At 39.5% G+C, this 60948-nt stretch overlaps 1 protein-coding gene across 1 annotated transcript; it reads left to right on the top strand.

The window, feature by feature from the left end:
* Positions 1-348: 348 nt before the first annotated feature.
* On the top strand, positions 349-49034 carry plpp4 (phospholipid phosphatase 4). Its single transcript, XM_063491544.1, has 7 exons — positions 349-813; positions 26840-26948; positions 30886-30976; positions 34477-34540; positions 34704-34828; positions 44473-44643; positions 46196-49034. Exons 1-7 carry the CDS (start codon positions 725-727, stop codon positions 46402-46404), a joined length of 858 nt encoding a protein of 285 aa, XP_063347614.1. The 5' UTR covers positions 349-724; the 3' UTR covers positions 46405-49034.
* The last annotated feature ends 11914 nt before the right edge of the window (positions 49035-60948 follow it).

The raw sequence follows: 60948 nt of genomic DNA, 5'->3' as shown, positions 1-60948 counted from the left end.
CTGCTTTGTGTCGCATTTACAGCCAGTGGGTCATTGTAGTCTGTGAAGAGATGTTGGTTCAAGGTCTGCGTCTCTTTAGTGCAGAGCAGACAAGAAGAAACATGGAGGAGTGTTGGACATGAGCACTGGAGCCTTTCTTTTCCTCCCATGAGAGTCTGGGTGGTGTTCCAGAAACTTCTAGTCATCTGAATCTCCAAAGTCAAACACAGAGGATGAGAGAGAGGGAGAGGAAGAGAGAGAGAGAAGAGAGAGCGAGACCCACTACACCACACAAGCTCGCTGACGCTCTGAGTATCTCCCTTTTACTTTGCAGCCTCCCATCACTTCCCTCTTTGTGCTGACCCACACCTGTACCTTCTCCCAAATCGGCTGATATCTTCTGGCCCCGAACTCCAATCTTAAATTAAGAAACTGATGGAGTGGAAGAAGGAGAGTTTCACTCGATAGAAGAGCAGCTGTCAGCAACAGAGTTGCTATAAAGAAAATCGCCCGAGGGGGACAGAAACAGACGGAGACGAGCGGAGACAGGCGAAGGAGAGAAAAAGAGAGGAAGACTGCTTCAGGTGACCGAGTTGCAATGGAGGCGCACGGCATGCGCGATTAGGGAGCGCCGCTCGTGGAAAGCGCTGGGCTTTTGTTAAGGTGGATTACAAAAGTGAAAAAGCCTCCAGAACTGACCGGGACCGCCTTTTTTCTGCTTGAGTTGACGGATTGTCTCCGAATCATGAACGTGTCGCCTCCAGACCGCAGGAAAAACATGCGAGAATTGGCTCTGGAGATTGGCATCAGAGTTCTGCTTTTCGGAGTTTTCGTGTAAGTAAAGGCTCCAGCAGCTGAGTTCTCTGAGAAACACTGAAAACATTCAAATTAATAATAAAAATAATAATAATGAAAAACTGCCTGGCAACTACGCGCGCCTTGGCGATGACATTCATTTTCGTCACTGATGTTATACATATGCCTTTCCATTATTTCGACACAGAAGTGTTGTGTTCAGGTTTATGTGCCGCGGTGTGGTGCTGAACGAACAGGTCCCCGTGCGTGCGTGCGTGTGTGTGTGTGTGTGTGTGTGTGTGTGTGTGTGTGTGTGTGTGTGTGTGTGTGTGGCGGGAGGGAGCTGCAGTTCAGCAGCGTGGACAGACCGCTGTCAAACCAGCAGCAGACCGACGCTCTGGTTAACAGGTTGCAAAAAACAAAACAAAAAAAACAACTTAAACCTCCACCAGAATAGACTTTCTGTTATGAGCGCGCTCTGTACTGACTCTTATGAAAGAACTAGTATTTAGTTTCTTTTGATCACAGCCGGTTAGAGAGCTGCAGCGACAGCTCATCTGACCGTTTCACTAGACACGACACAGTAATCTAACTAAGCACACAATGATGCAATGATACTTTGCCCCCCCTTTTTTCTGTGAAGCTTCTTCCTCGCAAGCAAAAACTAACATAAATAGATTATAATTGTTTGTCTATCTTGGAGCTATTAAGCCCCAGGTGCACCATGATTTTATCATTTACCATTTTGCTTATTTTTATGCTCGATATCATCCCAGTTGAGCTACAAGTCCCGATATCTACAATGCATCCCCGTGCTGCATCTTTTCCATTTATGGGAAAATAAAAGAAGAAGGAAAAAAAGAAGAAGACGCTCCTCTGATTTTGGAGTGTGTAGACACAGTACGTGCATTCCGTGTGTGTCATTAATATCTATCTCTTGGCTAAGTGGTCCAACTCTGTGTGTGCTCTCACAGCAGACGGATTATCCGGCCAACAAGAGCCTGATGGTGTGCCCTGATTGTGTTTGACATGGATAAACTCAGATAGAGAGATGAAAAAAATGCATAAAGTATCTTGGATATGCCCTTTGTATATTTGAATGTGTGATACTAGGCTCTAGGATTTGCTTCTGTGAATCTGTGCCACATTGAAAGAAAAATGCAGTTTCACACAATATAATCTTCATCATCATCATCATCATCATCATCATCATCATCATCATCACGAGGCAAGTGTTGTATTGTAGCACAGAAGCCCCAGCCACAAAGCGCTTGATCACCTTAATGAAGTGAGTTTTACTCCCCATATTCCCTCTACACTGCATAGAGCTTTAATCTGCTTCTGATAACACTCAGTCTCCCCCATCAGTACACTTGATCTACCCCTAATAGGATATTAAGTTAGGATGGTTACCAAGCATCACGTTCTTCTATGAGACAGTGCACACACACACAGACATGCACTGCATGTTGTTCAGCTTTGGGAAGGTTGTTACTTTCCTGCTGGACTACATCTGATACCTATACCTTGGATTAAATAGGATTAACTAGTGACAAAGCTGGTGAACCAAGAAGCCATAGAAGCCAGATTCCTTTGTTTACTGTTCATTTTGATTTGATGGATACAGAGCGCCAAATTTTAAGAGCAAGTTTCAATCGTGTATTCAGAGAAGGGAGAATTTGATCTTCTGCGTTTCTTTGGGGCTCGAAGTTATTGTTGCATCGAACAAGTTTTATTTCAGCAGACCAGATAGAGTCGCTCTCTGGCCTCGAAGGGCAGGGGATCCTGTTCGTATCTAACCTCGAAGACTGTGGTGAAGGCACGATAATTGGGGTCAACTCGTTTCTGTTGTTTTCTCCGCTGAAGGTGTAAAGGACAGGTTTTGGCTGTCGCTATCCGTGCCTGCTGTGCGGTGTAGGCTTGGTGTAGGTGTAATGCACTGTATTTTTATCTTGGGAAGAAAACAACAGTCTCATCTGTGCATGTTTGCCAGGGAGATTTACCAGTCGTCTTAAATTTAGTTTCACAACTGTTGTGTTTTTTTGCTCTGCAGTTTTGTTGCTCTTACTCTTGAATTTGACAAACTGGAAGGAAAAATAAGAAAAGATTTTTGCTCATTTTGCTGTTCATATTCTTTCATAATTGTGAACATGTACCGAGGGGAAATGAATGAATTAATCCTGAAGTAGGTCTAACGAGCAGATATGAATGCATCAGAGGTGTCTTTCCCATATGCAAGTTTGGTAATTCGGTTTGTCTTTGATTCTGATTAAATAATGCTGACTGTGGCAAGGAAGTTATTCTCTCTGCTTGACTGCCCACCCACACAAACAGTGGACTTTAATCCTAAGAGGCTTGAAATCTCTGCATTATTCACATCCAAATTTTTCCAAAGACAGCCTGCCTTTAAGGGAACGTTACTTTCTATTTGCCCTTGCTTGCCAAGCTGCTGTCTGTTCCAAGCCTCAGGAGATGCAGTGACCTTAGTGAGAGGCTGAAAGTGTGACTTTGGGTTGGCCCTGTGCTATGAAACCACTAATGCCATGCAGTCATCATAGGTTAGCACCCCAGGAGTCACGCATGTCTTATTCTAAAGGGATATGATCTCTGACATTAGGCAAAGTATAAAAAAAGAGAAACACAAATAAACACAAAGATAAAGTCCTTTTTAAAAAAAATCTCTAGTTAAATGCTCAGCAAAGAAGGAGAGGATAATGAGATTGGTCTTATTTCACTTTCCTTGTAATCCAGAGCGCAACAAGCAAGAGCTTAGACAAATACCAAGGACTCATTTCTTCCTTGAGTGGTTGTGTGACAGAGCTCGTGTCCTCAATCAAGCAATACAAGCTTGAATTTTGTCAGTGTGTTTGTCCCGAAGCTCATAGTCGGACAATTGAATAAGCACATCCCATAAATACCCGAACACTGCTTGCAAGCAGAACAGGCGACAAAAGCAAGAAAGACAGAGACAAAAAGAAAGAGACAGAAGAGGAAGATAAGATGGAGGACACACAGTTAGGGAGATCTAGATTGTTTAGAGATTTTCGAGATTAAGACCTGAGGCTCAGAAAATAGATAGGCACCATAACAACCGTGAGAACCCGTATCAAAGCAATCTAAAAGCCTCTTGATTGCCCAGAGAAGATGGCTGCTATTTTACAGGCTGTCATACACAGCAAAACAGAGTAGATCTGTTTGTGCCAGAAGCAACAATTTGGAACCAAGCAGAAATTACTTATTTATTGAAGAAAATTATGGTGATAAAAAAGGATTATTCTTAATTGCATGCATTGGTAATGAGGCATGCTAATGTGTGATCTGAAGCTGGCATCAGCCATTAGATCATTTTTTGATATGCAGTGTCATGAAAAACTATTTGCCCCCTTCCTGATTTTTTTTTAGTATTTTTCATTTGTATTTTTTGCATATCTGTCACACGTACATGTTTGAGAGCAAAAGGTTTTTAATATTCGACAAAGATAATCCAAGGAAATACAAAATGCACTTTTTAAATATGATTTCTTAAATGAAAGAAACTGTCTACACCCCCCTGGTCATATGTGAAAAAGTAACCGCCACCCCATCTTAAATCATGAAATAACTGTGTAACCACAATTTTTGGAAAGCTGAGTCACTCACAGGCCTGATTACTGCCAGACACGTTGAATCAAGAAGTCCTTAAACAGAATCTGTCTGACAAAGTGATGTAGGCTAAAAGATACCAAAACGCAACCATGATTTAAGAAACTCTAGAGGAGATGAGAAACAAAAACTTTGACAACAGTCACTCTGGAAAGGGTCACAAAGCCAATATTTAAAGCTCTGGGACTCTAGTTAACCATGGTGTGAGCCATTATCCACGCATGCAGAAAACTTGGAGCAGCGGTGAATCTTCCCAGGAGTGGCAAGCCTACCAAAATTACTCAACAACTCATCCAGGAGGTCACAAAAGAACCCAGGACAGCATTTAAAGAACTGCAGGCCTAACTTGCCTCAGTTAAGGTCAGAGGTCTTGTTTTACATTTGCCAAAAAACTCCTTGATGATCACTAAGACTTTTGGGAAAATGCTCTCTGTACTGACGAGACAAAAGTTGAACTTTCTGGAAGGTTTTTGTAACATAGCATTTGATGGTCTGGTGACCTGGGCCATTTTGCTGCTTCAGGACCTGGATGACTTACCATAATTCAAAAAATTTGCTCTCTATCAGAAAATCCTGAAGAAGAATATCTGACCATCAATTCATCCCCTGAAGCTCAAGCACACTTGGTTTATGAAACAGATTTAAATCTGAGATGCTTTAGAATGACCTTAAACAGGCCCCTCGTGTTCAAAAAACCTCCAATATAACAGAACTAAAACACCTCTGCAAAGAAAGTGGGGCAAAGTGACGTGAAAATTAGTCATAGCCTGTTATCACAAACGGTTGATTTCAGTTGTTGCTGCCAAGGGTGGCACAACCGGCTGATAGATTTCGGAGGCAGTTTCTTTTTCACACAGGGCCAGGTAGGTTTGGATTACTTGTTTCCCTTAATAAATAAAATCATAATTTAAAAACTCCATTTTGTATTTACACGGGTTATCTTTGTCTAATATTAAAATGAGTTTGATGCTCTGAAACATGAAAGTGTGACAAATATGCATAAAACTAAGAACTCAGGAAGGGGGTAAAATGCATTTTCACAGCACTGTAGTTGTTGTCAAATGAGGTTAGATGCAAGTGTATTGAAATAACACAATTCATCCCTCAAAACAGTGACTGCACATCATTCCCCATCTCAGAGGAAAGTTTAGGCAGTAGCGAGATACAGCCCAGAGCGTTAGCCAGTCTCAGAGATGATGGGGAGGAGCAAAGTCTTGAAAGAAACTTGGACTTTTTGAGAATAAACAGATTGTTTAGTCAACACGTCTGTTGGATTAAAGGTACTTTCAGCTGCTCAATATTTTCCCAAGGGTGGATCTGCATGTTTGATTTGGCAGAGATTTTTCACCATTTTACACCAGATGCCCTTCCTGACGCAATCCTCCCGTTTATCTGGGCCTGTGATCCCCTGAGGCTGGGTTTATTTCTCCTGCCGGTTATAAACTAGGGATCTTTCACGTGTAGAAGTGAACGTGTTATCGGATTAATGGTTAAAAAGATAGACAGAAAAAAAAGAGTGATGCAGAGTTTAAACTAAGCTGTAATCCTGATATAATTAGTCCTGGTTGATTACCATGACTGCAGTTTAATGATACAACAATAATTCCTTAAACGTCAAACACAAGTGGAAATACAGGTGACTCTGATTTTAGTGCAATTAGCTCACTTTGGTTTCATAAAGATGTCTGATCTGATCTGGATCTGATCTCACGCAGCACATAGTACAAAGAGCCGTTGCGCACAGCGAATCACAGCGGCGATGGTGACCCTGTAGAGAAGGATTCAGCCAGTCACCTACAGCTCTTCATCTAACCACTCCTCTAACTGTGCCTGCGCCGTCTCGTTCCATTAAAAATTTAATGGACCGCTAAAAAAAAAGAAAAAAAAGATTGTTGATAAGCAGTCATAGTCAGCACTTACTTCAGTGAAAAACACAGTGCAGTTTTTAAATCTTTCATAATTAATCCCTCATGTTTTGCCAGTCCAACGCTTTTAATGTGAGGCAGCATATTCTCTTTACATTAGCAGTAGCTTAATACTCTTACTTGGCAGTCTCCTGGTCCTCGTTTGAAGAGAAATAACAATAGACGGCGAGGCTGTTATCAGTGGTGTGGAGAATTTTTTTTTGTTTTTAATTACATGCATGCATAGTTTTCTTGTGCAAGAATACCCTCTGTGCTTAGATGGAAAATCTAAATTCTGCACGGGTCTTTTCGTTGCATCCAACAAACATTACATTACATCAAGAGTGATTATAGAATGTAAATGAAAAGGAGCTGAAAAAAAAGCTATAATCAAAATGGGGGTCTGAGATCATGAAAGCATTAATGTAATAAAAGATTATAACTTTAAAGTGGTATGGACACTAAAATATTCTTGGCCTTTCTCCCGAACTCCACTCACAGAAACGGTAGAAATAGTGTAATTATTTTCATATAAGATGTAAGTAAAGAGATTTTTACCCAGAGGGCCACAGGTGTGAGTGCCAAAGCCATAATATAAAGTGCTGAATTTTAATCCTTGTAATCAGAAAGAGCCGACCCCCAAAATAGACACAGTAAGTCTGCAGCTTTGCAGCCTTCAGCTCTTCGTTTTATTCATCTGTCTATATGGTTTAGTCCAAACGCTTTTTCCCCACGGGCAAAATTTCTAAGTAAACAAGATCACTCCTGCACAGTACACAGTGGGTAATGGCAAAGAGAGGGAGTAAATTCTGCAGTCCATTAAGTCCAGTGTGGAGCATTTAGACTCAGATACAGTGTTCAGAATTTGGATGACTGAACTAGAGAAACAGACAAGCAAGAATTGGGGTAGCAAACGTTGACTGGTGAGAAAGAGGACTCCAGAGGGATGCTGCTGTTGTACTATTTGCCTGTATACATATTTATTATGTTCGGCTGTGGACAAACATGACTTCTCAACACTGACACATCTCCGTCTTCAGTCATCTGCCATTTGTGTAAATCTCATAATACCCATCTTCATAATTATAATTATAATTATAATATATTCTCCTCACCTTAATTTTTGCTGCTACCATCTGAAGCACTGAGTCACGGGTCATCCAATCTGTGACCCTCATTATCTTTGAGATGAAGAAAGAATTGAGATTGCATGTTTGACTACTGACTGTAGCAAGACAGGCACTGAAATACTTCCTGACTCGATAACACAAACAGACCGAGTCAACAAGCGGTGACTGAAAAAGTGTGACCTCAGTAGTGTTCCCTTTGTATATCTTTGTCTGAAGAGCCCAGGGAGAGCACCCAATGTTGTGCTTGATTATATAAGCTATATTCGACACAGTAACCTAATCCCTAAATGTGTAGGTTTAATAAAGTGGCAGTTTATTCAACAGTTTCTAGTTAAACCAAAAAACTATATGAGTGAAAATACAAAGGAGACAACAACAGACTATGTGAGGTAATTTTAAAAAGAAATTGCATTTTGGATGCGATTGTGATTAGTGACCATGGTGAATTGGGAATCTGAGTGGTGTGAGAAGATTTGAGAAAAGATTAGCAGAAGGAAAGCTCTATTAGCAAACGAGGCAGATGCTGCAGCAAAAATATCCATGAATCCAGCGAGAGCAGAGGCAGCTGACTGTCACACCAAGACCAGGGAATCCCTGACAGCTCAGCCTGTCACCACTCTAAGCTACTCTGGCATTTCATTCTCCACAATCGTTTGATCAGCTCATTATGTCTTGCTGTCCCTGCTGTCATTTTTCCAAACCCGTATCTTTATCCCTCCATGGGTAGCAGATTGCTCAGTTACTCTCTGTGTGTCCTTTACACCAATCTGTTTTAAAGGGGTACTGCAAGTCGCTTTGTAAAGATTGCCTTGTGGGTCAACTTATGTGTTAGATGAAATTTACTGTAAGAAAAAAAAGTCAAACAGTACTATGCAACAGTCTTGAGCTGCCCTTCATTTCTTTATCTTGGTAGGAAAATTCATCAAAACACATGCAAACATACACAGAGATACAGTATAAAAGGAAAAAACTGGGTTTCTACAGTTCTAATGAGCTTGAAGATGAATATTTAGTTTGACCACATATGAACTCTCTTAGGCGGCCTTGTTTCTCTGTCAAGCTGATTCAACACTACTTCAGTAATGTTGAGGTCCAGGCTCTGGGGAGACCAATCCATGACTGATAGTGTTCATGATGGTGTGTTTTTCAATTCAGTTCAATTCAGTTTTATTTATATAGCGCCAAATCACAAAAACAGTCGCCTCAGGGCGCTTTATATTGTAAGGTAGACCCTACAATAATACATACAAATAAAAACCCAACAATCATATGACCCCCTATGAGCAAGCACTTTGGCGACAGTGGGAAGGAAAAACTCCCTTTTAACAGGAAGAAACCTGAACGAGGTTCAGGGAGGGGCGGCCATCTGCTGCTACCGGTAGGGGAGAGAGAAGGAAGACAGGATAAAAGACATGCTGTGGAAGAGAGCCAGAGATTAATAACAAGTATTTTTCAGGTGTTTTTCTGTCCAGGTATGCCTTTGCTGCGTTGGCAGTGTGTTTGGAATCACTGTAGTGCTGCAAAATGAAGATGTTCTGAATCTGATGCTTTTCAGATGGTATTGCACGATGGATCAAAATCTGATGCTACTTCTTGTGTTCATATTTCCATCAAGATCCACTGGCTGATGACCATGACACAGCCTCCAGTGTTTTACTGGATTCATCACTCCATAAGGCATGTTGTCACTGATTTTCATTCCAGTTCTTCTGTAATTAGAAATACTTTAGCCTTTTCTTCCTATATCCTAAAAAATTGGCTAAAATTGGCTCTTTGCTAAGTTGTCTGTTCTGTGCTTCATCCCTTGAGTTAGGTGCCTTTTTTATGCTCGTAACAGTGATTCATAGGTCAGTGTTAAAAGAGGATTAACAAACAAAAAAATATTGCCTGGACTTCAGGTACAAGGACTGAAAATGAATAAAAAATAATATTTTAGGAATGTCAAACTCTCATCTTTGACACATTTCATGGATTCAACTAAATAAACTGGAAAGATTATGTGATGTGACAGTGGGTTATATTGCATGAGGCAGCTAACACATTCATATTCACTTCGATTCATAGGTCAGTGTTAAGTGGCCAAATAACCAACAAAAAAAATCCCATCAAAACAAAACAAAGAAAGAGAAAAAAACCTATTGCCTGAAAATAGTCAGGTGCACAGAATGAAAATGAGCAAAATACCCGCCAAAGTCCAAAGAAAACCTTTGAAAGACCTTCAGAAAGCCTGGAGAACTATTGCTCTTTCAGTGCACTTTAAAGAATTACAAACAAATATGGCTTCTTGGAAAGAAAACATTAAGAAATGAGGGGTGGCTCAAGAGTTTTGCACATTACTGTAGGAGAAGCAGAAAAACCCCTTATTCTAGTTAACAATAAATCAGATTACAGATTTTTGAGTTATTTTTTGTCGTGAATTTACGACATCTGAAAACAGTTCCAACTTTTACATCCACTCTGAGTTTAATGTTGTTGTCATGCACCTTAATAATTTATCATATAGTACAGAGTTGCACTTTTCCTCCCAAATCTAATTCCCAGCCTTCCCACTGCTCGTATTACAAAGTGAAAATAATAAACTTAACCAGTTTCCACCATTGTACTGGGGGGGTCTTAAAAGTCAAAGAAGAATCTCGTAAAAACTACAGTAACAGCAGGGATTGTGCTTTACATGTGGAGTTTTCAGCTGGAAAAACAAAACAAATACTGGAATGTAACCACTGTTCAGAATTATGAGATTTTATATTTTCTTATTCTTAGGGAAAAGCTCTTACTGCAACATGGTATTGTGTTCTGGTATTGCAATTTCACCATTGTAAAATATGATTGTCAATCTCAGTTCTAGCCGTAAACAAATCTTAATGTTAAAACTGTTCCTTTTGTAAAATAAAGCGGCTCAGCAATCAGGTTGAAGCTCATAGGATGCAAATGATGGCACTGTAATGATGTTATGAAGATAAACTGCATCACATTATTTGTTCATTTTGTGCTGCCACGCCATTCTGTTCATCTGAAAATGTTCTCTAAAACTTTAAAGTTTCCCCATTATTTTAGAAGTATTTGAACCATGACTGGTGCTCGGTAGATGTAGGCTGTGATGAGGGGCAGTGCTGTGGTGCTCTGAGGTGTGGAAGTGCGGAAGTGACAGCTTCTGTCAGAGTGGAGAGGAAAGTCCCCTGCACTGAGTTACACTTCCTCCCATCACGACATTTCTATTCTTATACCTCCCCCTGTCACTTCATCGTTTTATTGCCCCTTTCTTAGGTGATTTTTTTTTCAGCCTCCTCTGTATTACTGTCATTTTCAGCATCATACTCTTATCTATATACAAAGACAGATGAGGGGCTGAGAAGATGAAAGAGCCTCCCGCCAACACACACACTAGCACATTTGGCAGTCTCCTGGCCCAAATCTTAAAATATATAACAAGCATGCTCCTCTCCTTCTGGAGAAGCCTTCATCACGTCTCTGTGTGTGTGTGTGTGTGTGTGTGTGTGTGTGTGTGTGTGTGTGTGTGTGTGTGTGTGTGTGTGTGTGTGTCCCTCAAGCCCCAAGCTTTTGCTGTCAGACCACTTTTTCCTTGATGACTATTCTGTGATTTCCTTTAGAGAATACTGCAGAGTAACTGCTCACTTTTTGCCACAGTAAGGTAAATTTGTGGACAGTGTGCGTGTCATAGTTGAAGGGAAGAAACTTACATGTATATTTTGAAATCTGTCATAACTTTAAAGTAGAATGATAAACTCTATCATTCACCCATTTTCTTCCACGTATGCAATTTAGGATCGCGGGCAGGCTGAAGCCCAGCTACCGTAGCACAGGAGGTGGGGTACACCCTGGACAGGTCAACAATCTGTCACAGGGCTAACACAGAGAGATACACAACCATTTCCATGACATTCACACCTATGGTTTAGGATTTAGAATCACTAGTTAACCCAACCCCACTAATTTAGGTTCTTTTGACTGTGGTAAGTACCTGGAGGGATCCCACACCGACATGGGGAGAACATGCAAACTCCACACAGAAAGGCCAGATCATGGATTTGAACCGAGAACCTTTTTGCTAAGTGTTAAAGAAAAAGAAAGCCAAGTAATAATGAATGAATAAGTAACGAATAACACCGCGTTCCAGCTCACTAGATCAGAAATACAAATAAACAAAGTCTTTTCTTTTAATCTTTTCATTCTTTCTTTATTCTTCAACACTGTGGTGAACACAAAAGAAAAACAAATATTTGTATAATAAGGTTTAATGGTGGCACAAACTGTAGCATTACAATCTAATGAACTGGATTATACAATAATATTCTGCACCCTTGAGATACATAAAGCTACTTTACCAGTTGAGTTGCTGTTTTCAGACAGTCCCTCTTATTATTATATCGCAGAATTACAGGATACCCACAGATACTGGTTCATAATTCTGTTGTAAAGGTGATAGGACTAATCGATAATGACTGGATCGAGACAGCTACACTAAAAATCACATGCAATTTATCGTCCAGCTGTCAACAGACTCAAGCTCAGTCTAACTTAACCTTTTAATGTGTAAATGCCGCACACCAAGGTGCTCCAGTTCAATTAATTATGCTGATTAGACCTTGTCACAAGACTTTGAGGTTAAAGACAGCTTGATTGAATTGTCCTTGACTCTAATTAGTGAGATTGAATGTGTATGAAGTTCTGACCTCTGTGTTTCCAGTATATTCAGTAGCTAAATTAAGGTGGTATTTTCTTCTACATACAGTATATTCTACCATCATGAAGTGTAGGAACTGAATATTGTTTCCAAACGTAAGAACTTAGCCTTTTTAACTCTTCTGATATTCTGTTTGTCAAAACAGGACCTACAATTACAGGTACTAGTAATCAAAGATGTTTTAATGATTAATGCCAGTGAACCAGGATGCACAAAGCCAGGGTTCTATAACCCTAACACACCTACATGTATCTGTAATACACATCAATGCAACCTAAGATCAAAATAATTTAATATAACTATTTAGAATGAAAGTACATCTGAAATTACATCCAAACAAAAGACAGCAGTTAAAGGCCAGAGTAAGCCCACCAGTGGCTCCAATTATTTTTGGCTGATTAGAGTGTAGAGTGCTTCTTCAGACTTGGTGGGTGTGTGTGCAGTCATGCTTGATCAGCATCTCTCTCACTCACTGTTTGCTTCGCTGTCTTTAATATCCTTATTAATGCCCAATATGTAATGTCCTGTGGGTTTGGGTTTTGTTTTTTTTTTCATTGGAAGTGTTTATATTTTTTCATTTAGCTTTCTTTTGTTTAGTATTTCTGGTAATTCTGGTAAGTAACTTAGTAATTTTATTTAGAATTTATTAGTGCTGTCAGGGTTAATGCATTAACGTGTTAAAACAGGCTAATCCGCATTAGCGAGTTAACGCAGATCAATCGGTGTAAGGGGTTACTCACCGTTAACGCGTCATCACGACTGATGCGATGAACAATTAACCCATCTGGAGTTAACGCTGACAGCACTAGAATGTATGTTTTTAGGTTTAGTTTTTGTGTTCTTGTGGTTTATTAATATTTGATTCCTTGTGTTAACTTTTTTCTTGCCTTCTCTTTGTAATGTGATTCTCCATTCAGTTACAGTTTCAGCTGTGTCTTGTTCCCCCGGTGTTTCCACTTCTCTTGATTACATTGCTCAAGGTGTGTCATGGGCTTTACAATTAAAAGTGTGCTTTGTTTCAATCCTGGATGGTTGGATAGGATTCATATTGATTTCCACTCAATTGTTGTAAGCAAGGAAATCCAACCCTCACTTTCACATGTTTGTTTAAAAATAGCATCATCAATGGCCAGTATAAAATGCATTTCGGTCGATAACACTGTGTTCACCCTAGCTTCTCCTTATCAGAGTTTCATTGACTAGAGGAAAGAAAACATTTCACTAGGATTAATGATTAACTCCTGAATGCGAGTAGGAACCCACAGCTATTGTTTGGAAATTTAAAAAAAATGAAGTGATTCCATTTTCTTGTACGTGGCCATTGATTCTAAATAAAAGATGGATGGAGCTATTTCAACAGCTCCTGATTTGAAGCCTCAAGCTTAGCATCTTGTTGTTTTGAAAGTGGACATGATGACAGATGGATGGTCTGACTTAAAAACCTACAGCTGGGCTCCTCAAGCTCATACAACAGGAACTTGCCGATCACAATTTGCCCCTCCCAAGCATACTCTTTTTTATCATCCTTCTTGACACTAATCGGGACCATAATTACAAAATAATGTTGTATTCACTAAGTCCTGAAACTAGTAATCAAGGCCATAAACTCATTGGGACAAATGTTTATTAAATTAACAAATAAATAATCCATAGATTTTTATATTGTCAGACTTCTTTTTGCAACAAGTGGAGTCACAATCCCACTCGCCACTAGAACGAAAGCATTTTTCTTCATTGGTTTCACTTTTCAGATCTGCACATGATATATTATTCAGGGTCTCCACAATAACAATCTTCAAGAAAATGAAAAACAAAGTCATTTTTCTGAAGTGGAAAGAAAATCACATTGATGATCAGATTCACAACAGAAAACAACAACAAAAATACCCACGAAATACTATTAAAAAAATCTGAGCAAGCAAAGCAAAAGCATTACAGTGTGATAACACTGAATATATAGACTTCACAGATAGGAGATGTATCATTATTATACTTCAGATCCATAAAAATGCGGCATCCCTCTGTGTGTATCCATGTTTGTACAAGCAGTGGACCTCATCTCCCGATGCTTTCATACTGAGTGGTATTTGCAAGGGTTTTGTACACTCACCCTTCCTTTGAATGAACAAAAAAGCTGCACTCTCCTTCATGTTGCTGTCAACTTTAACATTTACTACAATGAGCAATAAGCATGACAACAGGGATAAATGTCAGCTGTGTGTTCCAATCCCATATCTGTGTCCAATCTGTGTGAGCGATTTCTATCGAATTCTTTCCACCTCCCTCCCTTTTCCCTTGTCTTTTTCTCTAATGCTCCAAGCATGGTTACCTTTATGCTTCACTTAATAAGCTCTGCACACACGCACACACACACCTAACAAATTGTCTTTAAATATCTTTGACTGAACTGAGCACAAAACTTATTAACCTCTGAGGCAATTGCCGATGGCAGCTATTCAGCCTGCTAAATTCATGATGTGTCTGTATAGGTTTTTTTTTCATATATATAATCATCAGATTCAAAGAAGAATGCAGTGAAACTTTTTAGATTAAAACATTTCAAGCTTGGCTGATAAATACACACACGTAATTCCTATGTACATTCACCCATCAGTGGCTGTGGTTTAACCAAAGGTCACAGGATAATTATATAGAACTGTAGTGAGAGTTGCTTGGATAAAAATGTATTAGATGTACATTAGATATGAATTTTATTAGATTAGATTCTTTTTCTTTTTAGGGCCAAATTTAGGGCTATGCAAGTTTTTTTCATTAATGTAACATGGTATATGCTGCTTTAAACTTGGTTTAATCCAAGGAACCCAGCAAATACTTTACTTTATTTTGGAACAGAGAGTTCAAAATTTGCTTGGATAAGGCCTTAGTTACAAAGACTCCCTGGCAACCATCGGTCTTTTTCTTCTTCTTTGGGTTGTTCCCTTTAGTGGTTGCCACAGTGGATCATCTGCCTTCATCTAACCCTGTCCTCTTTTGTCACACCAGCCCTTTACAGGTCCTTTTTCACTACATCCACGAATCTCCTCTGTGCTCTTCCTCTTTTTCTCCACAGTTGCAGCTCTATATTCATATCATTTTTTCCACAATATTCCCACTATCCCTCCTCTGCACATGTCCAAACCATCTCAGCTTTGCCACCCTATCTTTATCTCTAAAACGCTCGACCTGAGCTGTCCCTCTCATGTACTCATTTTTCACTCTTCCTGCTGTCCTTCTGTCCAATATTAAGTTTAAAAGGTTATTTTCATGTCAGCTACTTAAGTCTTTCTGAAACATCAAAGATAAGCATTAAGTAATGTTGGCTAGAATTACACTTCTTTCTAGAGCAGCGATTTTGAAGTTACTTAAAGAGAAAAGAACCACCAGTAGCAAGTGGCTTAAAAAGAAGAACATTTTGTCAACATGGTGGAAATATGTTATTTCTAAACATATTCTTTGAAGTTTAAAGAATAAAACTTATGGTTACTACATTATTTGAGCAAAGGCCAGCAGTACCCCACTGTTTATTGAAAAAAGCTTGCTCAGCCACATATGTATATAGTTACACTTTACACGTTACACTTAAAGGAGCTTCTCAGCCGTGGAAAACTATACCATGAAGCTCCTGGTGCACGATTTTTGTGCTGATGTCGATGCCAGAGGATGTTTTGAGTGCCGCACTTTGCACTCTATAATTTTATGTGGTCTAGCAATTTTTTGACTGAGTTGCTGTCGCTCCTAAACTGCAATAATACCACACTAATAATAATGTAGAATATCTTGGAAGGAAGTAATTTCAGAAAGTGAAATTACTGATGTGTTGCAACAGTGGGACCCTGGCTATCACAGCACCCCAATCAAATTCAGTGAGCTCTTTAGAACGACTCATTTTTTGACAGACGTTTGTAAAGGCAGATTGCATGGCTTGATTCTGCCTGTGACAGTGGAAGTGAAAACACCTGAACTCAAAGGTTAAGAGGTGTGGCCTACGTTTTTATCCATAGTAGTGCATGTTAATCATTATGCACTGCTGTGTATACCACCTCCATTTCCACAAATCAAATCTTTTATATTTAACAGAGCCTGGAAACAGAGCCCGTTTAAAGGGAGAATATCTTTAACTCATCATTAAAGATAATGGTATGAACAAAAAGACTGTATAATGTTGGTAGTCACACACGTCTTTGCCTCTTGATGCTTTGCCTGTTAAGCATTGTGGCTGTTAGTAGGGATATTCCTGGGTGACTAATTTCTTCAAAGACTAAACAAAGGAGAAAAAAATAAACTAACCAACTAGTCTAAAACTTAGAAAGATGCTGCTATCAAGTTAAACTGGAGAACTGTTAACTGGAAAATGTCAAAAACTCTCTAAATAAAGGCATTTGAAGCAATTAATTGCATTCTTCAATAATGATTCATGCTGCTTAACCTGGCGTTGTACGATATAAATACAGCCCTACTCCGAGCCCCTCCTGGTAGATTGAACTTCTCACCCTATCACTAACAGAGTGTGATCTCATCCTTTCGCCTTTTAAAGAACTAACAGTTACAGTGTTAACAAAAAGATAAGGCCTAAATTTACAGATTTATGGTATTTCTCAACATTGATGCGCCATCTGGTGGCCGGTGGATGCATAGCATTTAGAACAGAACAATTTAACTGCACTGGGCATCAATTAAAAAGTAAAATGGTTAGTTTAAACTACTAGTGTGTTTGGTACCGACTAGTGACAATAGCAAAGATTAGTCAACTAGTCCACTAGTGTTCTTTGTTAAATAATTGCTTTCAAAAAGCTTCGAGAGTTCCCCTTTAAATGACTTGAATGATCTGAGATGATGAGCAAACAGCTGGTAGCTTCAATGTTGACACAGGATAAGGTCACCAAGTCTTGTCTCCTTGATCTTTCAAATATTGCGAAAATCAAACCTTTACTGTCATTCAACCATCTTTTAGTACACACTTTAATTTTCTCCCACTTTGATCATTACAATTCACTCTTCACGTGCATCTCTCAGTCCTCCAAAGCTTGTCTCCAATTGGTGCATAGCACAGCAGCAAGGCTGCTAACAAAATCTAGCTGGCGGTCACATATTATATCTGTCCTTGCATCCTTTCACTGACTTCCGTTGAAATTTAGAATCCAATTTTAAATTCTGTTGGACAGGCCCCTGCTTACATAGCAGAGCTTTTGGGAATTTTATCATTTCCTTGAAGAACAATAGCCTGTTACATACCGTAGAAGTAGTACATGGATATTTCTGTTGTTTGTCTAACAGTCGTAGTAGTTACACCTGCATTTTGTATTGTATGGATTAAATCAATTGGATTACAGATGTGTAGCTAGGTTTAAATGAGTTATTATTATTATTATTATTATTATTATTATTATTATTATTATTATTATATATCCCAATGTGTTAAACAATTTTTTTTGAAATGTTATAGGCTGATGCCTGTTGCTTCATTCCCGTGTCACAGTGAAGCCATCATTGAAAAGTGTGGAATTAAAAGCCGTCGATAAGCTGCGTGCGTCAGAAATTCAGGCGACAGCATTTTATTGTAGAACAGCTCCTTGTTGCTACTGTTTTATGTGGGGGCACTGAGTGTGGCAATTTTCTCTGCACAATGGAGAGAGAGAGAGCTCAACTAATATGATGAGTTAACACCAGTGGGGTGTTAAAGTTGATGCATTTACTCAGCATGCTCAGTGAATATAAGCTTTGGACCTGTTGAGCGTGTGCAAAGCTTTCTGGCAAATCTTCAGTACATGGCAGCCTCGCTCTGCTCCTTCCTATTGTGGGTTGGTACACTTATCTCACCATGTGCCCCCACCCCACCATGCTTCCTTCGTGTCCCTTTGGTGATGTCCTGCCAGCTTCATATGGCTGCATTTCCTAATACCTGCCTCAGATGTGAGGCTCTGACCTTTCCAAAAGTGTCTGTGGGGCTTTTATCGTGAACAGACACCTTCAGTGTTACTAAGCCAGCCCTCAGCTTTTCAATGCACCCTCTTGATTTAGCCAGCATCAATGGGTAATTAAAATAAAAAAGGACCTAGTTTTCCACTGTATCCCCCACCAGGGTTTTGTGTGACAAGTGAAGGATTTTCTGTTTCTTTAGCCAACTTCAGACGGGATTCCTCCAGGGAAGGCAGCGCTAGCTCAGTGTCACTCAGCATCTATTTTGCTCCCCTCCTCTCTTCCCTGCCTGTGACAGGACTGATGCTATGCATTCCCGACACGTCTGGCCAAAGCCCTGACTGTAACCAGTAGCACAGACACAGAAAGTAGAGGGCATGTGACACTTATTGCTCACACAAAATTCCGACTTGCAAAATAAAGAAGCCACTTGGAATTTTTTAGTATGTCTTGGAAATTAAGGTTACAGTAATAATGCTAGTCATGGTTGGCTCTATAGGAACTTCTGATGGCTATATTAATATTATTAAGGGTGATTTTCCCCATAGCAAGTGTACGTCCTTTGTTTTATGATTTAGTCATGTGTATCCAATCCAAACTCAAGCTGCGACTGTTTTGCTGGAAAAGGTTAAAGAACTTTTTCGCTCAGAGGCATAACGTTGCCTCAGCTCAAGACTCGATTTCCCAAGCCTCAATTCTGTCTCCAAACTCCAGCCTTTAAACCCCCTGCCATAACCAGTCACACAGCCTGGCCTCCAAGCTTAATGCCTTCTGTTTCCACTTGTTTCCCTGCTGTCTGGTCTCTTTGCAGCCTAAAAAAATAAACATGCAGCCTCAAATGTCATTATATCCAACAGAATTTTGCCAGGTAGATCGCTGCTAGCCTGATTTAAACTTCTGTTTTGAAAGAGTGCAATTATCTTCCAGCCTTCGGTCAGTGAGCAACAGTCACACACACACACACACACACACACACACACGTACACATACAAGCATACAAGCATGTGTTAAGTATCAAGACAGGATTGCTGTGCTGTGGTCTGCAGGCCCCGGTAATAAATGAAATAAAATTTGCATAATTAAATCAAGAATGTATCCTCAGTTTGTCGTTCAGCTTCGCTCTTTCTCCACTGTGAACCAGCGCTAATCCAATTCCATCATCAGCAGCGCTATATTAAATTACAGATACCCGGTTGTCTTATTTTAATCCAGCTGTGCCAGAGGAGTTAGATTTGATTTTGCTGGAATAGCAGAGACAGGATTTTTTTCTCTCCTATGTGGAATAAAAATTTGTAACTTAAGCAAAAACCCGTACTCGTCTTTTCCCTTTCAGCAGTGTTGAGTGTGTGTAAGTTGTGGATTTGTGATAAATCCAGGCTCATCCACTGTGACTCTCAGCCATCAATCATTACAAATTCTACTTTTGTAGGTTAAAACATCGCCACAGCACATTTCACAGATCTGCATACCATTCATCTCATTCAGCTCTCAGCTTACTCATTCACTCTATTTCTAACAGGGGGGAAAGTGTTTTTGACCCACTTTAAGAAGTCATTAGATACACTTCTATGCCTGAGTTGAACCGAACCAAAGAATTTAATAAAGTCTTCCAATTACCAAAAAGCTGTAAGCAAAAAGTAAATTTTTTTGCAACCATATTCTTAAACTTTCTAAATCTAGTCTGTGCATTATTGCTCAATTATTCCTTTTAAACTGTGCTGTAGTCAGCTCAGACAATATAGAGAGCTATCCCAGCAGCATGCTTGAAGGAAGTCATTCCAAAACAGCCCACGTGTGTGCCAGCAAACCACTGGGACATAACTCAGCCAGAGATCAGAAAGCCAGCAGACTCTGCTCTTCTATTCTCTCCCATCATAGAACTTATTATTTATCCCTTGCATAGCCCTTTCTCTCTTCTATCAGTACACATTTTTATTGATAAAACACAATGAAGCCCCCGCTCTTCACGTTCACTGCTGACCATTTAGATTCATTGAACTGCCCTGATTCTCAATTTGCATTTGATATTGTGCAGCGAAAATGAATAGGAGTTTACCAGAAGTCAATCAGATTCACTAAATAGTGAAGGGTGGGGTCTGACATAACCTCTGATCCTAATAGCTTGTAAATCTCAGAAGTTCATTTTTGAATAGCTGCCTCCTCTATGATTAAATGACTGGAGTAATAAGTGGAGGGGTGGCATCGGACCGAGAGGAAAGGCAGTAATGATTGCCTACCTCTGGTGGGAAAAGTCATTTCGAATTCTGTCCCAAATGTGGCAGATGGTCAGCCCCGCACTCCCCTACCTCAGTCCCTTCACTACACACACAACTAGCTCTTAGTTGCTTAGCTGATTGCCAAATGTGCACCTCCTGAGAGTGCAAATGCAATCAAATGTGAATGACCTGACAAAATGCCTGCATCTTTATGAATGTGTCCCTGGATTGCATCACATATTGCATTGTAGCTGAGAACAACTTCTGTGTAAAGCACAGCAAAATGAGGACAACAGCTTAACCCCACTTAGGAAGGAAGAGACTTGCTTGAGAGTTAACTCTAAAACACCAGACGAGACCACTTGTACTGTGCTTTGAGCTCTGTGTCATGGAGATTGTAAGGCTCCCTGATATTTCCCTTTCCCCTTGAGAGATGAAGGTCACACACTCTGTCTGCCACAGAAAGTGAGCTGTGTAGTATAAGTGTTGCTCTGCTGCCTCCAGCACCTGTACACAGTCACCTGTGTGACTGTAGTCTAATAAGGGCTCTGGGCAGTTTAGTCAAGCTACAGTAAGCAAACCCCTGCTCGCAGATATAATGAAATCAGGACTGATGAAAATTCTCAGCTTCTGTTGGATGTATCTGTGATAAGTTGGTATACAAACACAGTCTCTCTCTCTCTCTCTCTCTCTCTCTCTCTCTCTCTCTCTCTCTCTCTCTCTCTCTCTCTCTCTCTCTGTATCTCACACACACACACACACACACACACACACACACACACAGATGTTTAGCTGGAAGATTACTTTCAAACTTGCAACTCAAATTCCAGAAAAGCTGGAGCTTTGTATAAAATTAATTAGAAAAATGTTATAACTTGCAGATTATTTAAACCCTGTATTACATTAAAGGATCCAAGGACACATATCGAATGTTGAAACAGATGTTTTTGGTATTTTCTATCCGATGCCAGCAATCTTTGACAACCAAGGAGACCAAACACTGTAGTTGAGGAAATGTTTCTTTTCATGAGCTCTAGATTGCAGTCAGACCTGTTGAGTAAGTCTTTGCTTTCATAATTCTTAAGCACAGACTTTCAGATACTATTTATCTGCTGGAGATTGTGTTTTAGGCCTGCCACGTCTTCTTTTGTCTTTCACTCGTCCAGTTTCCTCAAATTTTTTAAGGAGACACTGCACACCATGCAGAGATATGCCAAAGTTTCCACTCATAGCTCTTTGGGAATTAACTTGGTGCAAAAATGCAATGTTATACCTGTCAGAATGGGCTGTCGTTGGCATTTTTCATACATTCAACTAAGTTAAAAGTTAAAAATTTCAAAATTTGTTTTGCTGTCTTTATATTATTCTCAATTAAATGTTGGGTTAAATTCATTTGCAAATCACTGTTATTTTATTTACATTTCACACTGTGTCTCAATTCTTTTAGAAATGGGGCTGTGGTTTGTTTGACAATGGAAACTTGCCTGAAGTTTATCCAACTAAGCCATTTGGCTTTTCTGTGTGCCTTATTGCTTCACTGCATAACTAATTAAGGAACAATTCCATTACTTTTTTTTTCTCTAAATCACTTTCTGTCACAGTGGCGCAGCAGAAGAATGTATTCCCGAGGCCACGATTCTGCCCACAGTGCATTGTAAATCAAGCGCTTTCGAATAAGAAGCTCATATTGTTCTTTCTGCTGTTGTATGCTAAATCTCCCAATTGTTTCAGCACGATAGAGGGAGAGCAGATGTTGGGAAATAATTTTGCTTCATTTCTTTAGCTGTGGCTGCGCTCATCAGATTTGGGATATGTATCAAGGAGAGATGGATAGGAGCCGGTGGTGATAAATTGGCCCAAATGCAGAGCTTTAACGATGAAGAATGGGGACGAGGCAAATTTCATCGCAAATGGGCAGTTGTGCTGTCCTCTATAAAAAGAAAAAATAATGTAGACATTAGTAGCATACCTTGTCTCCACTCAGCCTAAATGGCCCTATACAGTTACACAATTTGCAGAAAAATCAGACTAACTGCCTCCATTAAATCTTTCTTAAAGGTTCTTTGCCAACAATAGTTACCTTTACATATTCAACTTGAGGTCTGTTGTTGGCTTAATCTATTATGCTTTGGCCCCTGTAGAGACGTTTATCACTTTGCTCAATACTGCTCCTACAGAGGGTAAACAGAAGCTGATAAAACAAAATGAAGTACTCCCCAGGCAGCCAGCAGGCGGTGCTGAGTTCAGGGCATTTGCTGTGCCTCCTCTTTATGGGCACTTAGCTGTCTCTTCTTGCCAGAGATTGTGTCGGTGGGCTCAGCGGAGCCTTGATGAGTCTGCTTTTATAGAAAACTTTTTGTGGTGCATTTCCTGATGTGGTGGCCTTTTTTGTCACTGCTCCTCTGCTGCTTTCTTCTCTGTGTCTCCTCCTATAGCTTCAGGTCCTGTGGTCATTTGCAGTGCCTGTTTTATCTTCTTGCAATGAGCAGAATAAAGATGAGTATTTAACAGGAAATAAATAAATAAATAAAAAAAGGCCATAATTCAGACCTTTCAGACATTTTGACCATCTGAATGTGCCAATTCTACCTTTGACGCAGCCCACCACCACTCTACACAGTTCTTTCACAACTTTATAAATCAATTTGCCTGCAAATATTTTCCTGGAGGACATACTGAGGACTTTTTTTTCTCCCCATTGTCTCTTGATGCGATCAGCATGGTCCTTCCTTTATCAAACACAGAAAAGATCTTCCATCACCACCTTGTAAATGTGTTCGCTGCAGTCTGTAAATTACAATAAAGGTGAAATTAATTTCCAGGTACTTCTATCCACAGAAATGAGAATGAATTCTGTTTTTGACTTTTGGAGCCTAGAGCCTTAAAGTGCACATAAACTATATTGGAATTTCACATTTTAATAAATTTTATCACTTGGGAAAAAAAAGAAAAAGATGAGGCAAAAAATTCAATCTGAATTTCAAGCCAAAGGAAATCCCGTGTGGGCAGCATTGATTTGTTAGAAGAGATTTGATACAAATTCTCCAAAAGAATGAGGAATATTACATGTCCAAAAGGCATTTGATTTCGAGCTTATGAAAGCAATCATTTCCACTGAAGAGAGAGAGAAAAAAATGCAATGAAAATACAATGCCATAATAAAACCGAGTCGTCCATTGTCCGTTGTTTCAGAATATGGCTGCAACTCAGTCAAGTTATTACTGGGGACCGAGTGACAAAACTTCACAAGCATCCATATTGTTTTTATTCACCATCGCCTTCTTCTATTCTTCATCATCTGTCTTCTTCTGTCTATGATAGTCCTAAAGCATATGGTTAAAAGTTCTGCAATTTGGCACACTGATTAGTGATAGTGGAAAACATAAAAATGGAAATCAGACCAAGTTTCATGTCTGAGCACTCTAGCACCATCAACAGGTTCAATATTGAGATTCCTTTAGGCCTCAGTCCTCGGCCACCTCTGGTTGCAAGGAACACATTTTTTATTCCCCAGCTGGTTGGCGAGTGGTATGGAACCAAAATCACCAGGTGAAGTTGGTTGCAAAGTGTTTGGAACGCCAGAAAGCTCCTTGTCATTGATTTGGTCACTAGCAGAGTGCTGGAGTCACCTGTAGTTTGCATGGAAGACAACAGCTTCTCTACAAACTTGAAAAAGTGTATCATAAACTGGAAGTGGAGACTGCTCACCTTCAAAGTAAAATATGTGTCTTAGTGTTGCAACCAACATGTTTCAAAAGGTTTTACTTTGAAGGTAAACAATTTTTGTTTCCAGTTTGCATTTTATGTGTTCATGGGTTAGCACAATAAGCAGTTAGCGAGTGTTTGCAGACAAAGTGTACACCAATGTCTGTTACCTGTTACAGCAAACCAAAGCAGCTAAACAGAAAGCAAGTATTCTGGGCCTCTTCCTGAGATCTTCCCCAAAAAGTGTGTCATGTGACTAGCAGGGTTGTAGCAATAATAACAAAAACTAACTGAAACAAAAAATATTTTATGAGGCTTAATGCATTAACCATTTTTTGTCCTGGTTTAAAATGCCCTGTTTCTCTTTGCAATAACAGTAGACTAAAAACAATCTTTAGGCTGTTTTATCCCATATGGAAAAGAAATAGAAAAAACTTATAGAAGATTTGCATCAGATGTGGCCTACTTCACATAGTGAATCATATAAGGCTTATATGATTTACTCATGAAAGTGGCCACTTTCATATATCCAAAAGTATCCAAAACATACAAGTTTCATTTATATAATTTTTCAAGGAATCTTATATCTGTTTTCACTCTTGTATGCTTTTCATACAAGTTTCATACAAGACAGATACAGACTTTATAAGATTTATATATATCTTTTCCATATGGGATTGCCCATCCAAGACAGGTAGTATTAAGCAGTGCAGCTAAACGTTGATGCCTACGTTCTTCTTAAGTTCTATCTGCCCATCTACGACAAATTCAAAGAAGGAGACTCACACACATTTATGTGCAAGAGTAATTGAACTGGCTAACAAAACACTGGAAAGAGAAGCTTGCACTATCTCACACAGAGGAAATGTGACTTCATTCTCTGCTAAGAACACCATTACTCCAGTACATTACGTTATATAACAAATTATTACTTGCTGGTATAATAATGCTTAAAATCTCATTATGGGATCTTTGAAGTTACACAACTAAAGTGACAGTTACAAAACCTGCAGAGAGAGAGATGCAACTACAGTACTGAGCTTGTTCCAGCTGATTTTCATCCCTTAAAAACATACATACATATGCGTCTGCTTTCTTTAATTTCATAACACATATGTAATTTAAAATCATAAAATTAAACATGACTCTAAATTGTTCATATTAAGATATGTTACAAATCTCAAACCACTCTTAGTCTTCATATCCATACAAACCTAATGTATGCATTTGGCAGGAGCATGCAAAGTTAGTATAAGGTCGATATTATTATTATTATATGTGGAACTGCAAACTTTAATGGACCCAAATAAAGCTGCCGTGCAGAGAAGTGATTACACACCAGAGCAAGTCTGTGCATGCTGTGCATTCTAACATGACCCATGAAAGAAAATATGTGTCGCTATCTTCAGGGAGCGTGTGCCTAAAACTCATTAAGAATGTAATGACTGGATGCAAGATAAGCCTTACAGAGCGACAGGTAGATCATTGCAGTATTTAATGATCCAAGAGCGCCGCATGCGCTCCTAATGGAGGTTCAGTTTGTCCATTTGTGTCTGTATCTAAGGTGAGTTGGGGGGGGGGGTTTCTTCACTTGACTGTGTGTCTGTACTGCTATGTTTTTAATCCCTGGGGAGTAAAATAATATTTCCAGTCACCGATACCTGAACAACAGAGCTAAAGAGAATACAAGCTGGGAAAATTGAGTAATTTATGAAGCATATTGCGTGTCATTAGCACAGCATAATATATTGTGAACCACATACCGTGAATGTAATGCCGCTGAAGTGAATCATGCGCACGGGCCCAGCAAGGTGTAAAACGAGCAAGTACTGATTAGGCTGCTCCTTTGCAAAAACATCAGGAGACATTATTATGAGCCGACCAGCAAATAGACTTGGCCCAGTGTGTAACGTGCTGCATGTGTCCTTGAGAGATTAAAATTCTGTAATTGTTTTCCCTGTGAAAATAAGAAAATTTGTTGTTTATCCTTCTTATGTAGCCAATGTTTACAGAAGACACATGAGCCCAATGGCCTTTTTAACTTTCCACAGTTAAATTCACGCTGGAGAGCCGAACCAGATCCACAATATTCTCCAATTTCTGCCGCTGGACAATGAGCATGTCTATTGGAGTAGATAAATGCTTTGCTGAAGGGCCCACATTGTGGAGGAGAACATTATTCACTTGGTATTTCATCCTATGCTGCATCAGTTCATCTGGAGGTTGGCCTGTTAAATCCAAGAACTGCTACAAGTTTAATCATATTAAACTTTTTTTTGAGGGGGTGGAGGGTTAAAATCTATTCAGCTTAATTAAAACATCTGCTGCTTTTGCCGATTTAAAGTCATTAATTGACTGAATGGATTTATTGAAGTCCTTGTTTAAAAAACACTTTTAATTGAGGTCTCTTGGAGCTCACTTGCAGAACCGAGGAGCTTGAAGCGTGTTACAGTGCATTGACAAAAAGACCTTGTTGAAATGACAGAGAACAAGGTCGCGCCTGACAGATCACTGGGTGGCCCAAGAAGACTGGAGGAAGTAGGGGCATGCTAATTTGCTCCCGCTCAATAAGTGTGTGTTGGAGAGGCAAAGCATGAAATGGACACGGTGGACCAGCGTGATTGTTACACGCTTTGCCGTGAGACCACAAAGTAGTTGATCTTGGGTAAAGACGTCCTGTTCACATGGACTCAGTTGTGGTTACCCTTACAGAAGAACGACAGGGTCTTCTTTTTCTGGAAGTACTTTGCACATATTAAAAAGTCATGCAATCTCTCAAATTGTACTTTTTTTATTACTTGTGCATAAAGTGTTAGTTACTGATCAATGTGCATTTATTCTCTGCCACAGATTTACAGAGTTTCTGGAGCCCTTTGAGAGAGTGATTCAACCAGAGGAGCTTTGGCTCTACAAGAATCCACTAGTTGAGTCAGACCACATTCCCAAGAGGGTCATGTTCGTAAGTACTGCCTGTTTAACTATGCATTCCTCTTATGTCAGACTTGGCACTAAGCACTTGGTAATTTTTGCGGTGTTTCCATGTTTAACAATTTCTGCATCATTTCTGCACATGGTTGTATTTCTACTGACGAGCTGAGGCCTGAATCCTGGTAACAAATACGAAAACAGCTTTAAAGAACTGTGGTGCTTAGCGCAGCAATGTAAATATCTGTTTTGGACAGCAGTAGGTGGTCCTCTGTTAAGATGAATTTCTAGTCGATGCAGCGTGGATGGAAAGTAATTTTTCTCTGCCTCTTGCTGGAAGCACTGAACAGATAACCTGACGTTTTTATCCAGCATCGACTGGAGGGTCTGCCAATTTTGACCTCAGTTAACAGCAGCAATCACTGGCTTCAGTACACTTAACCAACAATGCTCAAATCCCTGAGTAAGTCATTGTTTTCTGCCTCTAATGATACCATTTGAAAGAGTGATTATAGTAAAATAGGACAACACAAAAACAGCTTTAAGCCCTTTATATAAAATAAATAAATGCATAAATTTATGTATGAGTGTATAAATGTGAATTATGTGTCCCTCAAAGTGTTTGAAGTTGAAGTTGCAGTGAAATGAAATATAAAACAAGATCTGTTGAACCTTAAAACCTGAACAATCTGCACTCTCAGGAAATGAGATGTCAAGCAGACCTGCTTTTTAAAAGTGGTATTTCATTTAAAGGTGATATTTCATGACTCAGTCCTCAAAACTGAGTTTTAACAGTGATTGCATTCTACCATGCAACATCATACAGTAAATGGTTTCCAAAGATTGATCAAACTATCTTTTAGAGCTTTAACAGTCAGATATCTCGTGGCAAGAGAGCAGGGCCACTACTATGTTATAACAGGCTTTGCTGTTACACTGTCCTGTGGCAGAAATGGTATTTAAGCTACAGATATTTACAATTATCTCTTTGATATTTCTTAATATTGCAATCAAGAAATTACTTATTTCAGCATAGTATTCTCAGATCGGTTACAAGTGTATGTAATCGTTCACAGCAGGACAAGCTTATCTACATTATTCCTTGTTAGAAGACCTTCTAGAAGGTTCTGACTGTTTAATCAAACCATCTCAGCAGGCAAACTTTTGGATGCCTATTGCTCATGTAGCGTACCTGTTGAAATGTCAGCGTTTGAGTGACTGGTGCTCCACTCCATCCTGTGCTGCTTGACACACATCAGTCAACAATCAAATTATTATGTGCAGAAACAGCTGCGTAGTAGGTGGTAAGTTCTAACTGTCTGTCAATTCGAGACAACTGTCAGCTTACGCAATGCAAAACCCAACACCTTTTCCCCAAGTGCCTAAATACAGTCCATTAAACATCAACAACTGATCCGCTTGAGCTTATCTTGGCAGCTCTTCGTGATGTTTAGAAGCTTTCGTGACAGAAAAGTTAGTGCTTAACATAAAATGGCCAAAGCAGAAGCAGATTTTCTCAAATGGAAAATAAATAAAAGCCGAGCTTTAAATTGCTCATCAGTGAAACATTTGATGGGTAATTTGTGATAAGCACTTGAAAATGCATTAGTCATAGAACGCGCCAGTCAAGCAGAAAAAACACTCACATTCACATAAGCAAGCGCTTACAGTTCAACAGCTGAGCTGAATGTCCAGCCAAACACCATTCAACAATGAACAAGATTATTTAAAGCTCATCATCACTCTTTTGGTTTGTGTTTAATTTATAGATTATCACAACTTCAGTGTGCAAAGATCTTCACTCATGACATGACTGTAAATTACCCCACACTCCCATCACCCTACAGTCGTCTAGGAAACTATGCACAACTCAAGTTATTCAGTGTCACTGTTCTAACAACAGCCCTGAAGGTGTGGAGAATTTATCTAATAATTAAAAGCTGCCCATGAAGTTGAAAAAAAGCTTTACAAATCAGTAAAATACAAAAATTGCAGCTGTTCCCATTTTTGCACTGTTTATGCAAATGGTTGATTATGCATGATTTCCAGATGAAGCCTTGAAGAAGTTAATATGAGTATATAGTATTCTAAAACATTATCTACAGTAATAATCTCTCTATGAAATGAAATGAAATTTGCTCCAAATACTAGGCAGTGATATTAATTGTTTTATGAATTAGTTGCTATCCTGCATAAGCCCTAAGGAGATGGGCAAATCTCAAAAGTACATCGGAAATGTAAACATTGCAGTTTACAAATTTATTACAAATATGATAAAATGCTGTTTTATAAGGAGTTAAAAAAAACAAGATATGTGTCTGTTAAGTATTAAATAGGCTTACTGTTAATTTATTAAAAGGTTTGCTTAGTAAATGTAAAAGAAACAGTTAACAAAATCTTTATATTCTAAAATGGCTTATGGAAAAGCCTCCAGCTGAGCACTTTGGACATTTCAGTCTTGATCTTTTTGAATGTCATGTGTGAGAGGTGGATCTGGCTGGGAACCCAAAAACATTGCATGCCCATGAGGTACTATACTGCCAAAATTATTTCCTTGTTTGCCCATTCTTAATCCATAGGGTTTAATACAGGTTTTAGAGATCACCCTGGGTCAACACACCTGAATCAAATTATTAGTTCATTACCAGGCCTCTGGAGAACTTCAAGACATGTTGAGGAGGTAATTTAGCCATTTAGATCTGCTGTGTTGGATTAAGGATGCATCCAAAACCTGCAGAACACCTGACCTTGGGGCCTGGAGTTCCCCCACCCCTGGTTTAATACGATGTTACCCCATCCTTTGCAGCTATAACAGCTTAAGGTCTTCTGGGTAGGCTTTCAACGAGGTTTAGGAGTGTGTTTATGGGAACTTTCAGAAGCCCATGTTGGACAACAAGGCCTGGCTCTCAGGCACCTCAGAAGTATTCTGAGGTCTGGACTGTGTGCAGGCCAGTCAAGTTCTTCCACACCAGCTCGCTCAGCCATGTCTTTTTAGACTTTGTCTTTATGTCTTTATAGGCTTTGTGTATGTTGGAACAGGAAGGGTCCATGAATGCTTTTGGCAATATAGTGTAGCAACTTTTCAATCACAAGGTTTCTGCGCTTTGCCTGATTTATTGTGTGTTTCACTCTAAATATGCCAAAATGTACAAAATAAAGATGCTGTAAGAAAATTTGATATGTCTCCATTTGCATTTGCAACGATAATATATTCCATGTATGTTAAAGTTATAAGTTACATTGTCCAGAATACGCTTTGTCTTTTATTGTACATTAAGTTTTGCATTATGTTGTTCAGCTTTAGTAGGACATGTGCACTTTGCACCAAACCGACTGCCGTGTTACAAGGTTAAAAAAATACAGTGACTTGTTTAAATTGAAATTCAGAGAGCAACTCTCGCTTCACTTGTGAGTGTGAATGAAAGTGAGATTACAAGTTTGAGCTATTTCGAGGGGATAGTGAGGTGCAAAATGAGATCATAATTGGCGGCGATACACAGACATACTCAGGATGTACACAGCTGAACTAATGAACAGGACTCACAGAAAAAGGAATATATGTGTGTTATAATAATGGGACTAAAACACTACCTTTGTTTTTTGCTACTTCTGTTGATTAAGGAAAAGAAAATATGCAGAATTTGTCCAGAGAGTAATTAATAGATTCTCAGGCATGAATAATTACCTAGGTGCTGAGAGGGCCCCAATCTCATATCAAACTAAGGGCATAATTCTCTCAGCTCAGGCACGAAGACCCACTGAACAATAAAGAAGCTTGTTTTGCCCCTCAGTTTGCCTTGTTAAAATTAACTCTGAATAATAGATGGGCTCGGGTCATTCCCTGAGGCACAAATCATTTCACAATTAACCTGCAAAAAAAAAAAAAAAAAAAGACCTAATAGAGTGCTGTAGTACATCTCTAATGTCACAGTAATAACCATATATTTGTCACTGTCTTTATTTCCTTACAGGCAATTTCATTCCTTACTCCACTGGCAGTGATATTTGTGGTGAAGATAATTCAGAGGACGGACAAGACAGAGATAAAAGAGGCTTGTTTAGGTTCGTGGAGTTATTTGTTTGAAATGTCACAAATTTGTTGCTGATTATTGTCAGTGTAATCTAGCCCATTAGAAGTCTTCAACTGACATTTATATTGCATGTAGTGTAATACTGTGTGGTTTGGATTTCTTGTAAAATAATTATTAAAAAATGTCTGTTTCTTTAATCCGTTTGATCTTTCCACAGTTTGACCTGGTTTTACTTAACGGTGCAGATCTTTCAGCTTTGTGTTTGCCTGGTACTGCACAAATTGATCTTAATCACAGCAACCACGAGTATTTACCAATTGAAATTTTATGCTGTTTGTTCTATCAGACAACATCTGAGCATTTCCTCCGCACTGATATGCCATTTTCCACTGGGTCCAGAGGCCTGCAGAGGCTTTGGCACATCAGACAGCATTAAGAAAGTTTAACACAAATCCAATTAAAGATTCTCCCAAAGATGAATGGGGGGGAGCGAGCGTGGCTCAGTGCATCGGTCCCGAGATTACAGTGTTGTGTAGAACTAAACAGGCCCATTACTGCCTGCAGAGAGGCACTCCTAGAAGCTGAACGAGAAAGCAGCATCACGCCGAAGAACAAAGACTAAAAGGAAGCCCATTATTTTGACAAGTTTCTACATGATCACATTACTGAAAGTAGCTTTGAACCAATTCTTCCGCAAGACTTAATGAGAAAGAAAAGGAAAGCAGCTGTTTAACTGGGTCTGTGGTTAAAAAGTAGCTTTACCTACAGACCAATTTATTTTTCATGCCAAACTAAAATCACCGAAAAGTAGCTGTCCTCATATTCTTGCTAATTTATGGGGTTTCAAGCAGTCCCCGAGGGTCCTCTAACTCTGAATCTATAAATCAAATTTTCAGACAGATTTAATTGAACTTTCATAATTTGTGGGTTTCGAGTTAGATTTCCTGAGTACCAATGGGAATTTGTTTTTCTAATGTACTGGGTTTTAATGTTTGATACAGTGCAATCTACTAACACACTGCCTCTTTGCCTCATTTTCTTTGGAGTGAAAAGGATTGTTTTTCTTTATAGAGTTGTCTAATAATCCTTTATCATTCCCAAAGTCATGCCGCTTAATTGCGTGATTATCTCAGTGAGGATACAACGATGCCATCTTGGAAGTTTGATTATATTTTCCACAAGACGACTCTCGGAGAACGGTAGATGATCCTGTAATGATTTTTTATGTGTGTTTTTGGTGACAAAGAATGAATAATATTGCTCAGCATCTGAATGTGAGATCCCATACCACACATATAGTGACGTTCTTATTTACTTATGTTTTTTTACTGTGTGTATGGGGATCAATCTTCCAGCAAAGTACAAGAATGCATTTGTGTTTACGCTCATGTGTCAAAGCATCAGCATCTAGTTATGAAAGTACTATATAAAAAACGAGGCTCTATGTCTGAACACCTGTGCTGTTAAAAAGTGAGAAGATTTAGAGGGTAGCAATATATTAAGGATATGACAGGCGATTTAAACAATCGGTGATTTCGTCAAATCCCACAAATCACCTTGTTTTTCTGTAAGAGCTGAAAGAGAGGGTCTTTGCTAATGTAATGGCCGCAGTCCTATCTTTATTCATGAGGCTACTAATTTCCTGAAACTGTGCCCTAGAGTAATCATTGGGGCAAACTCTAGGGTATATGCATATGAATGCGACCAGATTTGGTTTGCAGAGGCATAGCCCCAATCCAAATGTAAGTAGACCTATTTGGCATAGGGACTGGTGCCGGATGAATACTATATTAGGAGGATGAATATATTAGGATCCCTCATGGTGGGCTAAAAAATGGCTAATCATGCAAACTCCTCTCGGACCCTTCAGGATTAATTAGTGGATGTGAGGTGAATTTTGGCCGAACTGGAAGCACAGAGTTGCAGGGTGGGAATATACATGCGTGCCATATGGCAGTCCTCTACACTAGATGCACATTATATTTATAGCAACCACTTTCATCAGCAGAAATCTGCTTATTGTGTGGCAGGAGTTAAACGGGCATTAAGCGCAAAACACAAACTGTCAAACTGTGTCAGCATTACGTTTGGCTTTAGGTCAACAAAAAAATCCTTAGTGCATTAATGACCGTCAGCAAGCACCACAAAGGATTTGCTAACATGTTAGGGAGTTGGAGTGGAGCAATAGTTTTATCCTGACAGAGATCTGACAAAGGATGAGGGAAACGTGCTGCAATTTAACGTCCCTGCCGAGACGGTATGTGCCTCATTCTGGGATTTCATTTGATCTGTACTGGTTTGCTCAAATTATCCAGCTGTTAAATAATAGTGCTCCTGTCAGCCACTCAGGAAGATAATTCATGTGTGTTTTGGTGGTAGGGTGAATGGACTCATTTCCACTGCGGACTACTGGGATGAACCTATGAGGTCAGGGTACTCTAGCTAATGATGAGTCCCGGTGGTTTTCTTTACAGCTAATTAAATGAACGTACAGTTACAGTATAATACCTACCTGTCAACCTACTGTAGTTTTCCTGTTCCCCATCACGAATGTTGAATAAAGCAGGAATTGCTTGAGCTGTCAGTATTTCTGTGAGGATTCTTTCTTCACTTCTAATCTAACAAGTAACACATCAATAACACATCTCACCCTTTGTGTTTAGTACTAATAATGTTACTAAGCTTATACATTATATTCAAATGATCCATCTATTTTTTACTGCTTATGTAGGTTTTGTTGGTGTGCAGTAGGGCTTACCCCTGCCCATCTTTTCCAGCTCTTCTAGATCTTTTTCAAAGCTTTTCTCAGCCAACTTCTCACCTGCTAGGTGTCCATCTATAGTATAGACATGCTCAAAAGCGAGTGGTTCTATTTAAAGCTCCTTACCCTATCTCGCAAACTCATTGCCGACCCAGTTGATAGCAACGGCTTCAGTTTGAGGTCCTCATTTTTATTCTAACACCCGGCTGCATAAATCTGAATGTTGCTGCTTCATGAAGCTGCCATGACCACTTCATCTGCAAAAGAGACAAAGATGTAATCCTGAGATGATCGAACAAGACACCCTATGCCCCGAGCCTTGACTGAACCTAAAATTTTATCACTACTGTGAGATGAGAAAGTTTATTGCTGGATTTGATCTGACAGACATCTGTTATATTTGGTCCACGGCAATTTACCCACACTCCTAAAACAAAAGCTAGATGGGGCATTTATAGTAGCTCAAAGCACCACGAGTCTCACAGGGTAGCTAAGCATACAATTTTGTCAGTCCTACTCGCTACTGTTGCTGCTCACACATGACCCTAACAACCATGTGTCCACCTGCAAGGGAAATTCCCATCGATGTTTTATTGCTATATTATATCAGAAGAGAAGTAAACCTGCCCAAATCTTTGTCACACTGACAGAAAAATGAATGATTTACTGCAGCGTGATGGTTTCAATTAGTCCTACAGATGCTGAAAAATGTCAATCTTTGTACCCCAACACTGTAAAATGTTCATTTATATGTGTCTCTCTTCCTCCAGCTGTATCCCTGGCTCTTGCTCTAAACGGAGTCTTCACAAATACTATCAAGTTGATTGTTGGCAGGTACGTTAAACAAGCCCATGTTTTTTTAAAGGCAGTGTCAGTAATGCTAAATGTTAGGCTCTTGGCCCTTGCCACATGAGATCCCATTTTCACTCTTGACAAGTAAAATGAAATTCTTCCCGTTGATGGTATTGAAACCGCCCTTCGGTTGTTTGATTTTCAGACCGAGGCCAGACTACTTACAGCGTTGTTTCCCAGATGGGCAAATGAATGCAAAGATGCTTTGCACTGGGGAGCCGGGGGTAGTCTCCGAGGGGCGCAAGAGTTTCCCCAGCAGCCATTCCTCCTGTGAGTATCACAAGGCGATTGACATAAATCACCACCAGAAGTTGCAACACAATGCCAGAAGATATCAGACACTCATTAAAACTGCATGGTGCTCTGAGCAACATTTCACCAAGTAGAAACAAAATCTATGACTGACTGGCTGCTGTATGTATGAGGTGTTTCTTGTTGCTCTCTCTCTTTCACGGTAATTACAACATGTAGCAATCAGTTTCATTCAATTTGCGCACCCTATGTAAGAGTTGAATGCACACCTACCCTTTGATCTGATATCCTGCTGTGCTCAGCTGTGCATTCCGGCACACAAAATCTTATTCTCCAAGCTGTTTTCACTTCAGCAGTATGTTAAATAATTCAAATGTTTTCCTGTTGTCCAGCAGATGAATGTTAAGCGGTATCCATGGAACATTTGCTGGAGGCCACACAGATGCTGAATAAACTCTTGGCATAGCGTGGTGCATCTGGGATGTAAAGGCTTTAATCAAGAAGATACATCTTTGCAAAGATCTATTAATGGTCTTGCCAGCACTGAACAAAAATGTGACGGCATGGCTTTGGTGTTTTGGGTTTTTATTTTTTTACGGTGTTTTGTTCTGGTCCACAATAGTAAAATCCTTACAGGAAGAAAGACTAAACCTACACCTGCAGTACTCTGTAAAAGTCTTGAGCCATCCATTATTTAGTTTGCCGAGCTTCTTCAAGGACATTCAAAGCTCTTTTTTTGGATGTTTCTGCCTTTTGTTCTGTTCTCTGTCAAGATGATCCCACACTGCTTCAATAATGTTGAAGTCTGGGCTCTGGGGAGGCCAATCCATGACTGATAGTGATCCATTTTCAGTTTTTTCTATCCAGGTGTGCTTGGGATCATCATATTTTTCTTTCTTCATCAACCATGACAGTACCTCCATCATATGTCTACTGATGACTGTAGACACTCAGTTTTGTAGGTCTCTCCTCACCTTCTCCGTGTATAGCAACGATGATTTTAACAAAAAAATTAAGATTCGGATTCATCATGCCATAAAAACTGTTGCTACTGATTTTTAGTCCAGTTCTTGTGTAATTTGGCATACGTCAGCATTTTCTCGATGTCTCCCGTCCTTAAGAGTGGCTTCTTAACAGCCACCATATTTCTGATGAGACTTTAGGGAACAGTAGAACTTCTTTTCTCCTCCACTTGTCCAATTTGCTCATATAAAAGTGCCTAAAGATGGAATTTAAAGCAGGTTCTTTGCCAAGTTGTCTGTTATGTGACACAGCACGGGTTCCTCCCTTGAGTTAGGTGCCTTTTTCATGTTTGAATGAGTCATAGGTCAGTGTGAAGTGGCAGGAGCCTGGAGAACTATTACTCAAGATATGAAAAATTGCAAGAAAGTCTGGCTGCTTGGAAGAAACAAGGGGTGGCTCAAGACTTTTGCACACCACAGTATCTGTTTTGCGAAATTAAAGAAAGCATCTTTGTGTGCTTTGCCACCGCTGTGACATGCATGAAATGTATTTTGTTTTGCTTGCTTCTGCATTTTCATTACATTTCTACTCTACATCCTTATTCAGAGTTGACAAGGTAATTACGCAGTAATCATTTGTACTGCAGGAATGTGCAAATAAGCAAATTGTTGCATCCTACCGAAACAGTTATTTGTCACAGTAGTGAAAAGAGCTGAAAATGCATGATGAATCTTAAACACCTCTTTTTTTTTTTTTAAGATTCTAATGAAACCAAATGAGAATTATTTGAATTATTATTGAGGGATATTGGGCATATGTACAAGAAACGCTCTGCTTCTGGTTGGGAAATTAGTTTAATTGTCATCCTGCTGTGAGTGTGAATGTTTACAGCAGGCTCCTAATCAAACATGAGATCACTGGGCTTTTGAGTGTTACATGCCAAGACCATGTGAATTCAATGATGTAATTTCACAGCCCAGATTTATTTGAAATACATATTTTAGCACAATGCTAAAGTCTAATGCTTACAACCTCTCAAACACCTGCTTTAAAGAAAGGCTTTGAAGTGCTGCCTTTGTCCCATTAGACATGGCAAAGAGGGACGATGCTCTGTAATTCACCGCAGCACTGAGCATGGATTACATTCATCTATGCGACAGCTCTAATAGCCTTATGTTGTTGCACAGTGAGTAAGAAAGTGATTGAGAGAACAGTGCGACTGGGGACATAGGGAGCGCCCATACACTAGCACATCTAGAGAGCAGAAGAAATCCAATTTCCCGTCTGTGTCCCTTTTCACCAGACATTGCTTGTTGGACCACGAATAAGTTACAGAGCTTTTACTCAGACAAATGTGGCGTGGGACAGAAGAATAGGGCCAAAGAGAAGACGAGAGTGAATGGAGCGTTGTTTAAAATGGCATCTGGATGTCTCACAAAATCAGTTCTGGCTTGTGTGAAGACATACACTCAGACTATAGGGGAAAAATAAACAGTTTTGCAATCACAGACTCAGAAATGAGGTCACAGATATGCAGTTTTGGTCAATAAAGGACGCACGGTAAAATGCAAACGAAATCCATCAAGAATAGCCAGAACAAAGATATACATATATATCAGATTCCACTGTTTGTCGACAGCTATTTTTTAAACACTCAGACTATTATTATTGCATTTGAAAGTTGTTAAAGCTGCTCACGTTGCCCCTGATTAGATTTCTTTTTCTTCGCCTCATAGCAAAGTAAAAGAAAAACATAAATTGGAGGAGACAGGTTCCAGAAAAGAGAAAAACAAACAGATAAATAGCAACTCCCCTGAATTCGCTGCACCAATATCCACAGCGATAAAGCAACCGGGCCCTAAAGCATTAGCTCTAATTGTCTACTTCATATTCATATTCATCTCACCATTCTCCCCTTGTGAATATTAAGCCATTAGATATGATCAATTAATAAACACTTTTGAAACCCATCTGCCATCTTACCATCTACAGTCTCTCCAATTCCTAAATGAATCCTGAGAGATGGAGCTAATCACATCTCCAACTCCTGCTTCTTTCACTTATGCACAACTATCTATATTAAATTAGCCTTAGCTTGCCATGTCCATCATATTAGTTGAATGTCTAGGGAGAATTAGGCTGCTGCAGCAGCGTGTCCTCTTATTTCTGCTATAATGCAGTCAGATACAGTTCAGTGCAGAGTGAAGGAGCAATTATACAGCGCTAATAAGGAGGTTCTGTTGAGCTTTTGTATGTTAATGGATGAAGCAGTCTCCATGCTCAAGTGGTTAATTAATATGCATTACTTCTGTGAGAGTCAGGGTTGTGTCCCACTTGTTCCTGCTGGGGTCAAAAGTCAAAACAGCAGGGAGAGTGTGAGGAAGGCTGGGAGATTGGAAGCATAATAATATGAGTACCGCAGTTGTCTGTTTTGGAGTGCGGTGTTGATGGAAATTAATATTATAAAGTAACACATAAATAAGTAATGAGTTAAGTGTTTAAAGCTAGAATGTAGATAAGTTTGGTGTAATGGCTCAGCCGCAGCCACTGAGATCTTTGAGACTGAACTTCAGCATTGCTCTGAGCTAATACTAATATTAGCACATTTGCTGTGTTAATTCTAACTGGTGTCACAGATAAAAATCTTTGTGAAAGTTAGACTTGCAGATTGGCAGTGATCTTGGTTACATCCCAGGGCAGTTACTTTTACCTAATAATAATCAACAGGGAAAATGCCATACGTTCAGTGTCAGGAGTCACAGGGACGTAAAAATTGACATAAATCTGTTTTTAAAAAAATCTTCTAAAGTTAGGTGACTGCCAGAAAATAATGATCTCCTCCCTCAGGTTATATATATAAAATGCATGTGGAAAGTCAAGATAATATTAAGTCTTACCCCCAAGTGCAAACATACTGTAATCAATGTCTCTGGCTCGTCCTACCAAATACATTGAAGAAATGGCAAGCTAATAGATACAGAGAGCCAAGAAGCCGAGATTGCTGGCAGAGCTTGACTCCGTGTCCTGCCAGAACTACGACTGAGTTTAATGTCAGCTTTTTATACAGACCAAAGTCCTGAACATTTTAACTTAATAGATAGATAGACTGAATAAAAACGCAAAGTAATAACATGTGGGAAAAATGTCTATCAAATCACATGGCAACCTGTCCCGCTGTTGAAATGCTCCAGTCAAAATCCAAAGTAGGTACAGGAGCGTTTCTTGTATAAGAAATAATTGTGCAAATCTTTTGAGAGTCTAAAGAAAAACTCCTAGTTAGCAAATTCTATCTCATTATTTCAATTTATCATGCAGCTCTGCTATTACCTTTTCTGCTGCACCACATCTCTAAAAAGATGCAGCTACAATTAAAAAGCAAAAAGCAAATAAAAAGAATTGCCTGTAGGCTCAAACCTATGGGCGGTTGCTGGGGCGACGGAGGGGCTGAACAGCAGGCAGCGATGCAGAGCAGCACATGTTAGTGAAAGAAATGGGAAATGTTGGTGTCTAAACAAATTCGGGGTCTTAGTTTGGTGTATGAGGCGAGGAGAGTAAGGCATGTAAGTGTGTATGATGCAGTCCAGCTTGAGCAGTCTGCCTGAACTAGCTTGCAGACTGTGCTCCATTTATGTGGCTGAGCGTTTCCTTTGGATGCACCAGTGGATGCAGTTTCTAACACGTTTACCAAAAAGAAAAACCTTCTTCCATCATTTCCAGCTTTAAAAAAAGTGCAAAGTTGGTCCTTCTTCACTTGAAACTTCTGCACAAACCTTGTGTTTGTTTGAAGATGAAAAAAGGCAATCACACTGTACTCATTACTCTCATTAGACATCTCTGTTTAGTCTCAGGGGAATAACTTTTTCAAAGCTTTTGAAATGAATGAGACAGATTCATTAACATGATGTTTCCCCCCCATCCTTGGCCTCTTCCCTCTGTCCTCTGTCCTCTTAGGAACTGCTGCCTCTTCTGAACAAGACAATAACAACCCAGTGTTTATTAAATAAGTGTATAACCCAGCTTGGTCATATATGCAAATTTTACGTCTACAAAATATATTTGCGCATTTCTTTACACGTAGCCCGGGCAGAGCACATACTTATTGTATTATTCATGCCGAAAAAGCATTTCTATTAGAGCAATCCTCAAGATGTTGACTCACTGTGTCTACAAACATAAACTTTGTGTGTACTATGGCAATAAAAAAGACGATTTTGGCTCAGCTTTGCAGCAGGTTAGATTTAATTTATTCACATTTGTTGTTTCTGTCAATAAATTCTAAAAATAAAGGTTAGACAATATTGTTTCTATCTACAGTTCCCCTATTTGCTGTCTGGAGTATTTCAACATTGTCTTCAGTTGCTCAGATTTATAGACTGCACGTCAGTTAAAATGGGCCATTTGCAGAGTTTTATGTATGAAATCCACATATTACGAAAAAGCTCTGGTATTTAACTATAGCAGCAAATTGCTACAAATGGGGGAGAGAGTTGTTCTGTGAGTTTGGTGACCTGTGCAGCCTCCTTCTCATAAATGGATATGTGCCTGTCACTCTGAATGAATGATTATAGCGGGAAAGAGCAGTTTACTAGATGGCTGCTCCAGCTGGGTCATGATTTTAGAAGAGAAGAATCAAAGCATGTACAACGCACAGAGTAATGTATACGTTTATCATGTTCAAACAGTGAAGATGAATTGTGAAGAAGTGTTACATTACTGCTGTTATTAATACAAAAATGATGTGTGGTCTGCTCTCCAGAAATTGAAAAGATAATATTGAAAGTCTTGTTGAACTAATATGAGTTAGACCATGCTGACTGAACATTTCAATGTCCGACTCTATGGTTTATTGATAATTTGGTCCTGTCTTTCACAGTGAGTAATGTAATTGTCTTAGCTATAGTAAGAGCTATTAAAATAAATGGTGTGAGCTGTGATGGGAAATGTGGTGAGGTTGCCCAGAAGTGAGATTGATGGGCAGTGAGGAACGCTTAGGCTGGGGATCCTGGATGGCTTGTTCATAACCCCTAAACAGAGGAACTCAAGTGAGCTAGAAAGCTCAAAAGTAATGCATTTTTGGTAATGCTGACTATGTGCAGTGTGTTATTGCATACAGGACAAGGTATAGTAAATACTGGCGCAATTTAAAGCTTGGGGTCCACTAAGCCTCTCTGTGCAATGCGTTGTTAATATTGGGCAGGTGTGAATTTCCACTGGGAGCCTCTTAAATCTGCTGTATATCACCCAAAGCCTCATTATCTTCATAGTGTTTGCATCTTTCCTCGCATTAATTGGGCTCCCAGTTTACCCCAGCCTACTTTTCAAGCAGGATCCAACTTTTTGCTCACATCTGATGGGTAAATTGGCTGGCTAGCAAGAAGAAGATACATTGTGAGCAATCCAGCAAAAACAAAAAAAGCAAAAAAACAAACAAAAAAACGCAGAAAAATGTAATATTGGAAAGTATTCTGAATAAGGATGCAAGGAAGGAAACTACAATATCTCCATAACTTCCTATGCGAGTAACAGTGAATGACATAGCACTCTTTAAATAAACCTTATATTATCCTAAACCAACTGTCCACTGTGCTGGTGTAAATTGTCCAGTGTAAAATTCCAAATTGTCAATGGAGCCAAGTCATCACCTGAAAGCAAGACAGGCAGCTGTTGGGACGGCTGAACTTTCTGCCTCTTCCTTCTACCCCCATTGGATTTCCTCGCTTTCTCTCTCTCTCCTGGCTGCACACGTGTCCTGCTGTCCTTAGTATTCTGGGCCAGATTGTGGGGTGAGTGACAAATGGGCATCTGATGGGTGAGGCTGGGTGCTGTTTGGCCTGCTGTAGCAGTTAACTAATGACCCTGTGCCAGGGCAAAGATTAATGGCTCCATCACAAAACCTTTAATTCTGATAATTAGACTGCTGCTTTTTCTACAACATCAGTTAAAACAAGGGGTGGTCTCTTCAGCATTGCATGGCGAGTAGCTCAGTCACGATTGTTTTCTTACTCAGGGCTTTATTTTCCGCTGTAACGTATGTTTCTGTGTGTATGTGTGTAATTTATAAACTCTAACCCACTCTCGAGTGGTATGATTTGGGACTTGTGTGTTCTCTTCTTTTTGTGAGTGAGTACTTCCATAGGATCACTAATCCAATGATTTTCTTATGTACGGCAAATTTAGACCATTACCAATGCATGTGTTTGGACTGTGGGAGGAAAACCGTGTACCCAGAGAGAACTCCCACAGAACTCAAACATAGTCCTCATATAGAAAAGCCCCAGCTGACTCATGGATTCAAACCCAGGACTGTCTTGTTTTGAGGTGAGAGCTGTTCAGTGTTCAGTCATTAGGAACCTAATTTCTTCACGTGGGATGCACACATTGATGCCGCAAACAGACTTCATTTTGCAAGAGTATGCAAATTGCTAAATGAGTCTCCTTGAGAGTGTGGGCTCTGCTTAGCTCTGTAAGTGTAGTTTTCTGCTTGCTCCCGTCTGCTCCTAGGCACCTGCAGAGTGTTTCAGCACAGTTTTTTGAGACTGCAGTCTCAGTGAAATTACCTGTGAGTGGGTGGCTGTGGGAAGAGGTCAAAAACTCCAACAACATCTCATCATAACGACCTCATTGTGATGATCCCTTGAAGGCCACAAGCCAAAACACCTTGGTCAATTAAAAAATGTTTATCTGTACATTGCAAGTTTTGCTGGAGGTTTGACCTCTTTCCATTTTCTTCATCATTCAATTCATGCACATTGAAAGCAGTTAAAGGTGCAGTGGAAACACATACTCACCTTCTGAAAAACGGCTGCAAAACTCCTATCAGTTTCCATTACATTTTTCCAAAATGCTCAACAATTACACAGATGGATCAGCTGGTCAGTGAATCGATCCCTAACTCCTCCACAGGTTGAAGTATCCTTGGGCAAGGTACTGAAGTCCAAGCTCAACCTGATGCTTAAGCATGTGTGTGTTTGTGTGTGTGTGTGAATGTTAGTGTTGTGTGTCATAGGGTGAAAATGAGACTTATAGTAATAAGTTGCTTTGACTGCTCAGCTGAATAGAAAGGTGACTTATGAGTACAATTTCATTTACCTTCTAAACTACATAAATATATCGGTAGTATGATTTTATATAGACAGGTTACTTTTGGGGCTTCTTCACTCCCCTCTTTTCCCTCTCTGTGTTTGTACACTACTCCACATTTAATCAGTAGTTATTAATCTCTTGCTCTTTTCCACAGCTTGTGTTTTGTCCTTTCTCCCTCACCTCAACCTCAACCCATCACGGCAGATGGCTGCCCCTGCCCCTGCCCGAGCCTGGTTCTGTTGGAGGTTCCTTCCTGTTAAAAGGGAGTTTTTCCTTCCCACTCTTGCCAAGTGCTCATATAATAGGGTAGGGGTATTTCATTAAAATTTAAACAGGTCCACTTAAAAGAAAGTTACTGAAGCAAAGGTCTGGATGATCATAATGTTTAATTATATACATATATGTATGATTTTTCAAAATTCTCGGCATTAAAAGTTAAAGTGTTTAACTTCAGAAAAATCTAATAAAGGGAGGAAAATCTCGAATTGCCTCTTTTCTGTTTCCTATCCGGACTGAAAAGTCTCAACCATTATAAATCTCAACACAGCTGAACAGTTGTGAGCAGTTTTACAGGGTCCCTTTATTCCCCTCTTTCAATTATGGAGAGAAAATTGCCGCAAAAAGGGTTGCAAATGTGTACAATATGTTCCACAAGTGTAAATTAAGATTTACAAATATGTACACCGATTTTGTGTGTAACTTTCTAGGACTCTCAAGCGCGTGCTCCAATCCACACACAAGTAAGAAGCAATCTGACCACACGTAAAACTATTTTACAAACGTGTACGTCCAAACCTGAATAAATACTGATCATTTACACACAAATTTATTGTGAGTGAATTGAGCTCTAGCTTGTCCTGCAAGGATTTTAAAGCTCATAAACATGTGGAGGTGCTCACTGATGAGCTGGGAATGATATTTAGTTTTGATTATAATAACTGTGGAGAAAACTGCCTCGGTTAAGTGCGTAGACCCAAACATGGTCAAGATGCACAGGGCTACTTTCCTCATACCCGAGAAACCTAACTCAGTGGAAAAGTGCATGGATCAGCACATACAAGCTGCTCTTTCAGGTCCTCATCACCTTAGAGATCAACAAATTGCATCTGGAGAAGCCCAGCGTTCATCCATTGCTCTATTTTCACTGTCCACTTTTCATTTTTGCACAGCACCGTTTGTTCCTAATTTTTTTCTTCCTTTCTCCTTGTCAATTTTTTAAGCTTTTCACACAATCATCTATATTTCTCACTTTCTTTCTACCATCTTTTCATGTGTAACTTACTCTCAGCTGTTGACACTGTAGAGTCAGTGTTTACCACCTGGAATGCACAGAGCTGATTGGCTGAGTGGTATCACATCACTCTATTATTTATATTTTAGGGTCTTTACATTATAATATAAAACCCCTTGAGGCAACTGTTGTGATTTGTGTGTGATTTGGTGCTATGTAAAAAAAAAAACTGAATTAAAAGCAACTGAACTAGCTTTGTGTGACTGGCTCACTGACTGTATTTATATCAAGAGCCTAGATCAAGACAACAACTGATAATCTGAATGTTGTACAGAACTTTCAATATTGATTTGTCTCTCTTTCTTTCTCTTTGTCTTCCCTCTAGTTGCATTCTCAGGTCTTGGTTTCACCTCCTTCTATCTGGCGGGAAAGTTGCAGTGTTTTACGGATCAGGGTCGCGGGCGTAGCTGGCGTCTCTGTGCTATGGTGCTGCCTCTTTACAGCGCCATGATGATTGCACTGTCCCGGACCTGTGACTACAAACACCACTGGCAAGGTCTGCCTGACAGCTTAGACACGAGATTTTCCTCCATTTATTAGAATTATTGCCACAAAAAGTCTTGTGCCCGTGTCAGCCAGAGATTATTGATGTTCAGTCCAACCTTGCTCAAGGCACTTTTGTAATTGTAGATGCAGATGAGTAATGAGGCCTATGCTTGTAACAGCTGTATTCCTATAATCACAACAAGCTTTAACTTCATCATCACACCTGACAAATTGAGAGGAAGCTAAAAAGTGCAGCCGGTACGATAAGTCCAACTAAGAAGTTCGCTTGTTTGTCCAACAGGCGTAAAATTGTGTCTTAAAGAGCTGTCTTTAAGATATTGCATAATGATTAATTCCTGAAAACTGCATCAGATGCATCATATCATTCACCAGCTTTGGGAGGAGATTATGATTATAAGGTTAAAGTTTCATGTTTCTCTACGTCGTTATTCTTTCTCTGTTTTAACTTCATATATTTACTAAAAGACTTGGAGAAAAACCTGGGATGGAGAGGTGAAGCGAGAGGAAGCGAATGAATATGTGGGTGAGGTGTGTAAAAGCGTATGTGCAAATATGATGACAGTTCTGTCATGGGGTGTTAATTAGTTTTAGAGAGCCATATGTTCCACTTTTTTTTAGGAACTAAAATATATTTACGAGGAAAGCAAAGCACCTACAGCAGTTCAAGACAAGCCAATCATTGCATGGGTCCTCATTGTGTTTCTTAGCTCGACCTTTTCTCGTGAATCTCCTCAGCAAACTGTAAGTACGCAGAGGGCTATTAAACTTGAGGGGGCTCAATCTGCTCCCACTGTAAACACAAGCTGGGAGCTGCCATTAGCCAGGCTGCGGCACCATTCTCGATAGATACTAATTTTCCTCACCATTCCTTTTCACTTTGGATGTGCCCTCTGTTCTCTGAGGGGAAAAGGCTGGCCTTCCAAACGCCGTCTCAACGAGGCCGCCCAGCTAATATATCGCATCAAGTCACAGTCTATTAAATTCGGTTGACAGCAGTCGATGAAACATTCAGCGAGCAAACTCGTGCACTGTACAGCTGTTGAATGGCGGGAATCGATGTTGCAATATTTTTTTCATTTCACCCAGAAGGACGAAATAAAGGGAGACCTGTGGAAAAAAACATCATTTTGATATGGCAGAAGCCTCTACTTGAGCTGTTTCAGCCACCAGCTGGCTGTGTCATTTTGATCTATATGGAGCAATATAGACTTAATACTCACCATGGCAGTGTGATATTATATGATATATTATAGCTTAAAGGCGGCTAGGTATAATACAAGCCTGTTCAGCATATGACAAAGTGACACAGACAGCCTGTCCTGAGGCAAGTGAAGCCACCGCTCAGCAGAGCTGATTCATTACTCTCCCTTTCAAGTTTCTTTCATTGAACTCCAAACTACAGTATAAGCACTGCAACACATACATCAATGGCTTATTAATTGTGCTAATTGTATTTGCAGGTGTTATTTTACTTCCTTCACGCAGGCTAAACTTAGCTATCCATGCATTCCTTTAAATATATCTGTTTTTGTGCCTCGCAGACGCTTTTGTTGGAGGAGTGATCGGGTTGCTGTTTGCATACATTTGCTACCGCCAGCACTACCCCCCCTTCCTGCACATGGACTGCCACCTGCCTTATGCCAGCCTGGCTGCCGCCACGCACACGCCCTCGCATCCTCAGGACGACCCGCAGCCCACTGACAACGCCACCACCCTTCCCCTGGAAGGCTTGACTGAAGGGCCAGTATGACTAGTGGCCACCACTGAGACTACCCCCAACGCCCTCACCAAGCCGCCAAGCCCACCCCCCATTCCCAGTGACTGACTGACTCTTGTATACATTCCAGTGGACAGTGAAACGCCTCATGCATTCCTATTCTCTTACACCCCACACTGCGGGTGGCACCTACATTATTCCTGTTTTGTTTTTTTTCTCTTTGATTTTGCTCAGCAGCCATTAAAGTCTATATTTAGATGTGTTGTATGCGAGGAACCTACGAATATGGGACATTGCCACAGAGAGGGACGAGAGAAAAAAAATGTTGAAAACCTGAGGAGATGTCTTACTAATGGCTGTGAAAGAAGATGAAAATATTGCCAGCTTTCGCTGGAATCTTTCTGCGTAATGAGAGACACGGTTGGCAGGTTGCTATATGCTGGAGTATATTTATTGTTTGGTTGTAAAGGAATGGGACAGATGGTTGAGGAGATCCCATGAAATGTCACAGCAATCAAACCATGAAATTAAACTAGTGTTATTGTATATGTCACACTTTAAAACAAAATGTGGAATCTGATAGCACCTCATGCCAGAAACGAAACAACATCCTGTGTTTCATTTAAATCTACAGATGTCTTCTGCATTTTGTAGGGCACCAGGCCTAAAACTTTAAGGCATGCAGGAGCAGTCTATATTCATACCTCTACTATTTCCAGCAGTTTTATTTTATTGTCTGGCAGCATAATGATAAATAAAGAACCAATACTCACTTAGGGAAGCACAGCTCCATGTCAAAAGCAATATGTTTTTTTCATTATTCAAATTCTCACCATTCTCTTGGGCTTTAAACCCTGCATATCACCACTTCCTCATTTCTCTTCCTCCTCCTCTCCCTGTCACCATCAAACTCTATTTTTCACTTGCTTTGCATTTAACACTTGTTCCCCGAGGTTGCACAGGGACACGGACCCTCAGTGGGGGCAATCAATAACAGCCAAGTGGGAATGCTGTGGCAGAAGTGTGTCTGGGAAGGCGCAAACTCCAATCTGCTTCTGCATTAATCCTCATTAAGCACGGTCAGCCACTGCTCCTTATGAGGGCATTAGAACTATATGAGGTGCCCCGTGAACTGCCCATGCATCGCAAATGGCTTTCAGTCCAATGTAGCCCCACAAATAGACAATCTAGTATTCAGCAGACGAGAGACCTGAACCCAGGGCTGTGATTTTGGTGTATTTATCATCCATTAAAGTTCCATTTTTTCTTAATATAGGGACAGCATGTTGAAACAAGCAAACACCAAAGATCTGTAGTTTTTTTTTTATGCCTAGGTAGTATGCACCAAGTTTTTCATTATGAACAGAAATCCCAGATAGCTAGTTGACTGGTTTCCTATCATCAACAAAGCAATTTGTAGCCTTTTGCAATTTTAGTTAGAAATGATGGGGTTTTTTCGTTGCCTTGGTTACTATGCGCTTTTTTGCCATTGCTGTGACATTAATGGGAAAATTAGATATTAGGACAGCTCTAACCCAAACAAGCACTAAAAAGCAGTGTTGGGCGATGCAGGAGAACTGCACAGCATAACAGAATGAATGAGCAGCAAGCCAAATTTTTTCAAATCCTGTCAAGAAGCTCGTGAGCAGTGTTTTTACATTCATCTGTCTCTACAGTCTGTCGCCACATGTGTTTTGGTGGAAAGCATCAGATGTAACTTCGGCTGTTGTTTCACTTTATCCTGGGCACAGTTTGGCTCGTGGCACAAAGGTAGACAAGGAACGATCTCTCTGATCAAAATGACTTTATACATGATTTATTTAAACGTGTCACAATTAAGCCTGAATCACAAATGCAACCCATTGGCAGCTGTTGAAAAGCATTTGTGTGTGTGCGTGCGCGAGCGTGTGAATATTTTTGTGTGCAGCGTTTGACAAGGCCGATCTCACAATGATGCAATACAACGTGAAACTTTACAAAGAACGAACGTTTCACCAGAGGGAAAAAGGTGCTCGACGCTGCGCATCAGACTCTGTGATGGGACTTAAGACTCTGAGAGCTGACTGTAAGAAAGGAGAGTGACTCCATAGAGTCTTTCAGCACATGACTGCAAATGTGTCACTGTGAGATACTGGCTTTGTGAGGCAGATTTTCAGAGATAAAAAGGATTGTGACACAAATACACAACGTTCTATACCTGCATTTGCCTGACTGATGGCGGTCTGATGTTTGTACTCTGTCATTTAGTTTTCTCCTATTATGTGGTACTGTATATTGCAGGAAAAGCATTGTTCAGAAGTCTGTATTTTCACCTTTTTTCAACAGGGGATTTGAGTTCCCCGCTCTCTTAGAAATAATCTAAGATCACGGCTTGTTTTCATTTGGTGCTATAGATGCTGTTGTAGCAGTTGGTGTCCTGTTATTTCAAATGGTTGATGTGTCACTAAGAAACGAAATTCAGTCTTTTTTTTTTTCTTTTTTTTAGAGAGAGAGAAAGAAAAGTTATTAAAATAAATATTTAAATATTTTAAATTAGATAAGCAGCCAGTGTGTACTCCTCAGATATTTTTTCACCTTCACAAGGACTGAAGGCATAAATAAACTTAAGAAAATAAAAATACTGAAGAATATTGAGATGATTGTCAGCTATCATGAATAGATGTCTGAAGAAAAAAAAAAAAGAATCTTTGTTCATGGCATGCCAGTTCCATTTGTGAGAAGATTGTTTTCTATCAATAAGCATGTCAGGCCTTGAGAAGTCTTTGAGCTGTGTTTTGCTATTTGTATACTTTATGTACAATAAAGGACTGCAGCTGTGTGAACCTTGTCCATGAAGAATCAAAGGATCCTTAGGTATCTTGTGCGATCGTTGGGGTCTATACTAATTCTGATGAAAGAAACTGAAACTCACAAATCAAGGTTTGGGGTATTAGAATTTAAAAAAAAAACTGTATTTAGCAGCTACTACACTGTTCCTTATAATATGCAAATGAACAATCTTAGATTATGCAGTAGCAAACATCTGAATGAGCTCAGTTAGTTCAGTTACTTTATGCTTCAGCGGAGCTGCCATCGGTTAGCACAGCGCAAGCAGAACTCTGTTCTAAGTGTGTGTTGTGCTTTACTGCACCAGCTGTGTTGCACTCTTGCTTAGGGAGTTTCCAATAAACATATTTATGCCTAAGACTGCCTGTTGATTTTCAGAACCTGATTGGGTTGCTGTCAGTGACAGCTCTAGCTTTTCTTTTCTTTTTTTTGGCCATGCTAATGACAGCAGTGCTAATACGTTGGTCGGTCAGTTCACCACACTGGAATAACTGCAGCTCTTGGATGAGTTGGCATAACGTATCTTACAAACATTCTTCTTAGTGACTTTGGTGATTACTTGACTTTTGAGTTTGGCCTCAAATGGGTGGCCTGTGGTAATTATAAACCGCACTCCACATTTCCACATTGCCTGCATCAGTTTTTTTTAATCTTTCTTTTTTTAATATAAATTACAAAAAATATATATTTGGATCTTTTAAAAGATTGGACCCAATTACTGTGAGTTAGTTTCATGGGAAGGAGGCAATGCTTACCAACCTCAAACCAATACTATAGCCTAGCAGAATGCATACTAACACTACAGAGGTGTAATTGATTCACCTGGTGGCGACTAAAGAGGTAAAGATGCCTTTTATTAAGCTTTCGAGTCAACTGAAGCTCTTTTAAGATTTTAAGATAGCTTGTTAATGAAAAAAAATATGAGCAGGATTTTTATTTATGGAAAGTTTCCTTAGAAAACATTTTTACAGAACTCTGTGCAGTCTTAGGTATGGCTTCTATAGGCATTAAGAGGGTTATTTGATTAACCGCCAATATGACCACCCCTCTAAATTCAAAAGTTTGTCAGTTTGTTGATCTGCACCTCTTAACACCTTTATTTTACAACTTTTACATCTGTAATAACACAGGTGTGTGTCATAACTGTAGTGTGCTAACTGAATTTATTACAGTAATGCATTACTGTGCAACACTTTACCCTAACACTGCTCCTCTGTATATGAGAGCATTCTTGAGTTAAATGTAAGGCCATCTGACAGCTAAAGTGTGGCTGAAATCTGAAAACAAAATGACTGAACAAGAAAAGAACCAAAGAGCTGATATGGCCTAGTCAAAGTCCAGACCTCAATGCTGAGACAAGACCTTCTGAGAGCTGTGCATGAATGAAAACCCACAAACATCAATGAACTAAAGTAATCTAAGGAGCTTGGAAAGAAAGCGACTGGACTTCTTTAAGTCTCTTTAGAAGTCCAGTCACTTTCAAACCTGCAAATAATAGATTGTGAAAATACATTCAGTAAATTGAATGGCTAAAATTTCAAACCCTGGTTCTTTTTTTCATGAGGGCCTTTAACCCTTGTGGCGGTGTTACTCATGGAAGTAATTCCTCCTGAGTAATAAGATAAAGACATCACAGATCAATGAGGTTGTTGCTCCCAGACATCTCCCCTCATTGCACTGATGAGTTGCTGTGATGTGTCTTTTTTCCACAGCATATTAAAGTGTGATGACAATTGTGAAAGCAAACGGCCTCAAGGTTGGCGAGGGTAATTGAAAGAAAAAACAGAAACTCAGCTGAAACATTTAAGCGCTGTGTGATGTCTAAAAAAAACCCCCATCCAATCAGACCCAGCAGAGCTGCAGCACCTACTTCAACAGTAAGTGGAGAAAGTCTCCCTGCTGAGAGTGAATCTTTGACAACCTGAAAACTCCAGGCTTCACCTAACACCTCAGACAGGTGTGAGGGTGTGAAATATGATCCATTCTGCAATAAAAATTTATAAAGTGAACGTAATCTGACGTTCACAGTTGTTTGTTTGGATTTGACAGTGAGCTGGTAAATAAGCACAATATTTCCTAGGAGCTGGCGCTTCTGCTAGGTACAGTAGATAGTGTCGTTTCAAGGCACATTGAGCACACGCAAAACTGAAAACCACCCCCACACACACAATCACTATTACACAGAAAGCCACAGTTGAAAATCTCTTATGGAAAATTTGGGAGAAGCCTCTTGCTGTGAACTAATAGAGATATTGTTCTGAATCGCAGAAAACTAAAATTTCATACAGCAGTAAAAAGCTTTGTGTAACACGTTTGTTTGCCTCAGAAATAGGCAAGATGATTTCCATTCAGTATGTGATTGATTAGAGTGCTCAATCACAGGCAAATGTCATCCCTCAAAACACCCAGTATTGTTTTCCTGTCAAGGGCAGCTCCCCACTTCTGGATGAGCAGTGCCATTATGGGAGTCAGATCAACCTAGATCTAATGCATCAACAGTCAGCTGGCATCTAATATCACTTAACATTGCAATACCCTTCAGGAGGCTGCACACATAAACAGTGTTTTCAAAGGGGGTTTCAAATAGAATGTGCTTAGAGTATAAGGAAAGAGGGATCGTTAATATGGTAATTTGTTATTGTAGATGCTGATAAGATATCTAACAGTGAACACACACACACACACTATCTACCCTATATACATTTTTCAGCGGTGTAAACAAAAAACACAGCTCGATTAAAAACGCTGTTAATCAATATACATGGCATTATCTTTGCAATACCCAAATAACAGAATTCCACCAACACTAATAGTGACACTTATCAGACATGTGCTTCAGGTCAGATCTCTGCTATTAAAGCAACAAATCAGTTGCAGAGTTGGGAAATTAAAATTATTAGAGTCACACGGAAGTAACAGTGTTATGCATAATGAGAAAAATTGGGGTAGATGTGCTTTGCCAACTTAATGCAGAACATGAGAATGTTTTTGCCAAATATATCTGAAGCATTGCCGTTTTTAATTGGTTTCAGTCATCCTTCTGTGCTTATAGATGATACATTGATAAGTGCTGCAGCAATAAAGGGATCGTCCAGCATTTTAGTATTTTATGTTCATAGTCACAGGACTCAAAACTAACTATCTTGCAAACGATTACTTTACAGTAAGTTTAGGTATAGCGGTTCAAAGGATTGTTAATGCAAATATCTATAGCAACTGACTGCGTTTAGGGATTTAAGCATGGTCAGGAAGAACTGCTGAAGTTTAAACTGAGCACCACATAGAAAAGAAAATTGACTTTAAACAAGTCGTGGTTGCTGGTCAGACGGACTAAGCTGAGTATTTAGTAGAAACTGCTACTAGGATTTTCCCATACAACCATCACTGAAAGGTTAACAAGAATTCTCACAAAAAACAGGGAAAAAGAAGAAAAAAAAATCCAGTGAACAGCAGTTCTCTAAATGAAAATGCCTTGTTGACACCAGAGGTCAGAGAATCGCCAGACTGCTTCGAGCTGATGTCAACAGTAACTCAAATGTCTACTTGTTACAGTCAAGTCATACAGAAGATCATATCATTTCTGCATGCACAACACATCAAACACTGAAGCCGATAGGCCACAGCAGCAGAAGACCACACCAGGTGCTACACCTATCAGCAGCGACTTGGCAACCAGCCCTTTCTTTAGCATAGTTCTGCTGGAGGTTTCTTCATATTAAAGAGGAGTTTTTTCTCCTTCCCACTGTGCTTGGCATTTGTTTCTTTAATATTGTAGAGTCTCTTTAGTGCCTTGAGAACACTGTTCTTGTGATTTGGTGCTATGTAAATAAAATTAGAATACAAATAATAAATTGATTGAACTCACATTGACTGAATTGTGCAATAGAAGGAAAAGACTTACCTGATCTGAAGTCTCAATTTCTCCTGTGACATCCAGCGTGTAGGCTCAGGCATAAACAACATGAAGCCATGGATCAAACCTACCTTGCATGAACATTTCAGGCTGCTGGTGTTGTTGAAATCTTGTAGAAAATATTTCCCCAGCACACCTTTGAGCTCCTTAGTACCAGCTGAGTATTGTTCCATCTCTTTCCCATCTCCTGATGGTTGCTTCCAGCAAACTCAAATCAAACTTTTTCTTGAACATGACACTGAGTTCACTGTACTCAGTGGCCTCCAAAGTCACCAGAGCTCAATCTCTAATAGAGCACCTTTGGGATGTGGCGGAACCAGAGATTCATACCACAGCTGTGCAGCTGATAGGTCTGCAGCAGTTGTGTGATGCTGTCATGTAAATGTGGACCAAAATCTGAGGAATGTTTCCAGCACATTCTTAAATCAATGCCAAAAGAATTAAGGCAGCTCCTAAGGCAAAAGAGGATCCATCTATCTACTGGCAAGGTGTCAGATGACTGTAGTTATTTGTCTGTAGTGTCTAATTTGAGGAAGACTGATTGTATCTCATACAGAGGACCAAAGCTGTCACAACGCTAGAACAACTCTTGAAAGAAAACAGGGGAAACCTAGTTCACCTTTTCACTCCTGTGTGGCTTTATTTCTGTAAAGGATGAAAATATTGAAGGGTTTTTTGGGTTTTTCTGGACAGGGCTTTAACCCAGGTAGACTGGGTTAAATAAAAAAGAAAAGTAAGGCGTCATGTTTCAAAATTGGGATTAATTAAGTTTGTCAACTTCAGACGCCCGCCCAAAAGTTCTGCAGCAGGAAATAATCTAACAACTGAATCGTTTCATTATTTTATTATAACAAATGCATAAATAATAAATCCACGTTCCTTCTGTCTTTTAACTTCATATAGTGGGGTTTTTTTTACACCACATGTGAATTATTAATGGATGCAGATTCTAGTGCCACATAAAGGAGTCATCAGATTTGCTCATATTTAATGGATCAACCAGGAAATATAGTTCTCGTACTTGTTGTTCTAAATGACATTGGAAAAGAAAAGTACCAAAGATATGCTGCCAAGCTTCTTAAAGCCAGCCTTAATTAAAACGAAAACTTACAGAGAGATCAATATGTTATGTGTATGTTTAAATTACTCCAAGCACAGCAAATCCTTTGTGGCTTTTGACAGAAGGAGTATTTTTGTGTGGGTCTACACCTTTGTCTGAGTTCATTACAGGGTTTATTCAGCCATATAAAACAATATTCTAAAAAAAAGAATGAAAGAAGTGGAAAAAGCTGTATGTGTGGAAGGTAGCATACACAATAATTCTCCAACTCTGCATGAATCACAACTAAAATGGAAACTGACATTCATAATAGATCAATAGCAATGAGCAGACAGCTGTGGATGTACTTTTCATGCTCCTGTAAATTCCTCAGGGCGCTGTGCTATATCGCAATGTGTCATGTCTGCCTCATTAATACACAACCCACAATTCTGTCAAAGTGCAACATTCAATATAAACCTGAAAGAAGGGTTGGGGGAATTGTTGGCAAAGCGGGTACCAAGCTCCCGCTCTCCTTTCTTAAATGTTAAGTACTGATTCCACTCTTGTTTGACTCAGAGGGACAAATTGATCCATATCATTTAGAAATATGATGCAGACAAGTGTTCAAGTATAAACATACTAAACATATGTGGGAGAATAAAAGCTCTTAATTTTTATTTTATCAGTTAGTTATGAGATGGAGTTTCGAGAAGCTATCAGTAAATGAAGACAGCCTCACAGCTGTTGGTCTTTTATATGGCTGGTCAGTGAAGTGGGGGAAAAGCACAGTAAGATATTATTAGGTGAAATGCTTTAGTGCGGTATTAAACAGGTTTAAGCTACAAAAGCAGCAAAACCAAAGTGAAATTTGAGGACAGCTCCATGCATCTCGACTAACACTGTTATTTAGTTGTATTACATTCACATTGTCTCCTTACATTTTTTTCACTCCCACAGTCCACAGTATTCTCGTTTACTTCCTACTCTTCCTTCAGAGGGACCTGTGCTCTGTGCCAATAATATTAGTTACATCTGTCCAACTCCTCAATACGGCACACATATATCTCATCAGCCAGTCACCAAACCACTCACATGCATTTGGGCATGTGGATATTGTGCCTTTGAATCTTGTATGTCTGTTTGTGCCAGACAGGCTTGAAACCAAAAGCCAGTCTTGGGATAAACAACATGAAAGCATCCATCCAGTATGAAAGATTCAGAGTGCTGATCGTGGTGTAGCCTGTTGATGTAGGAGGCATTTTCTGGAACACTTTGAGCTCCTAATTGAGCATGATTAAAAAAAAAACAAAAAACAGAGCCTATGTGACTGTTGCTGGTCATGATCATGCTTTAACCTTCCAGAGTATTAGGTATTAGGAATTTGGATAAACACGAGGCAATTTTAACCTGTTCGAGAAGTTTTTTTTAAATTTAGTGCAAAACAATTAATTTTTATCTTGCCCCCTTTTGCCCAACCACATTCTGGATTCTGGATTTGTTTAATAAATTTTACACCAATATAGGTTTACTTCAAGAAAAATACAAAATGTATCGCAAACTCTTTATTACTGCGTATGGATGAAGGAAGATGGTGCAGGTGTAGTCTAGACAGCATGAGCTAGAAAATGAATAAAGTGATTAAGTCTTATCAAATCTTATTCAACTAAGAGAAACCGTTTTTAAAGGGAAAATTCAACTTGGACCATTTTTTAATCATTGATAAAAACTTCAGAACATAGGGATGTGCTTGTTTTTGTAGAACCACTGCTTTAAAGTCACGATTAACCTTCAAAATCTTTGTAAAGAGGGCAGTGCTAACCAGTGGTCCTCTTACATGTACAGTATAAGTCTAGAAGATCACAATTTATCTGACTTCCCCATTGAAATGGAAAATCCAACCAAACAAGCAAAAAAGCTCAAATAAAAAATCCACAAGTGTCCTAAATCTTAACTAATGATTCTGTACACATACCTGTACAGAATTTCCAGGAAAATGTTTGTACTAATGCAAAGTGGTTACAAAAATAAAGTACATTCTTACGTAAATATGACACAACAGAAAAAACAAAATAAGGGACCATCTCACTTGAATGTCTTTCTGTCATTGCTAGGCCAGTTTCTCAAAAAAAAGTATGGTTAGTAATCTGCATGGGTTCTGTTCAGTGCTCCATATGTGCACACTTATATATGTCAGTCATTTGCATGGTTCTAGACAAATCTCTGCAGCAATTCCCAGTGGTTTCCTTTAGGCCTCCACGTCTGACAAAATAGGACCAAATGAAGAAACTGATGTAAACGTAACTTTCATATGCATCATTGTACAGGGTGGGCCATTTATATGGATACACCGTAATAACATGGGAATGGTTGGTGATATTAAAGTCCTGTTTGTGGCACATTAGTATATGTGAGGGGGCAAACTCCTCAAGATGGGTGGTGACCATGGTGGCCATTTAGAAGTCGGCCATCTTTGATACAACTTTTGTTTTTTCAATAGGAAGAGGGCCATGTGACACATCAAACTCATTGGTAATGTCACAAGAAAAACAATGGTGTGCTTGGTTTCAACGTAACTTTATTCTTTCATGAGTTATTTACAAGTTTCTGACCACTTATAAAATGTGTTCAGTGTGCTGCCCATTGTGTTGGATTGTCAATGCAACCCTCTTCTCCCACTCTTCACACACTGATAGCAACACCGCAGGAGAAATGCCAGCACAGGCATCTAGTATCCGTAGTTTCAGGTGCTGCACATCTCGTATCTTCACACCATAGACAATTGCCTTCAGATGACCCCAAAGATAAAAGTCTAAGGGGGTCAGATCGGGAGACATTGGGGGCCATTCAACTGGCCCACGATGACCAATCCACTTTCCATATAACTGTTCATCTAGGAATTCTCGGACCTGGCACCCATAATGTGGTGGTGCACCATCTTGCTGGAAAAACTCAGGGAACGTGAAAGCTTCAGTGCATAAAGAGGGAAACACATCATCATGTAGCAATTTCAAATATCCAGTGGCCTTGAGGTTTCCATTGATGAAGAATGGACCCACTATCGTTGTACCCCATATACCACACCAAACCATCACTTTTGTTGTTCCAACAGTCTTGGAGGGATCCATCCAATGTGGGTTAGTGTCAGACCAATAGCGGTGGTTTTGTTTGTTAATTTCACCATTCACATAAAAGTTTGCCTCATCACTGAACAAAATCTTCTGCGTGAACTGAGGGTCCTGTTCTAATTTTTGTTTTGCCCATTCTGCAAATTCTGTGCACCGATCTGGGTCATCCTCGTTGAGATGCTGCAGTAGCTGGAGTTTGTAAGGGTGCCATTTGTGAGTAGCTAATATCCGCCGAAGGGATGTTCGACTAATGCCACTCTCCAGTGACATGCGGCGAGTGCTACGCTGTGGGCTCTTGCTTGACAGTTTTCTTGCGTCCATATTTTGGCAAATCCAACACTGAACCAGTTTCACGAAACTTAGCAAGCAGTTTGCTAACTGTAGCATGGGAGATGGGTGGTCTCGTAGGGTGTCTTGCATTGAAATCTGCTGCAATGACCCGGTTACTGCGTTCACCAGATATCAACACAATTTCGATCCGCTCCTCACGTGTTAACCTCTTCGACATGTCAATGGCTGTGAACAAAGAGAAACTTATAAATAACTCATGAAAGAATAAAGTTACGTTGAAGCCAAGCACACCATTGTTTTTCTTGTGACATTACCAATAAGTTTGATGTGTCACATGGCCCTCTTCCTATTGAAAAAACAAAGGTGGTATCCAAGATGGCCGACTTCTAAATGGCCACCATGGTCACCACCCATCTTGAGGAGTTTGCCCCCTCACATATACTAATGTGCCACAAACAAGACTTTAATATCACCAACCATTCCCATGTTATTACGGTGTATCCATATAAATGGCCCACCCTGTAGAACATACTACTAAAGTAGAGATTGCATTTTCACACCCTGCACTGGCTATAAGAACTTATATAATTTTGTAACACATCTGACAAGCTTGAAACCTTGTCAAATCAGCCTCTATGATCTAATATGTAATGTATGATGCACTGTTGGAATGTGCTAATACTCCTGGTACATGGCCACAGTTGTCAATAGTGTTCGTTTGATAATATTTTTAAAAAACCCTCTTCAAATAGTACAGTTCATTTTAGTGCATCAAAACATTATCTGACATGCATCCATCTGTTAGTGTGCAATGACTCACATATCTATCTTCTAATGTAAACTGTAGGCAATGCTACCTTGGGGCAGTACCTCCATGTTAAAATAAACAAGAAACATACGTATCCCACTGAGAGGACGGTGAGTTTTACAGACACTCATGGTCCTGTTAATCTCTCTGATGGATTCTTGCTTTATACCATCTTTAAATCAGGAACATAAACAAGGCAATATGCCAGAGAAATGCTGTGGAAAGGTGGCAGCTTATCATATGAAAGTACTGTACAAGATAAGAGAAGATGATATCATTAAAAAGACAAAAGAAAGAAAAATGGACGAAAGTTTCTGGTGTGTTTCAAAACTGTGCTCTCAGTTCCTGCTATAGAGGTAAAGTTTTCAAAAAGGCATTCGGGCTCTTTAAAAAGTCTCCCTCTTTATCAAGCTATTGCCTTCACCTCAGGCAGGAATGTCTCCCAAAACTTTATGAGCTGGAATACAATCAGAGTGAGAAGAAGACAAAAAGACTATTAAAACTTTTTTTTCCACAGTAAGACGTTAATGGTTACCGATGTTTAATAGCCATGTTTGTTATCCTCACTCCCCCTTGTACATTTGGATATGATCCTTGATCACAGTGATTACCCGCTGTTGAGACTGCAGCATCGCTTCCAGGTATTTAATTATCTGGCTCTTGAGGTCCTTGGCCTTCTCTTTCTGAAAAGACAAGAGTTGTCACATTTAAGGCTCAAGCCAGCTGTAGGAATTTCTGGCAGAATTTCTGAGGTCAGAACTTTAATATTCACAAGAGCTGAAATCCAGCAACTTTATTGTGAAGAACTCACTGTAGCTTTTGGCTTTCATCAGGCGAACAGTGCCCCAACGTTATTTATTATTACCTGCTCTGTTCTCACATTGATGTGAATCAAAGCAAAGGAATGAAGTGCATGTTTGAAACCAACCATCCTGATCTCACAATGAAGCTGCTTATGCTACTGGAAAAACCATTAGTGTTCACCAGGGCAAATATATATTTGAACATTAACAAAAAGAGCAACATTAATTCTACTTTGATGCAAACTTGTGGTGAGACATTAAAAGAAACATTTCCCAACATACCTCAAACCTGAGAACCTCCTTGTGTACAGTCATGCCAATTCTGTCAAAATCTCTCTCGTACTGAGTAACCCTCGCCTCCAACTGACGACACACAAAGGGAGAAAAAGAACCTACTTTTTTTTTAAGCATGGATTGAAGTGTGGTGGCTTTGTTGAACACTCCGCACTCCACATTAAAAACTGGCTTTCTATTAGCATTAAGTATTTTTGTTAATTTAAGTTATTTAAATTAAGTTGGACTCAACCGCAGTAAATAAATTGATTCATCATTAATTAATTAAGTTGGTCCAACTCAAGTACATTAAGTTGGAGTAACAGAATTTCATAATGTTGAAATAAAGCAATTTAATGGCGTGGAAATCCTTTCCATTATTTCTTTTATGTTCACTCAAAAAGTTATTTTTTTGAGCAGACAAAACCAGACAAGGTCATACGCAAGATTTCTTTTCTTCTTTTTATTAAAATAATTTAATTGTTGTCTGAAGCTGATATTGATACGTGTATACATTTGCACAAACTGGAGATAGAGAGCTTTTCTTTGCCAGGGTTGTTGACACACTGGCAGACAGAGACCAGTGAATGTATAAACCAGTAAACCTGGAACACCGGCACTGGGCATCAATTCAAATTTGAACAGTTAGATTAAACTAGACTAGTAAATCTGATGAGTAGTGACAACAGCGACATTAGTCAGCTAGTTGCCTGCATCTCTAGTGCACACACACACACAAACAAAACAAAAAACAGATTTATAAAATACACAGTTTAAATTAGAATTAGTAAATGTCATCTTAGCTATCGGTAGCTTCAACGGCACATTAGCATGCTAGCAGGAAGGAAAGAAAAATAACTTTGACTCACCAGATCCTCATTCAGCTTGATCAAATGGATCCACAAGGGTTGAAAGTTGGACACGATCACCCTCAAAGATTTAGCGTGAAAATGCATCTGTTCCCAACTTGCTCTGGTTTAATCTCTTCCCCCTACTCAGGTTTGTTTGTTTGTTTTTTTGGATTTAGATCTTCTACAGTCACTGTATCAAGATTCCAACACGTCTCAGAGAAAACACCTGAAAACTCCTCTCTGAGTGAACAGCTAGATTCCCCAGACGGCGTTTTATCCATCCGAAGGGCATTAGCTGAAAGTAGGCAGGAAAATCCCAATCTAGAGAACAAAATTAAACAAATTCAAGAAGAGAAAATTTAACTTGAGGAGAAGTGCAGACAAATGGAGGCCCAAAATAAGCACATGGGAGAAATGCACAATGAACTACTCATGAGCCAACGAGTTAAAAACACACAATACCAGCCAGACAGTGATTTTTTCCAGAAGAAATACAGAAAGACATGCAACTTGTTCTCCAAGACATTGAGAGGAAAAATCTCGAACTGCAAGTATGTTATAAGAAAATGAAGGACAAAACCATTGAACTAGAAGAAGAAATCGAAAAACTGCAAAAACATTGCTCAGACATGCAGTGTAGGTTCA

Source organism: Pelmatolapia mariae, linkage group LG13 (genome assembly GCF_036321145.2).
Source record: "Pelmatolapia mariae isolate MD_Pm_ZW linkage group LG13, Pm_UMD_F_2, whole genome shotgun sequence".
NCBI lineage: Eukaryota > Metazoa > Chordata > Actinopteri > Cichliformes > Cichlidae > Pelmatolapia > Pelmatolapia mariae.
Note: the sequence above shows the minus strand (reverse complement) of the source record. Positions and strands in the feature narration are given on the sequence as shown.

Coding starts and splice junctions, on each gene's coding strand:
- plpp4 (XM_063491544.1), top strand. CDS start 725: ATGAACGTGTCGCCTCCAGACCGCAGGAAAAACATGCGAGAATTGGCT. Junction 26,949..30,885: donor TTCCCAAGAGGGTCATGTTC/GTAAGTACTGCC, acceptor ATTTCCTTACAG/GCAATTTCATTCCTTACTCC. Junction 34,541..34,703: donor ATCAAGTTGATTGTTGGCAG/GTACGTTAAACA, acceptor TTTGATTTTCAG/ACCGAGGCCAGACTACTTAC.